Genomic DNA, 72089 nt, shown 5'->3' on the forward strand with positions numbered 1-72089 from the left:
CAACCAGTAGACACACAGGATATCATTACTGAAATACCTATTCTCATCTCTGTTATCATGAGGTCACATAGCCACATCTAGTCTCACACTTGTAAAGAAAAAAGAGGCTATTTGAAAGACTGTACATGTTTATATGAGAAATAATCCCTAAGTGGACTATTTAAATAATTGGATCTGACAAGACTTTAGGTCATAATTGAGGTTTTCGTTTCTTTTTACTTTCTGCTTTGGAATGGGGGTGCTGTCGACTGATCAATTAGAGAATACTCTCATTCTTCAAATCCAAATCGAAGAGCAAGTTTAATTTTGCGACATTAAAAATAAATAGGAAAAGTAAAGATAATACTAGTACACTGATCTCATGAAACATTTTCAGATGTCAGAAAAAAAAAAAAGAATGAAGACAGAACTTTGGTGGGTGGAAATGTGCAAATACACCATTAATTTTAGTGTAGGCTGAGTCTTAAAATCAAGAATAACAGCAATTATTATTCAAATTAATTCATTCATTTAGTTAATATAGTTTTTAATGGCTACAATGTGCCAGGCACTATGTTAGACCCTGGGGATGCAATAATGAGCAAAAGGCATGGTCTCTGCCTTTGTGGAAATGAGTTTTGTGGGAGAGACAGTAATAAAGAGTCATATAAAGGAAGGCAAAATTGCAACAGTGATAGTGTCTCAAAGAAATTGGGCCATGACAATGCATAATGCAGACACTGACTATGGAAAGGGTAGACTCTGAAGAAAGAATAGTAAGACTAAAATCCAAAGGGCTAAAATCTGAAGGAAATGCTGATGAGTATGGAATCAAGGGTGAATTCAGGACAGAATGAGAAGGGTGCACATGGTTTCTACAGCTGGAGATCAGCCATGTAATAGAGGGCAGACCAAGCCAGGTGGGCCCTAAGAAAGGAACTGGTCCTTATCCTAAGAGGAATGCAAAGCCACTGAAATAGTTTAGAATGTGTGTGTGCATGCACGCAAGTGTATCTTGAAAAGATAAAGAATTTCTACCATAACAGAATATTCCTATCCAGAAACATTTTGCTTTTAAGTGGTGATAGGCAAAATTTTGCTGATAAATTATGTGAAGTAGGAGATTGTGATTATTCCTATTACTCAGTATCATCTAGCATCCCAAAGAAAGTTAAAGATCTGTAGATCTTTATCAAAGATCTACACCTCATACCATATACATGGTCTACACCTCATACCATATACATTACATTGGACTTCTCTTACAATTATAATGGTTATACTCATCTTCTTTCAACTGACAGATTTGTCTGTTTAGTAATGGGCTTATGCAACTGGATACCAAGTCTAGAGGATTCTGTTGGGTTTCTGAATATGTTATTCTCACTTAACTGGGTATGTATTAAATATAACTCTCTATGTCTGTCTCTGTGTTTTGGGGGTTTTAGATTAAGGAGACAAGGATCATTGAATGATGACAGAATCTCTTATCCCTAAATCTCAACATCATAGATCATAGATATATTTCTAAGAGTTCCACTGGCACTAATATGCATATATTATATTATCAAACATAATATTACTCTTAATTTGATAATTTTACAAACAAGCAACTGATCCTTAAAGGCAATTATACTTCTACTATTTTATATGTGTGCATGTGATTACTGCTTTACCTAATTATAAAAGGAATATATATATATATATGTATGCACACATCACATAAATAAACAAGCAGAACAAAACCAAAACAATGGTAGCACTGGGTGGGAGGCAGAGATAGCACAGGCCATAGACGCTGGCTCTTTTTAGCAAATGATAATAAACAAGGATGCCTTTACATTTTTAATACACTTTTTAAAATCAACACAGATGCATTAAAATGGTCACATCGAAACAGCTAAATTTTAAGTTTGTCAAAAAAGTCTTCTTTGAGATAATATAACAAATATATCTAATAGTAAATGATTTTCAACTTTTTAAAAAATATTTTTCCCTTTTCATTAGGTTTTATTTTGATGTTTGTTGTTTATTTTATATGGTTCTTTTTCAAAACAGGAAACTCATATGCCTAAAGCAATTCTACTCCTGATCTAATAATCTAAGTGCTGATCACTGTATTCTAGGAGATGAAGTTTGCTGACTTCTCTAGTACCTATCTCAAGGACTTGGAAGGTTTGTTATTCTGACAATAGTTTTTGGACTGCAAGCTCTACTTATGGTAACAGAGTAGCCTTAATTCTCTGTGATATATGTGAACCATCTCTCTACCACCTATTTTATGTGGGCACCATAACCACCATATGCACATACACACACTGCTAATTTTTCCTAACCACAGAAAAAAATTATAAACCTTTATATATAGTACACCAACTTGAATTGATAGTGATGCCTGTGTCCACATCAACTGGGCAATTCATGTGTCTTGCTTTGAAAAGGAAATAAATCCAAACAATTTCAATAAATAAGAAGCCAGGAAGCAAAAAAAAAATATATGTTTATTTACTCTTTTTTTAAATTTAAAGTCTAGAAGTCTACATATGTGAGTAAATTATATGATTAATAATAATTAATAATAATTCCTTTAAAGTTACTTAATAGTACCAAAACAAATATGAAATCTTTTAAGATTTTGGTAAAACCAAAAAGAAAGAGAACAGAGGAAATGGTGATAGTAGTAAAGTTTTTTTTTTTTTTTTTAATTGTCAAGATTGGGTTGGTATTCAAGGAAGGCAGTAATTTTAAACTCCTTTTAAAAAATGCAATTCTTAATAATTAGAAGTATTTTGAAAGAAAGATAAGAGGCTTTAAAATAAAAATTTTAAATCCTCATTTGTGTTATAAAGGATTTCTTAAAAAGTTCCATGTTCTTCCTCTCCAGTGTATGCCTTCCAGGTAGCAGTTTCCTAACATACATAAATATATCCAGGACTCATCCTAGACAAAATGGTCATATCATTTCATTTTCTTTTCAAGTCCATAACATACTCAGATGCTGACCATATCTTTTCTACCATTCACTCTTCTGCTGTCAACAATAAGGCTCCCTGTTCCTACACAACCTAGGCTGGACATGGTATCTATTTCAGTTATCTATTCCTATGTAACAAACAACTCCATAACTTAGTGACTTAACTGTCATTGCTGCAATTTGGTCCTGGGACAGTTTGTCTCTGCTCCAGGTTGTGAAGTCCAAAGATAATATGAAGATTGGTGAAACTACACCAGGATGTTATGAAGGACCCCAGATCGTCTTGTATATGTCATATTCACTGTCATCTTTGTAAGATGCTTTCTCCTCTTTTCTGTATTCCATTCAAGAAGATGAGTGAAGGGAGAGGTCTAAGATCATTATAATTATGGTTCTAATAAGTCACTTTTTCCCAGGCTCTTTTGAGTGTGATACTGTCATTCTTTCCTTCAAGAGGTTGGAGTCTAATCTGGCCTTGTGAATTTATTTTATTTTTTATTTTTGCCAAGACAAGGTGGCCAAAGTACCATTAAATGAGTTCCAGAACGTAGGCCTAAAGATATCCTTCAGTCTCTACTCTAATCCTCTTGAGACCTTTAAAAATCATGCTGTACAAAAATCAAGTAAGCCTACTGAGAAAGGTAAAAGGCTCCATGAAAAGATCTGAAGTGCCTCAGCCAGTAGCCAGCACCAATTTGCAGGTATTTGTGAGAGCAGCTCAGACCATTCAGCCCATCTGGGACCATGCTCCCAGAGGTTTCCAACTATGTGATAAACACAAGAATTTCCCACAGTTGCCCACAGACAGAATTGTGCAAAATAATAAAATTACTTGTTATGAAGCAAGATAATTGATAATTGATACTGCTATTGGATCACGGAGCCATTCCTAGGTCACAAAACTGACTTTAGTCAAAGAATATTCCATGCACCTAGAGTAAGCACAGATAAAAATGTGCTTGGCTGGATTTCATAAATGCTATAGGACACTGATTGGATGAGACACTGAATATCTGAGGAGATGAGTGTATACAGAAAGAATATGAATCATTGAAGTCGGAAGGGAACTATGGTAGTTATAAATGGCTCCCTGTCAGTCAAATCTCCTTGAACTTGTGACCTTGTATACTCCTTCTCCCACCCTCTCACTGGGCTCTCTGGTTCCAAAGAATGTTGTAGAAGCAATACTGTGTTACTTTTAAACTCAGACCTTAGGCAGTCTACAGGTTCTCCTTTTGTTCTTTTTCTCTAAAACACCAAGTAAGGAAATTCAGACTAGAGAATGAGGGGAATGAGGGGAAGGAGGGAGAGAGGGAAGGAGGGAGTGGGAGGGAGAGGGGAATAGAGAAGGGGAGGGAGAGGGGAATGGAGATGGGGAAAGAGGGAGAGAGGGAGAGAGAAACCAACCGACTGACCTACAGAATAAAAGAACACACCCAGAGAAACTGTCAGGATCTCATTCCAGTTATACCAGCTCAGACACAAAAAATAGGAATAAAATTTCTAAATCCTCTAAAGTCAAACCACAAGCTGAGAGCACACACACAAGTGAGCATAGCCAATGCCTCATAAACTAGAAACTGCTTAACAGAGTCCATCCCAGGTAGCAAAATGGAGATGTTTGTTAGACACCAAAAGCTAAGTGGATCAAAATGGAAAGAGTCCAGCCATATCTACCTTTTAACAGGCTTTCCATGAAATCTAGGGACCCTGTGAGTCACTTCTTGTCTGGTACTAAGTTGTACAGGTACTTATGATTACCATCCTGTGAATAAGCAGAATTTTATAGAAGAAAACAAGGAATAGGGATATGAGGATTGTTTTCTTGGTAATCAGCTCAAAGTACTGGCCACACTACTACATTATGTGTAAACAGGAAAGGTGCATAACAGGTACTCACCAAATACTAGCAGAATTATTTAAGGAGCTATCGGCAGAGCTTGCTCTATAGGAATTTCTCAGAAGTACCTGGTCAGAGCACTAACTCTACATCACCACCCATTTCTACTCCATGGGAGATGGAAGACTTGGGCTTATGGAGCATATACTCACCATATGGAAGTTACTGTAATACTTTTCCATGGGAAGGAGTGAGGCCTGTTTCTCCTACTCAAAACTAAGTATAGGAGATTACTATTTAAGACCTTCAAGAAGAACCTGGTACCTTATTCTTGGCTAAATACTTTGCATTTCCAGGACCACTTAAAAGCAAAATGTGGTGAGAGTAGGAGAGACCTATGAGCATTGCTCCCCTAACACAGGAAGATAAAAGGAGTATCGGACATGCATTCCTTGCTTTTAAATATAATATATTGAAAACATGAGGTTTAGCAAGGCCAACAGACCAGGAGATGAGTGCCACTGAAATGATAATTTATACTCAGTTTTCAAGAAACAGCATCATGCTGTGCTATAAAGAACTAAATAGAAGCACAGGAGCAGTCACAAGGTAAGGGAGAAGAGGGAATTATGGGCAAGATCTTTTATGATGGTTTCTGTGTGGAGTAACAGATAAGGCAGGCTATCAGCTGTAGAACTGGCTACTATGAATAATTTCAGTTTACTATGATGCACAGGGAAGTCCCTACTTGTCTGGCACTTAGCCCTGTGCTCAGCACATTAAGGCAGATGTGCTCGGAGTATGGGAGTCTCACAAAGTAGAATACTGGGAGCATGAACTCTGGATAGATCAGTTTACATTTAGAGTGTGCCTCTAGGAAGAGGGGTTTGTGGTATGTCTCAGGGGAGGTGTGGTGGGGTGGGGGGAAGGGGGATGAGGAAAGCAGGAAGATAAAGCAAGGTAATCCAGGCATCTTACTGGGTTGTTCAGCATAAGACATGCACAACATATATATGTAGGGCATATACTAAAGAACCAAGTTTACAGAATCCAAAAATATGGACAATACATCTTAAAGACTGGAGGCATGCACCCTGGCTTAGAGACTTCTGAAGGTAAGAAGCCCACAGGAATTGTAATTCAGCCCATGCCTATAATCCCAGCAGCTCAGGACACTAAGGCAGGAGGATCACAAGTTCAAAGCCATCCCCAGCAATTTATTGAGGGCTTAAGCAACTTGTGAGATCCTGTCTCAAAATTAAAAATAAACATGGTTGGGGGATGTAGCTCAGTGGTCAAGCACCCCTGGGTTCAATCCCTAGTACTAAAAGAGAGAGAGAGAAACTAAAAGTGTAGAGCACTTCAAAGAAGACGGACCAATCCTTCTCTGTCTCAGTTTTTAGCAACTCTCAGGGAACTAAGGAGCTCAAGGTTCTAGAGACTTGACAGGAAGCAATATACATGAAACAAAAGGCCAAGGAGCATCAGACAGAAATCCATCTCCATACCTACAAGCAGCCAAACACTTAAGCAGAATCATCTTTCTCCCCAATGGAGAAGAGAAAAAGACATTCCAGAAGTTACTGGGTTCTAGATGTTGAAAACTTTGGAAATGAAAAGTAGAAGAGAGAAATCAATATTTAAATATGTAAAGGCATATTGTTCCATGCCTGAACTTTGAAACAAACGTAATATTAAGAGATGGAAGTTTTAAAATCACGAGGAATTAATCTTTTATGCTTATGTTTGTGTTATTCTAAAATACCAAAATGTATGTCATTTTATAACCAAGTGACTTTAAAAGTTATGAATGTGATCATGATAGTAAAGGAACTATCACAATTTAGGGCAAGATAATTAAGATAATTAAAGAAAAAGAAATAAAATTGTTTCATGCTTATAGACCAGTAAGTTAAGACACAATAAATGAGTTAGGTACATACTACCTTGGCTTAGTCTTTATAGCAATGTGATAAAGCAAGTATTATTACATCTATTCGACAGATGAGGAAAAGCGGACTCAGATAGGTAAACCACATACATTATTTGAAGTAGCAAAGCTGAAATGTGAATTAATTTGTCAGATGCTAAGTATAGGAATCCTTAAGTTCTAAACTACACTTGTAACTTTTCAGTCTTGCCAGTTGATTCTGTTATTAATATTGTATTTTAATTTATTTGTCCTCTTTTCCCTAATGATTTCATTTTATTTTCCATATAATTATACAAATACTCAAGAGATGATTTCATTTTTCTTATATGGCAGTTGAAAGGGCAGGGATGATTTTAAGCCAGTTGGTCACAGCACATCTTTAATGTGAATTATTATCACTTGATAATTTCAACCAATCTTCCTAACAAATAGGGAACAGATTTTTCAGTACCAACTGTGTTGATAAGATGTAAGCAAGGAGCCAAAAAGGCAGGGTCCTAATCTCACTTTTGCCCTAGTTCATGCAGTCTGGGGCAATTTCCTCAAACACTTTTGGTTTCAGTTCTCTGTGTTTAAACCAGATTGACTGATTATTCCTATTGTTCCTTTCAGTTTTAACTTTGTAAAACTGATGTGTCAAGTTCTAATATTTCTACACAAGTATGAACTGATTTTTTCCCTAAATTGCACACTTCTTTTCCACATTAAAAACTGTCTTGAAAAAAGGGAAGGGAAGGGATCAGATCACCTAGTCCCTGACTCCTACTTGAACCATTTGGGAAATGAAAAACCTGATGCTGAGAGGATAAGTGATTTTAAAATTACATTTAGACATTTTTAATACTTCTCATATAGATTAAAATTATATTTAGATTTTTTAAAAATACTTCTCATATTGAGTTAGAGCTTGGCTTTTTAAATGCTTTTCCTTGTATCCTGCCATCAACCAGGCTGAATGTGAAAGCAGCACAGTATCAGGTATAAAGTGTGTAAACTGCTAAAATTTAATTTTGTTCAAAGAGCATTTCATTGAAATGATTAAATCACTTTTCTAAAAAAAAATGACAGGATGCATCATCTGTCGTGGAAGGAAGTGTGTTTTGGTTACCACTTCAGAACTTCTGTTAAGATTGTCCAAGGCATGTGTTATGAGAGGAAGAAGCACTTCCTAGGTCACTGAGCATTTGCTGCTGAACATATGCTATCTCACAATGGCATACATCCACAGCTTTTTATTACATAGTGATCTGAATATTTTATGGATATTCTGAATGGTAAGATAATTGATGATAGAACACTGGAGAAAAAAGCCGATAGCTTTTTTTTTTCTTTTGGTAGCATTAATCAGATTGTCAATTAAATGCCTGTCATGTGGTAACGGAAAAATATTTATTGCTAAAGCAGACATCAAGACAGACCTTCAACCAAAAGTGTGGTACATGTGACAAGGCACAGAGATATGCACCTCTTGGGATGATGGATTGCTCTTTTCTGTTAGCTGAAAGGACTATAGGGTTGAATAAAGCAACTGAGACTGGGGTTGCTTATCTTATTTAAAGTTTATTGGTAAGACACAGCAAAGTATTTGCATCTGCTTTATAGATATTGTAAGACTAATTTGCTAACTAAAATATTAACTGCCTCAAATCATTTTGGGGATGAGGCAGGGTATAAAAATTTTAAAGCCTTTAAATATTTATGTGCAACTTACTGAGGGGAACCATGCACTAATCCAATAAAACTGGTTTTAAGATGCTTCTCATCTACCCATATTATCTATTTTTATTTGCTGGAAATTGGCTAATTCCCTTGCTGCATGTTCCCACGGCACTCTACCCAACCTTTTATAAGTTTCTCAGCTTTCTTGTCATTTTTACATTTTGCACATCCTCTTCAATACATTAAAAACTTCATGGAAGCAAGAATCATGTCTTACTCGTGTCTGCAATTTCCAATGTCAAATACTGAGCTTGATACAGAGTATGTGTTCATTAATTTGAGGATTGATAGTAGCCTAAAAGGCAGTGTTCAAAGATGTAAGGAGTTGAATGAAAAAGCAGGTAAGTTGATATTTACCACTCACTTGGGTAAAAGCCTTCTCCAAAGTCTTTTAACAGTACAAAGTACCTATATCATTTCTAGTACAGTAATTTATAATACTAAATCAAAGGCCTATTCAGTGCATGAAAAAGTTGTCTTGATTTCTTCAGAACATAACTCTAAATTGTTTCATAATGACAAGACTAGCTGGTGTTAAAAATAATGATGAGGGCAGATGGGCATGGTAGTGGGCACACCACCCCTAATCCCAGTGACTCAGGAGGCTAAGGCAGCAGGATCACAACTTCAGAGCCATGCACAGCAACTTAGCAAGTCCCTAAAAATTAGCAAGACCTTGTCTCAAAAAAAATAAAAAAAGGAGCTGGGGATGTGTCTCAGTACATAAGTGCCCCTGGGTTCAAACCCTGGTATAATAATAATAATAATAATAATAATAATAATAATAATGTTGTAAGTAAAACTGCAATTAAAAAACTTTTCCATGACATTAGACAATGAACTTTAATAATTTTCAAAAATCATCCTGCCAATTGTTTTGATAATGTTCAGATGTCATAATTATGTTCACATTTTGTGCTAATACTAATTTTACAAAGTGTACAAATACTTAGTTTTCTAAATTTCAGGATATATTTCTCTAATTTCTATATCTTACTGGCCACTCTTTGATGATACTTTTGTAAATGTTGTGCTCACTAGAAAGCCTAATAACTCAAATTTTTATTGCTTTTTAAATGTCACATGTATAAAACAGGCTTAAAATTACAGTTTGCTAAATAAACTTTGAAAATAATCTATACATAGAAGTAATTCACTAATGATATCCTGATACACAGCAGTTTTGCCATTCATGTTGGCAGTCTTTCTATCACGCTCCACGACACAAGGCTCTCACAAATGCCTAATATGGTTCTGAAAGCTGAGTCTGTGGTGGGTTTAATAAATCCCAGTCTCTTTACAGAAACCAAATTCAAAGACATTGTCACGATTTCTGGAGCAGCAACTGAGTCACTTGGTAATAGAGAAAACTGGTTCCAGGGGACTAACTTCAATCTCTGAAGTTAACTAACAATTTTTAGTTTGTTTATTCTTTCCCAGCTCACTCAACCTAAATTACAGAGCTTTCATTTCTTTGGTAACCACTAAAAAATGACATCAAAACAGGCAGAGGTCATTTAGTTCATACCTTCAAAGTGTTCTAACTAACCATATTTAAAGGAAAGAAGGCATCCTCAATTTTGTAGTTCTAAATCCAGAATATCATCTGAAAGAGAAATTAGGAAAACTACTCCATTTACAATAGCCTCAAAATAAAATACTTGGGAATCAATCTAATAAAAGAGGTGAAATACCTCTACAATAAAAACTACAGAACACTAAAGAAAGAAATTAAAGAAAAACTTAGAAGGTGGAAAGATCTCCCATGTCAAATAGCCAAACTTCCAAAGGCACTATACAGATTTAACACAATTCCAACTAAAATCCTCATAGAAACAGAGAAAACAATCATGAAATTCACCTGAAAGAACAAAAGACTGAGAATAGCCAAGGCAGTCCTGGGCAGGAAGAGTGATGCAGGAGGTATCACAGTACCAGAAGTTAAACTCTACTACAGAGCAACAGTAACAAAAACAACAAGATATTGGCATCAAAATATACAGGTAGACCAATGGTACATGATAGAAGACACAAAGACAAACCTACATAAGTACAGTTATCTCATATTAGAAAAAGGCACCAAAAACATACAATGGAGAAAAGATAGCCTCTTCAACAAATGGTGCTGGCAAAACTGAAAATCCATGTGCAGTAAAATGAAATTAAACCTCTATCTCTCATCATGCACAAAACTCAACTCAAAAATGGATTAAGGATCTAGGAATTATACCTGAGACCCTTCACCAAACAGAATAATGAGTAGGCCCTAATCTTCATCATGTTGTCTTAGGACCACACTTCCTTAACAAGACCCCCAGAGCTCAAGAAATAAAAGCAAGAATCAGTAAATGGGATGGATTCAAACTAAAACTCTTTCTCTCAGCAAAGGAAATAATAAATAATTTGAAAAGAGAGCCTACAGAGTGAGAGAAAATCTTTTCTACACACACTTCAGATACAGCACTTATCTCCAAAATTTATAAAGAACTTCCAAAACTTTACACCAAAATACAAAGAACTCAATCAATAAATGGGCTAAGGAACTTGGCAGACACTTCACAGAAGAAGATATACAGGTGATCAACCAATATATGAAAAAGTGCCCATCATCTCCAGTAATTGGAGAAATGCAAATTAAAACCACCCTAAGATTTCATCTAACTCCAATTAGAATGGCTATTATTAAGAATATAAGCAATAATAAGTGTTGGTGTGGATGTGGTGAAAAAGCACACTCATACATTGCTGGTAGAGTTGAAAATTGGTGCATCCACTCTGGAAAGCAGTATGGAGATTCCTCAGAAAACCTGGAATGGACCCACCATTTGACCCAGCTATTCCACTCTTAATTTTATACTCAAAGGACTTAATATCAGCATACTACAGTGACACAGCCACATCAATATTCACAGCAGCTCAATTCACAATAGTTATATTGTGGAACCAACACAGATGCCCTTCAACAGATGAATGGATAAAGAAACTGTGGTATATATACACAATGGAATATTACTCAGCCATAAAGAAGAATAAAGTTACAGCATTTGCTGGTAAACAGATGGAGTTGGAAAATATCATGCTAAGTGAAATAAGCCAAGCCCAAAAAACCAAAGGCCAAATGTTTTCTCTGATAAGTGGACAATGATACACAATGGAGGTGGGGGAGAGGGGAGAGAAGAATGGAAGAACTTTGGAGTGTGTAGAGGGAAATGGGGCAGGAGGGGTGGTGGAAGGAAAGTAGTGGACTGAGACAGTCATTATTACCCTATGTACATGTATGATTACATGAATGGTGTGAATCTACATTGTATACAACCATAGAAATGAAAAGTTGTACCTCATTTGTGTACAGTGAATCAAAATGCAGCCTGTAAAATAAATAAATAAATAAATAAATAAATAAATAAATCCAGAATACCTTGAATGTGACAGTTTGCATGAATTTTACTGAGAAACACTTAAGTATTGTTTCATTTTTCCAGATTTTTTGTAAAATATCAGAAACTGATAATTACACCCAATCACCATAGTGAGAAATGTGCATTATTTGTATCCTAAAATCATTACAAAATGGCAAAAAAAAAACTAAAAAAGGAAGTTTGCTTTTTAAGTCATAACAACATTATGCTTTTCCTACTCTGAATAAATGTTTGTTGAATTCTCTTTAAGTTTCAGCATCATGCTCATTGACTTTTTTCAGTGACTTCATGAGTTGACAGTACTTTAATTCCTACTTTGTAGATGTGGAAACTGAGGCTTAGAAAGACTAAGTATCATGCTTAAACTATCACAACTTGCAAAGTGATAGAACAGTACTAAAACACAGTCAATCTGATGCAGGAATTATTTACTATACTGTAAAAATTATGATTCTATAGACATTGGGAGTTTATTTTAAACCATGTTAAATACAACAACCCATCCCAGTTTCAAAAAGTTAGGTATGGATATTTCAAGAAGAAATTATTGTTTACATCAATGAATTTGGAGTAAGATTTTAAATATTAAACAAAACTTCTTTTGGTTTGGATATAGTTTGAATGTCCCCCAAGGTTTCATGTGTTGAAACTTAATAACCATTCTGAAATATTAGGAGAATAGAAAATTTAGTCTGACTATGATGTTTCAGAGGCAGGGCCTGTAAGAAGTGATTAGGATTAGATAAGGTCAGTAGGGGAGAATCTCCACAATTGAATCCCAGTGGCTTTATAGAAGAGGGAGAAAGATCACACAGATCCACACAAAGATACATTCACACTCTCTATCTCGTCATGTGATCCTCTGTACCATCTCAGGACTCTGCCAGCAGGGATATCACCAGAAGAGGCCCCTAGACCTTGTACTTCCAAAACCATATACCAATTAAACTTCTTTTCTTTAGTCCTAAAATATTCTTCCAACATTTTGTTATAGCACGGAAAAACTAACAGAAGAGATGTCTGTATTAAGTGATGACTACCATCTACAAACCAAGGCTGGTGGGGGTGGGGGAAATACAGGTGATATACCACGTGATTTGGATGCTTTGGAAATAGGAGCAAATGGAAATCTGAGAATTTTAACTTTATCAGGTATAAGCACTAGCTTTTTATTTGCTTTACAGTCCTAGAGCTGTGGTACTGTGGAAACAACCAGACAAAAGTAAATGGACAATACATTTCCCAGATTCTCATTTTTCAGTTAAATTCTTTCCTCTTTTCCTGTTTAAGAAATGTAAATGTTTTCAACCAGCCCTCGCCAATGTGCAGAGAATCCTACCTTCTGCCTTTTGAAGTCTTTCATCTTTTTCCTTTCTACTTAACTCTAAATTTATTTCTACAATCATAATCTCATTTTTTCTTGCAGAATATATGCCTACCAGTGCCAGTGACCCAAGACCACTTTCCAGCCCTTTGGCTCTTCAGTGGTTCCTTCTTATTGTAGCACCCTCCTCTGGTTCTTCCCCAGCATGCCTGTATATACAGTCTTCCAAAAGTATTTCCATGATCTCGCTTCTTGTTACTGGAAGAATCCTTTAGTGTTCAGGACTTATACACCACCCAGTCATCATAGGACTTCCAGCCAAGTACTGGCTGTAGAGCTCCCCTCTATTGGCCTAGATGTCTTTGTTGTTTTGTTTTCACACTAACCAAACGCTGTGTTTTATTACAATACATGGCTGGGACTCACAGGAGGGTGAAGACATTCCAGACAACAAATGCCCTGGTTGGCATCACATCCCCATCCCCAAGGCTATGGACGATCCAAAGTGTAGCTTTGTGTAAGTTACCCTCCAAAGTGTACTGTGATCTAGGGACAGGAAAGAGGCGGAAGAACGCCCCAGCCCTCAGGCACCCTTGCTCAGCCCTCACAAACCCCAAACTCACTCGGTAGAAGCGGCTGGGTTGGGCCGTTGGTGCCCACGGCGGCCCCAGCAGGCTCAGCTCTGTACTGCACAGGGAACAGGAAGTGGCGGGCCCTCGTGCCCTTAGGAATGGTTCCGGAGCTCCAGGCAGTACTTCCGGAGCCGGAGGCCAAGGACCGCAAGTTCTCAGCAGCGTGGTGCCTTTGCCGCCGGATACTTGCAGTTAGGAGCTGATGAAGAGTTTGCAGGTTTGGCGATGATGGCCGTGGTTGGCCAAAGCCCACTGGGGGCTGCCCCTCCGACTGCCTCACTGTTAAAACAAGCATTTTCCCTTTCCCCAGTCCCCATTGCCATGGGTGTAAACTGATGTGATGAACCATTCACTCTTCTTCTCAAATCTCTCCTGATATTTTTCTGACTCCGTATTTGGCTGTATTTCGTTCATTACTAAACTATTAAATCACCCATACATTTATTTAGCAAACACTTATTAAAGGCCTACCTGGTACACTTAAAATTAAGAAGTGCCGCTTCAGAAATAAAAGTCTCGGCTTCAAGCAGGAGACAAAAAAAAATAGTTATAGAAGGGTGTGATAATTGCCATGGAAAGATAGTTGTGAGCTGAGAAAAAAAGGGGCCTCTGATTGACTTAAGGGAGCAAGGAAGTCTTCTAAGAGGAGATGGCAGTCTGATGTAATGAGCAGGCTTTACCCCTGCAGAAGGGAAAGTAATTACAAGGTCGTGCAGAGGTGGCAGGTACTCCGGCGTGGTTGGCAGGCTGGCTGGGCGGTAGTCACAGGAGATGAAGCTGGCTAGAGATACGATCAGAACATAAATAGCATTTTATGGCAGGCAATAGAATTTGGAAATCATCCTGAAGCTAAAAAGAGTTTTGGCCAGTGAAGGTGACATGATCAATTTTTGTGGTTTAGAAATATTACTCTGGCATCAATTTGAAGAATAAATTGGAGGAAGATGACTTCCTTTATTTAACTTCCTCCTTCTGTAAGGAAATTCCTCTAAGCCTAATTTTCTATGCTGTTATTTTACACTTTACCTGGAAATACATATCCACTGTCATATAATCCATGGCTTTGATAACCAGACCATGCAAAAATGTTAATTCCTACCTCTGACCTTACTTCCAAATCAGGTAAATTCTAATTCCTCCTACTTTAAAGTCATTTTCTTTATAACGCTGCTATCTTTCAACATCATTGGTCTTCATAGCTTGGAGATATCTTAGATTGCCTCCTTTCCCTAATATCTATTGTTCAGGCACCAACATGTTTGATTGCTTTAAATTTGATTTTGCCCTTTGCATTTTTTTTCTTCCTCTCCATTCTCGCTCTTGCAATATAACTCAGATCTAGGCTATCCAAATTATTGATAAAATTCTTAAATTGGTCTGTTTCTTCTTCCTGTAGATGTTTATTTTTGTTATATATATAACATTTTACATTGAGAAATACCATAGACACAGAACATTGACACTCATGTTTATATTATCAAGGTTAGGACATAGATTATTATCCATGAATTAGGAAACTTCTTTGTCCTCCACTCCAATCTCACATTCTCCCGTCACCATCTAGATGTAACTCCTATCTTGAATTTTGCACTTATTGACCCCTTCCATTTCTTTATATTTTCAACCACCAATGGATGTATATTGTTTATTTGCCTATTTTTAAAAGCTTTTTTAAAGGATGAATCATACTATATTCATAATATTATGCATATTCATCATACCATATATAACCATACTATACATATTCATAATGTATATATCCAATATATATTCATTCACATGAATATATTCATTCATACTATATATATTATATATATGAATCATACTATATATGAATCATACTTATTTCACTTAATATTATATTTTTGGACTCATCTAAGTTGACGTGCAAGCAGTAGTTTAACTTCAGTGCTAGTAATATTCCATCATATGAGCCTACCTCAAATTTTTTTAGCAATTTTATATCTGTTCTTCACTTTTTGATATTACAAACAATACTCTTTTACATATTCTGGTTCAAACTTTGTAGTGTACATGTGCAGGCATTTCTCGGGAGAATGCTATATGCTATATTATGTTTTACACCTGTTCAGCTTTACCAAAACTTGCTAATTAGCTTTTCAATTTGGTTATATCAATTTATACCTCTATCTGAGTTTTTCTTGTTCTATATCCTTGACAATTTGTGTTGTCCTTTTCTCAAAAATTTTGCCAATCTGATGGGTGTGAAACTTTTTCTCATTATTCTAATTTTTGTTTATCTGATTACAAATTAAATTGATCATCTTATGTTTACAGGAATTTTACCTTCCTTCACTATGGAATTCCTCTTTAATTTACCAAACTATCTATTGACTTTTACCTTTATTTTATTGATTTTTGGTTCTGTAATATTCTCACTTTATATATATTCAGGCTTCTAAGATTTTATTACATATTATTATTTTATTATATTCTGTTTTGCTTATTCATATTATTGAATGTTTCTATAACAAATACATATTGGCAGTAAAATTTGAGAAGTTATTTATCAATGAGAGTGTAAATTGAGAATTTTACACGTAAGTACATTGGTTGCCCAATTCGGTGTGCATTATCTCTTAGCTCTAACAGAGCCAGGACAAGAAAAGAGGCTAACAATACCAGTAAATAAATATATACCAAGTTGTATATATATTCAAGGCTAAATCTTGAGGCTTATTTCTTTTTCCCTTTTAAAACTATGAAAATATGTAAAAAAAATTTAATAGTGCTAGTTAGGAAAGTGCTGTACCAAATTTTAGACCCAATTATGGTTTCCATAAATATGAAGAGCTTATAACTATAAGAACATGGATTTGAGAAGCAGATATTACATATCTTTCCAATACATAAGTTTTGTTTTGTTGCATGTACATTTTTAATAGAAGTCTGTTTTAATTTTCATTTATACTATGTAGCTGATGTGCCAATCTGGTCTTCTACTATTTGCAAGATCCAATTGTGTATTTAATAGTGTGTTTAATATTTTCCAATTTTTTATTTAATAGTGTCATGTTGGTTGGCAGGTTGAAATCACACATAATGAGAGTGTTTATACTATGGAAACTGGAGTTTCTTTGTGAAGATTGTCAGCTTTGAAAATGCACCCACCTCTTCTACCCTGCCATTCCATAGAAATCACTTTTCCTAAGGTCACCATTGACCATAAAATTGTCAAATCTAATAGTAATTTTTATTTACTTTTTATTTGACCTCTCAGACACATCTGATACACTTGGTCATTTCTTCTTTCATGAAATGGTTTCTTCACTTGGACTCTAAGAGTCTTCTCTCTCGGTTGTCCACTCTTTCTTGGTTCCTTGACCTATTTTCTTTTCCTCACTCCAACCTCTAAATATTGGATTCTTCAAGGCTTGATTCTCAGAACTCTTCTTTATCTATACTCACTCTCTAGGTGATCTCACCCATGCACAAACATCTCTCAATATCCTTCATAAGTTAACAGAGTCCTAAGCAGGACATCTGACTCTGGGGGTATTAACAGATCACATCTGGCCACTTGCCCCAAAATTCAAACAGAAAAAGTCATCATGTAAAACAGGAAAGGAATGTCAATCAATATGACCATTTTAGAAAGAAAAGTGAGATCAAGCATCTCATCTCTGTTTAGGGGGATACTGCCTTGATCTTCTGAACTATACAGATAAGGGGAACTCAGAAATATGTATAGTTGAGTAGTCTTGGTTAAACTATAGTCCAGTTGATCATTATCTTGGAATGTTCAGAGTCTTGTCCATAAAAGGTTGTGTACATCACAAATTGGGGGATAGTTTCAACTCATCACAAGATGTTTTTCAACCAGAAATCCAAGGTAACTCAGAGCAAAATTGAGACAGAGATGCTAAGATTTTTATCCTACTTTTAGTTATCCTTGACATTTGCAGGTCTGAACAAAATGTCTAAATCCTTGTTATGCACATACTTTTTACTCATATATGCACCCCGCTGGCCTTAACAGTTCCTCTGATTACTAGATGAATATATCAGCTGTCAGGTTGACATTACCTCATGTATATCTAACAGACAACTCAAATTCAATATGTATGAAACCCAGCTTTTGATTATTCTTACCAAATTTGTTCTCTGGTCTTCCCCATGTCAGTATGTTACAATTGTAATTTTCCATTTACTTACTCCAGAAATCTTGAAGTCATTCTGACTCCCTTTCCTGTCATTCCTCACCTTGATCCAAACCACGATCTGTGGTTCTAGATTGCTAGCTCATAGCATTCTCATTTGTCCCTTTATAATCCCTTCTCCACATAGTACACAAAATAATCCTTTCAAATCACCAAAGTTTGTTTCTATCTGCCTCTACAAATTTTTCTATAATCTGACCACCTACTACCTCTTTGATCCAATTTCCTACATCTCTCTAATATACCCCTCACATACCCATTTAGCCACATGGCCAATTTAAAAAAAAAAACAGTCCATTCTTATCATGAGACCTTTATATGTTGCTAGTCCCTTCACCTGAAGTACTCCTTCCTCCCAGAGCTACAAAACTACCTCACATGACAATTCATGAGAGACCATGCTGGCCATTCCCTGGTAATTAATTTTCTATTCCCTTTCCACCTTGCTCTTTATCATACTTTTTTACAGCACTTCTCACAACATGGCACATTGTTTCTTGTGTTTCTCCCTATTAGTACCTAACTAGGAAATGGAATGTCGATTTTCTTACAGCTATATTCTAATAACCTAAAAAAAGTGCTTGTTTTCCAATATAAATTCAGTATTTGTTGCACACAAAAAGCTTAAAATAACATTTAATTTGTAATTGATTATTTTTCATATGTAGATAATCACAAGAAAAAAGGAGTTGACAGTGGTCTTGTTAGGTCTCTCTGTGTTCTAAACTGAATATCAAATATGTGAAGGGGGTTTTGTGTAGTGAGGAATGATCTATTCATTTACCAAGGTATCCAGCTCAAGAAATTAAATGTGGAAAAATGTAATAATAAAACCTGCATGAATGCCACAGATATTTCTATCCCCTTAGTTGAATAGCAGACAGTCCTGGATAACTAATTTTTCTAGGTACAGAAGAGCAGTCTGATTAGGCACCTATTGGCTTTAATCTTGTTATTCACACTGGTTACAAAAGTTTGCTCTTCACCAGGGTAAAAGACATTCCATCAGTTCTGTGAAAAATTTCTGAAACCCTCTACTTGATATCTTCCTGCCAAATTCCTGCTGACTGCAAATGAGCACAAAATGTCAGCTTTTGTTATTTGAAGCACTAATGATGGATTTGAAATATTACTATTTGATTCCAGGATTCACTATTATGATTTAACTGATGCAATATCACAAGTCTTCTTGTTAACCAAAGAATCAGAATATAACAGGAACATGATCAAATCCAAATAGACAAAATTTGGGGGAACTATTTTTTGAGATTTTTTTCAGATTCTAATAAAGTTTTTAAAAATCATGCCACCTCAAACATATTGAATTTCCTGGGGAATGAAGGGTGTATCCCAATTGCTAAGAAATGTTTTCTTTTTGTAGTTTGAATTTAAAAGCCAACATAACAAGCAAATATTTAATGATAGACCATGTAAAGAAAAAAAATTTTAGAACTAAGGAAAATCATTACTTTTATTGTTCTTACTATTTGAAAGACTCTTTTTTATGGGAATTGGTGTTCATCAGAAAAGACACTAATAAATTAAAAAGTACAATGCTCAGGCTCTCTTTAGTTCAGTTCTGCAATTGTTTCCCTGAAGTATGGTTTTAACTCATGTAGGAATTCATCATGCCTTGTAAAAAATTATGTGTATAATTCATTTCAAGAACAAAGAAACTGAACTGAAAGGTGATGTGTATAAGGAATCTCAAAACAAAAGCCCCATCTCCATAACCCCCAACCCAGTTTTGAACATACCAGAAGATTGTTCCTGGAAACCTTGAAAAATCTGATATCATCCCCCCACTTGAACATGTTATCTATCTCAATTTATCTGAATTTTACATTTAACTGTATTTACTTGATAAATTTGGCAACCTGAATCCAGGTCATTGACCTAATTCTCTCTTTCCTCAGACTGAACTTCCTTCTGATTGATGATGCTAAGGAACTGAGGAATGATAAGTATCCACCAATTTTTACCAATTCTTACATCAGGACCTGCAAACTTCTGATGGGAATATGGCATGTGAACAGGAAACCTGATTTGACTAATGGTTGTAGGAGTACTAGTGAATTGAGGATGGGAAGACAAATGAGGAAGGAAAGAGTATGCTGGAGCAAGAAAGGCATGTATAAGGACACAGAGGTAGTTGAGAACATAGTATAGTCACAAGAGCAAGTCGTGCAGTATTGTTAGGGTTTAGGAGGTACATATGATAGTTGGTAGGAGATCAAACCTTTGTTAGTTCCTGGAGCACAGTTCTTGATTATCTTGCTAAAGAATTTGGCCTTTATCCTGGAGGGGAATGGGGGTATTAAGAATTTTAAGAGGAAGCTGCAAGGTCAGGGTTTTTGACTGGATTCATTCAAAAGCAGAGCCAGAGACAAGGACTTGTGAGTATGTACTTTATTTTAGAGATGGTCCCAGGAAGCAAGAGTAAGAGATCAGAAAGAATGAGACGAAAAGAAGGAAAACCCAATGTAAGAGTGAACTGAGTGAACCACTGCTGTAGACAACTGAGGCTTGACTCCATCAGGATCTCTGAATAGAGTACAAAGTGCCCTGCTGAAAGGATAAAAGTTGGTGCTTATCAGATGGTTCCCATTCCCCTTTGATCAAGAACACAGGGAGGGAAAACTCCTCTAGGCTTCCAGGCCTACAGTGTACAGAGGCTAAATAGGTTCCAGTAACTTTCTTGGCTTGGAAAGCAGAAAGCAGAGGTGTGAAGTGCAACATTGCATGAATCTGAGATTATGGCTAAAATTAGAGGAAGCCATGGGGATGAGATTCAGGGCACGAAAGTATCTGCTAAAATAAGAGATTCATCTACAACTTACGTAGTAAGTATAATTTAATTATAATCTAATCACAATAATTAAAAGGGAATCATTCACAAGAAACCAAGGAGAAGAAAATATGAATTGATATATAAGTATCATAATTTATTATTTAGAATTTAAATATTTTAAACAATTTTACCTACTAGGAAATTGTTATCTAAAAACCACAGTACTAATGCCTTCCAAAACTATGAAACAAGCCAAGAGATGTACAGAGAGAATGCAAACATTGTAAATCTACATGAAGAGCAAACTTGCTTTTTAAAAATAGGGAGAGTAATATGTTTCTTAGTATGGTTTATATGTAGTTTTCAAAATTGTGAATGGATGTTCAAACATAAATAAATTGCCTTTAACTGAGTTAGCTAAATTTGTGGAAGCTGGAGGGATGGAGGGAGATTATTGAGAATCTGCTCTGTGAGAATTTTGATATGTGTTAATTTTGTACACTTCATAACCACCCTGGGAAGTAGGTATTATCATCCCCGCTAAACATAAAGAAACTGAAGTTTAAGGTGATTAGAGAACTTGTTCCAAGTCACACAGCCAGTTAGTGCAAAAGTCAAATCCAAATCCTCTTGCCTCCTCTTTCCATTTCATTTGCTATCTTAAAAGCTAGTTGTTTTGTAAGATAAAGCACTGAAATACTTGTAAACCTTTAAAAAATAGGAATACAACATCCACAGATACCAAAACATATTGCAGTGTTACATGCTCATAATATGTGTACCTTCATATTTTTAATAATCAAAATAATATTTATAATAGAATATATGCAGGCCACATGAAAGAGTGTGAAAGTGTTTGAGTGTGAGAATGGTTCTTCGGGTCATGGGCAAAAGTTTAGTGAAAATAAAAGTGTATCAGTGTTTTCAGAAAAGAGAGGAGAAAAATGTTTTCTGTGATCATGTTTTCCAACTTTAATTATATTTGCCCATCATTTTAATATAAACAGGGTGTATTTATATAGCCTAAAGCAATAAGAACCAGATTCCTTATTTTGAAGATGCCAAAAATATATCTTCAAGGATGATAAGCAATAACAGAGAAGAGTGAATCAAAAATATCAAGCTTCTATCTGATTCCTGACCAAGATTTAAATTTTATTGCACAAATATGCCATGATGACTCATACTTACAGTAGTACCACCCACCCAACCCTGAAAGAAGGAAGGGTCTGCCAGCATTCCCACTATAATCTTTAATAGGAATTCTGATGTTTTAATGCACATGAAATTGGCTTTTAGGTTCTCAGCAAGATGCATTTTTATATTTAAAAAATTTAAAACTTAAAATAAGGAACTTAAACAGTATCAACTGACTCTGATTAGATGGCTCAGAGCATATGAATTCTGGTGAACCATTAGACCTAATGATGTCAAGGAAATTCCTGTACTTGTCTTGGTGACACTGAAGTACATCCAGAGAATAATGCCAAAAGAGAGATTTTTATATCCAGAAGTACTAAGAAAGGTGCAGCATCCAAATTCTTCAAACTATTGCAGAAACTACACAACAATAAATGATCATTGAATCTTAATTTAAATCTCACTGCTTTTCATTTTACAAAGTGAAAAGTATCATTGTTTAGAAGGCATATTTCATTATGGTAGAAATAGAGGCTTTGGAGCAGACTGGTTTCATTTGGATCCCAGATACATTTAATTCTTAACTAAGTGACCATAACTATGTTGGCAAGTTACTTAACCCCTTTATGCCTTCACTTCCCTCTCTATGAAATCAGCCCAGGGCTAGTAGCAATCATAGTTTTGAATGTTTATTGTCTTGAATGTGAGTAAGTGCTTAGAACAAATAGTAAACAGCAAGCATTCATTAAATGTTGAAAACTAAGCCAAAAGCAATCCATTTATGTTTATATCACATGTGAAGTATGAAGTTCTTTGTGTGTACTTGGGTTTCTGTGGGTGTATATGAAAATGTTTTTCTCTATAAAACACTGGTTCTCCAAAAATCATCACAACTATAAATTAAAACTTCTTTACGAAGATTATAATATGTTGCTTAGACTTTGTAATATTATAGTAAAAGAGCTCTTTTATAATGACAAAATATATGAGGCTCTCAGGGTGGGGATGAGGACAAAAGGACCAGCAAATTTGTTAGACATGACCTCGTCTGGAGCAGTGTTGTCTGGTAGAAACAGAAGAACAGCCACATTATTTAATGTTTCATAAAGTCTGTATGTCAAGCTCATCATGGCTTTAATTTCTTTGCAGATAAAAAGAAGGTAGGAACATACATTCATACAGACATTGGTGTGGGAAAGATATCAAAGACTCCTCATGTAAAGTTAGAATTTATTGTTTACTTATAATTATTTTGAAGAGAGAAAAGAAGTAGCATTCATTCCCAGAGGCCCTTGACCACCACAATCTACTTCCTTAATCCATGAACTTTCAGGCTTTCTTTTAAATGTACTTCAGCCTAAGAATACCCTTCCAATTCTGGTGAGGGCTGGAGTCAAGGGAAATCATGGAGTCCTAGTTAGCAAATGCAAAAGACAACTTGTAAGGGGTGGTAATAAACCTACAAGTGAAGGCATTTACAATGTTCATAATGTAAAACATTAAGGGTTTTCCTTTTTCTGAGACTTTCACATTTTTTTCTGGAATTTTTTTACAGCACAAGGTTCTATATCCTGTGGCAGCCAGGACTAGGGCTGGGGAAATGAATGAGAGGGCTGTAGATAACAATGTGTATAAGGGTGGGGGGGCATATGTACTGTAGTTATTATTCTTCATTTCCATGTAATTCTAGCTCTGTGGACTTCTCTGTCCCTTGTGGAGACCAGGGAAAAATAAAAGCATAGGTGTTTTTATCATAAGTGCCAATAGTATGATTCTAACATGCTAATAAAGTCTAGGGAATTTTAAGCAATCATTGTCCTTTATATAAACTCAATGTATCATGTATATAAAACTATTTTAAACTTCATTTATTAACCTAATATCCTGTGTAGACACTGCAATTAACATTATAAGTAATTTATATAAAGTGTTTCTAATGAGTACTATTACTAAAACAAGTTAAATTTGTAAATAGGGCAAATCTTAAATTCTTTTAAAGGCTTCAATACTGAACACAGACATACTAGAATTCTAACTTAAAATCTCATCTAAATCAATTATCCAACTACTTAACTCACATTAGATTTATCATAAAAAGATATCCAGTTTTATGGCTTGTTATCTCACAAAATATCAAACATGAAGATTATTTCTTAATCGAAATATCTTAATAGTTGTTTAAAGTTCTTTAAAGATACATTTTGTGTAAAATTCAAATCCTCTAAGAGTTGGTAGATACTTGACACAAGGAAAAGAAATACCATTGCAGTTAATTGAGGTAATCAAATACATGATATTCAAACTAAGATGCTGAAGAGATTCTATTCCAACACCCTGATAAAATACAATGACCTCTATTTATAATCATTATCTCAGTGGTTCCATAACTCACAAAAGAAGTGATCTCTTTGCCCCCTTCCCTGGGTTCTATTTAAACACATTACCTCATTTTTCTGCCTACTCAGAATTCCAAAGTGTTTGCCCTGTGTGATCATTTGCTTCAAAAGCAGTATTTTGATTCCTAATTTAGGAACATGAATTTTCCTTTTAACTTTAACTAATTGTTAACTTATTTAAAAACTTTGAACTTAATGTATTCTGTCATTTAAAAAATATTCTTGGGACTACATTATTGATGTGAATATTAAAATACTTGATTACATTTTAATTTAATGACTGTCTTGCTGGGACTCACAGCTTGTGGGGTCTTTCTGCTAACATGTTCTTCAGTAACATATGTCTTCTTACAGACCTATTTGGCATTCTCTAATTTCTATATTGTTCACTGATAGATAAATGAGCCAAAAATACCACCATGATCAAGTGACAAGAGTCCAAAAGAATACATTTTATTCTTTTCCTTAAAATCATTTTAAATTCACTTTATTCTTTTTGTTTAATATTGAAGTCTTATGACTTTTCATACATTCCATTTTTTCAATCAATCAGCCATAGTTAATAGTTTCCTTTTGATGCTCACACTGTAGTAGGTTTGGCTAGTGGGAACCCCTTTAAGGCTGGCACTTGTGCCTGTTTGATGTAGCCCCAATAATTCAAAAATGTTTCAGTTTTTTGCAATGGTTGCTTTAGGCTCATTTTGTTCCTGCTCCAGATTTGAAGTAAGCCATTTCTCCAGATTAAGCCCAGATTTCAGTGCAGGAAAAAAATAGCATCGGGGAGAGTGATCTAATGATGTAGGCACTGAGATAAATTATATAAAACATTACTTCTGAGCCATATCACAACCAAGCTCAGGAAATACATGCATATTGATGTTTACTTCTTAGTTGTAACAACAGAACTTTTCTATGCTTTTAATTCTAAAATGTTATCTCTGTTTCTCTTTAAATGAAAATCTTGGTTCTTGGGAAAATAACAAAAGTACTTATTAACCCGAGAATCTTTAACAAAAAAATCATGATACTAACAATGTAATTAGTAACATTCCTAAATCAAGTTCAAGGTTTTCTATGCAGTCCTTTCTGTTCTTTTTAAAAAAAATTTTAAATTCTATTTGTTCAAATTAGTTGCACATGACAATAGAATGCATTTATACATTTTGATAGATCATACATAAATAAAGTATACTCTTATTTTTCTGATTATACATATTGCAGGATCACATTGGTCTTGCAGTCATACATGTACATGAGGTAAGAATGTGTGTTTCATTCTACTAGCCTTACCTCCCCCATACCCCTTCCCCTCCCTTCACTCCCCTCTACCTAATATAAAGCAACTCTATTCTTCCCTATTCCCCCCCTCCCTTATTGCAAATTTGCTTCTGAATATTAGAGAAAACATTCGGCCTTTGATATTTGGGTTTGGCTTATTTAACTTTACCTACTAGATAGTGGTATAAGAAGGTGAGGAAGGGGTGGGAACTGTCTGCCCAGTGGAGGGAGAATCTTATCACTTACATTGTTAGTGCCCAGTGATAATAAAAAAAACAAACCAACTTTTAGTCATTTTTTATCATTGTTTCTCAATTTGGTTCAGGCTGTAAACCCTTTCTGTGATCCTAGGTCCCCCCACTCCCCAAGCCTCTGCCCTTGTCCCCATATGACTGGTAAGTACAGTCAAATCTCTAAAACCCCTGATACATGTTCATTCAGTTTTGCCATATAAAAGCATCCTTACATAGTTGTCTCAGTTTGGTTTGTTTTCCATTTAAAGACTTTGGCATCTGTACAGCTGACAGTTTGGAATTCTTAGTAGGTGACTGCTTTAAGCTGCTATCTCTTTTTGGTAGCAGAGCTTACCTCGCGGAAGGTGATGAAGCCCCTCTCCCATTCCACCTTGAGAAGATAGGGAAACGTGAACAGCTTAGTATCCAAAATTTGGTACATGAGCTTTATTTTCCTACCATCTGGTTCATCTACAATGAGATAATGTATATTTATAAGTGCAAGATTTATATATTTCAGTCCTGGCTGGCACACAAAAGAAGAAAATCTGCTTCCTACTATTTAATTTCTAGTGATATTAGAACTGTCATATTTTCATGTATTCAAATACATAGCAACTTTCTTTTCTAAATCCTATTCTGATATTAAAGCTTTTAAATTTATCTTGCTCCATTTTCAAATCCACAAACTCTTTTCTTTTTTACACCATACAACATTCCCTTATCAACACAATATTCAGGCTATGTATTATAATAACAAAGTTTGTAGAATAAAGATCCAAATGATTTCATACTTAGATTAGCAAAGAACTAAATGTAAATACAGGCTCTTAAGTTTTTATCCCAAAATATCCTGCTTTGACTTTTATCAAAGAAGGATATATAAAATCATCTTTATTTTAATTTATAACTTATAAATGCAATACATAATATTATATAAATATATAAATGCATTTGTGCAACTGTGTATATGTATACACATATGTGTGTGCAGGGTATATGTGTGTGGGTGTATATACTAATTTTAATTAAAGATAACCCTGGAAAAAAGCTCAAAATATTTGGCACATTTGCCCTGGCATTTCTAATAAATTCATACTTCTAATTAAAAGAAAAAACTTGAATCTATCAAGATAAAAAATAAGCAAATAAATAAAATTTTAAATAAAATAAAATTTTCTATAGATCATTTAATAGTGGTTTCTGCCAGAACTAATTCATAACAAAATCAGTGTTGCTACTGCTAAACCCTGTTATTGCATATGTTTATGTTTTGCAAAACATTAATATAAAACTTTAGATATTTAGTTTTTAAATAGAAATTAAATTCCTTCATTTAATCAAAATGTGCCATTTGAAAAACTTCCACTTCTGCTTTTTATAGTAATTACATTAAATTCTACACATAAAAACACAAAACAATATTATTTAGGGAAAATCATTACTTTTTGCAATTTTAGCATATATTTTAATCTCCTAGTGATATTAAAAGGCACAAATGACTCATTAACCCAAAAAGAGAGATTGTTGAATGGACTTCTAATTATAATTTTGCTAATGGTAGAAATCTAAAGCAGCCACTTTTTTCTGCCTACCTCAGTTTCCTACTTATTTTACAGCTTGGGGACTGTTCTTTTCATCTAAAAGTTAATTTGTCTCTTTTACTTTTAAATATGTTAATGTTAGGTGAAAGAATTATTCATTTAAATATCAGTTTTAGCCTCATACGCATATACTCACAACATCACCCTTTTTTGTTGGTTAAAAATGCATTAACATCTGCTAGTAAATAATCAAATACAAACTTCTTATATTTTGTAATATTGTCAATTGAAACTTCAGGATTTCAATTGGGTATTTTCTAACAGTTTCATATAGTTATTCTTAGGAATGTTTGTATGAAACTCAGCTCTCCAAGCTCTTTTGGAGGGAGTTGCTTCCCATAATACATATTTGAATTTCAATATATACTCCAGTCTTCTTCTGGAAAAGCATCCTCCTTAATATAAGAAATTCTATTCTTGTCCTTTTGTAAGGTAAACTTACTCTGAGTAAAGAGTTACTCTAATTTTATTTATTTTTAATTATTTATTTATTTATTTATTTATTTATTTTTATTTATTTATTTTTTTAATTTTAAGGTTCAACAGGGAGAAAGAAAATTTTCAGTTCCAATAGATTACTTTTGAGGTAATAGGTTTTCTAAATCCATTATTGGTGGGCTTTATCCAAAAGTCCATTACTTGTAGGGCATGTGAAAACTCACTGATTAAACCTGGAGCACAGTATTCTTTGTGAGAAGTTTTCTGCTTTTATGAAAGCTTTCTGCAGGTATCTAAAAAGGCCTCTCCTTCAATTTTCTTTCCTCTATTCTTTTCTCCTCTCCTTTCTCCCTTCCCCTCCATTCCTTCCCTGCTTTGTTCATCCATTCCCTTCTTTTTCTCTTCCCTCCTTCTTCCTTCCTTCCTTCCTTCTTTCCTTCCTTCCTTCCTTCCTTCCTTCCTTCCTTCCTTCCTTCCTTCCTTCCTTCCTTCCTTCTTTCTTCCTTTCCCTCCTCCCTTCCTCCCTCCCTCCTCCTTTTCTTCTCCTCTTCCCTTTCTTCCTTATTCTCTTTCATCCTTCCTTTCTTCTGCCCCCCCCTCCCTAAAGTCCTTTAATGCAACTTTACAATCTCTACTGATCTCTGATGGAGATAATTAAGGATACATCTTTTGTAAGTTTCAGCTTCCAACACACAGGTAACCTAAGATTGAGTTTTTCCAAGTTTTTTCTTGGATCTTTGATAAAACCACCATGAGAGTTAATTTTGGCCATTCCTGATGTCCCAGTTCCAAATTTTACAAATCTGGGGCCACAGAGGTCCAACATGATTTAAGCAAGTACTGTGTTTCTCTTTGAATTCCTAAACTGAGGGAAACCTATGATAATGTTGATCCAGGCTAGGGAGTAAAACAGGATACCCAATTTTTGTTTAAAATTTAAAAAATTAAATGTAAGTTTGGGTGGTATAGAGGCTAAAGGCTACATGGACAAATGGATGAGTTCAATTTATTTTCCTATCTATAATGACAATGTGTTTCTCAGCTGAAATGAGCTCATACATGAATCTGATCCACAGTTATATATACATATATATATACATTTTTTATATATAGGCTTATATTATATGTACGGTTTATATATATATGTATATATATATATGGTAAGTTATATCATCATATTCTTCTAAGACTAACAGGATAAAAGGAAGAGTTGGTATAATAAGATAGCAACAGATTTTACTTGGGTATTTTATTCAAAATAAATTTTGTCTATTGTTTCTGAAACATACACAATTCATCTGTAAAGAATAATATTGAAAATATGAACTAATATGAACTTCTTAGAGCATGGTACTCCCAATTGTAAATTACTAGAGTTTGGGAGAAGACAACTGAATCCAGGAGTTTGTGTTTTAAGGTTAAGAAAACATATCAAAGCTGGGCATGGTGGCATACTTCTGTAATCCCCAGCAGCTCAGGAGGCTGAGACAGGAGGACTGCAGATTTAAAGCCAGCCTCAGCAACTTAGTGAGACATTAAGCAACTAATGAGACTCTCTCTCAAAATAAAAAAATAAAAAAGGATGGGGATGTAACTCAGTGGTGGTTAAGTGCCCTTGGGTTCAATCCCTGGATCCCTGATACAAAAGAAGAAACAGAGAGCGAGAAAGAGAGAAAGAGAGAGAGACAGAGAGAGAGAGAGAGAGAGAGAGAGAGAGAGAGAGAGAGAGAGAGAGAGAGAGAGAGAGAGAGAGAAAGGAGAGAGAGAGAGGGAGAGAGAAAAGGAGGGAGGGAGGGAAGGTACTCACTGAATCCAGGTGGCAGAGAAGTCTCAGAGGAGTCCATGAAAAGAAAATGATGTTTAGGGAAGAAAGATAAGAGTTTCCTCTGATGGTTTAGACCCCAAATCACAAATGAGGACTTTGTCATTCTGGTGCTCTGGGGACAAGAACTGCTTGTGCATAGAGAAGGACCTCCAAGATTATGAAATGTGGGGCTCAAACAATTTTACTTTAGAGTCTCTGACTGAATATTAGTCATGCCAGGAATATCTTTCTTTCTACCTTCAGAATCTGCCCAAATTTAACAAGTGGCAGAGACCTACACCAAGGGCAATAGGAGATGAAGTGAAGGTATAGAGAGAACTAGAGTTAGCAACTTAATCTGTTTTTAGCAAGAAGACAACACAGCTTCTGTCTTAAGGGATAGTAGTTCCAGCAGTTGCTATCTCTAAATGGTCTGCAGAGAGTTGGCAAGACAAGCAAGCACTGTAGCCTCCGAGCAATTCACCTCCTGCAATTCCTAGCATCAAAGAGGCAGTGCTAACGTCAATGAAAAACTTTGGAGTCATATGTCTCCTGGTGATAGATTGATGTCTAGGGAGGTCTGTGGGTAGCAGTAGATAAAAGACATGGATATTCATAAAACCTGCAGGACTCCATAAATATCAAGTGGGAACCAAGGAAAGTTACTGAATTTCTACTAGATTGCATGGGGCCTGAAATTGTTATGCCTCTGTGACCTTTTATTAATTCTACCTGTTGATAAAGTCTGTGGTACATGTGCTTATATTTTGGTAACATCACTTTTTGATAAATGAATTATAAGTTCATAGAAACATTTATCATTTATAAGCATTTTGTAAAATGATGTTGATATTCTATCAGAAGGACATACAACAGTTCATTTTACTAATCTTCCAGATTTGGGACTTCAAGGTTATTTGCTTCATATTTTAAATAGTGGTTCCATAAAGATATATATTTACAGATATGCCTTTGTATAAATGCTTAATAATTTTGGAATTTGTGTAGTTTTTTTTACTTTAATATTAGTGTGTGTTCTTTTTTATTTTTTATGTTTAAAAAATGTCCTTTTGTGAGTACTATATCTTCAAAAACCAAAGAAATCTGTAAAAAATTTTAAAAAGAAAAGAAAAACATAAAAAAATAAAATATTTTATTACCCTGCTTGGTTGCTTTATTCCATTCATATCATACATATGGTACTCAAAGCTATTTTCACATCAGCATTTGACACTGATAATTAAGCCAATTTTAACAAACATGAGGATTTTTTTTCTGAAGACTTTCCTCTCATTTTCACTTATCAAAAGATGCCATTCTCTCAAGGTAGGTGAAGAGAAAATTGAAATCACAAATATTCAAACACATTAACAAAGAGAATTTTGAGTTTTTGTTTTATTAAGTGACAATGTCCAGGTATTCCAATACAGTCACATTCCTATTCAACTCTTCAAGGACAAATTTCTTTACTGCATGAATTAGTAGTCATACCCCAATATGAATGTAACTTTTCTACAAAAAGTCACTTTTTTTCTGAAGCATTTTGGAAGTAAATTAAATATTAAAATTCATGCCCAGATTTTTTTCATAAAGCTGTCAACTTCTCCTTACCTTCAAAGTAAACTATGTGAGACAAAAAATAAATAACTAAAACCTAGACAAAGAAACACCCAGCCAAGAATTTTGAATTGGAGGAACGGCACTCAGCTCCTCTATATGGCTGCAAATTGCCTACTTGTTAATGAGAATAACAACAGCAACCACATACAGAGTTCTGTGTAGGGCATGTAATATACATTAATTAGTTCTCCCAAAATCCTTGTGAAGGAGGTTACTATTGTCACTACTTTTTAGATAAAGAAACACACTTAGGAATCTTCAGAACTTTTCCTAGTACCACATAGCAAGGAAATCAAGGTTTGTAGAATTCTAGAATGCTAAACCATTCAACTGTGCCCAACTTGAAACTGATATGAATTCAAATTTATCATCCTGCCAGAGTAGACCTGCCTTGATATCCCCTCTTATGGCTCAGGTTGGCCTTCATGAAAGATCCAGGAGACTATGGAAGTAAGTGTAATTATCCATACATAATTCATACAGTTCCAAGATGGTGATGAAATGAACTCTGAAACTATTGAAAATGAATAGATCTAACACTTTCTTAATTTGCTTCCTGAGTAGAAAATGGATGCAACCTAAGAAGACATATGAGGAGAAAGAAGAGTCAGGCTGGAGCTCCTTTCTCACCCTCACAGGTGCCCCTTTCCCTTTGCTTCCTGCTCTCAGGTTCTACCTCTCTGGCCAGGCCTGTAGTCAGATTCTCCCCACAAGACTCCAGGTGAGGAATTGAAGATGGGGGTTTAGTCTATATAAGAGTCTGAAATAAATAAGAACTTTTGTGATTAAACTTATGCTATCTTATGTCCTATGCCTGATTATACTAAAAGACTTCCTCAGCCTTGAATTATATTTTGAAATATAATGATATTTCAGAAAGCAATGTTGTCCCAGGAAGAGATGGGAATTTGAGGGGGTGAGGAAAGGAGGTTGTGGAGGTCTCCATAACCTGTGATGAACTGGTAGGGAGGAGCAATGGGCAGCAGAGACTTCCCAGTATCTCTAGACCAGCACTGGTCTTTTCTAACACTAATGACAAACTATGAGTTGAGCTAGCATTGACACACCTCTTCTACCACTCAAAATACCCTAGTGCACCAGCCACTTGGACTGAAGTTGGCCAAGATGCTATGGATTATTCTCCACAGTTGACACCTATGTTTGTCCTAAAGTGCAGCCCTGTGCAATCATCCCAGATGGTCTCTTTTCAGAACTCAAGGAACTGTCAGTTCTTTGACACTGGGCATGGCAAGGGTGTTATGGAAGCCAAAGTCCTACAGTGTCACCCAACACTGTGATTATGTTGCCAATTGGAGAGGCTGGGCAACCTAAGCAGCCCCACAGCCCCTTCTTCTCTGATCAAAGAGCCTCGAGGTTTCAGTCTGGGCCACTATGACTCAGTGTGGAAGTTGTGTTTTCCTGCCCCTACTGCCTCCATTTCTGTTTGGCCCAAGCACCAGGCATTTCATGACTTCTTGACTTCATCATTTCTGTCTTGCTATCAACATTCAACAGCACACATGGTCAGACAGCTTTCCAAAGAATTTGATTTTTCTCTTAGAAATCCTTGTTTATATTTATCCATTACCCAGGAAATGCTCCAACCTCATCCTCCTCTTAGGTGAACTTGCTTGAGGTCCCCATTCAGTGAAATACACAGGTGAAGCATTGGGGGTAGAGATGTGAGTTGTTTATTAGAAGGAAATATCAATGTATAAAATTAAAGATTTACCATATTAGTAAATTAATAAAATTAATAAACATTACTATATTAATTAAGTGATATGCCAAATTAATAATTATATTAATTAACTGGATCTTTCGCATGTCTAATTCTAACAAGTTTTCTGACTACTTCCTAAAGAGGTCTGTCTCAAGGAAACAAATTATGTGGGAAACTGTGCTTATAAAACCCATGGTACTAATAATATAATCTGAACTTTATTACTAAATGTGACATATTTGACAGTAACTGACAGATATGAATGAACTTAATTAAGTATTAATAGTGATAAATCAAGGCAGGGTTTAAATATATGATTGAATATGACTTTTCTATCAATAAAATTCTGTGATCTTGCTGTCCTCAAAGGAGATAAATTTCTATTGCTTAGGACAGTATAGTGCCTACTTCATAATGAGGCTTACCTGTCATCAGACAGCACTGACACCTTCAAACATGCATGATGGTTCATTAACATAGGTAAGTAGTTTGTTCACACACTCAGGATTGACCTATTCATTTTAAGAATGTGGAAAATATTCACAGAACTCATGGGAAAAGTAAGAAGGCCTTTTGAACTCAAACTATCTTAAGGGTGTGTGTGTGTGTACTAGTCTTTACATATTCCAACTTATAAAGCAGAGTACAAATGCTCTAGATGCAGAGACCACAAGCTAGTGATCTTATAGGCAAATTCAGTTCACAGACATGAGGACATATTTTGTTTGACCCATAGTGTTTTAAACACTGGGATATTTGAGGCAAAAAGTCTGTATTTCTCATTTCATTTTGGTAAATCAGGCAATAGTGGGTATCCCACATAACAATGGTTGGTTCTAAGTAGGAGCTATTCCATCTAGGTACAATACCCTTTGCTTTGACCTTCCCTGTATTCTACTCTAGTCTAGCCCACCTACTCATTTGTATTACCTACTTGGCCCCTGGACCCTGTAGGAATTTGAATTTTTCACCTCTGTTCTAGAGGTGAAATTTCAAACAGTAGAGCACATAAGAGAATAACTAGTCATGAAAACTAGAGTATTCAAAGAAAATTTTATGCATAAAATATTTAATCTGGAAATTTAAAAGTTAAGTGGACATGGGATAGTCAAAAAGGAAAAAGAAACATTCTGTGTTAAGGTCAGTAGGATAAGTGAAGACATCAAGGCATGAATAATCATTGTTATTTGGACTTCAAAGATTTGGGTAGGCAAATAAAACTAACTTTTCACATGAATATGATAGAAAGTGTTTGTGTTGACTCCAATTTGGTCAGAAATTAGGATCTACCAAAGACAAGCAACACAGTGAAAAGTGGAAATTTATAGGTAATGGTAGGCAAATGACTGTTGGGAGAGATCACATTCAGAGACCAGTTGAATAGTGGTACAGTGATCAGGTGTGAAATAAGGAAGATGGCCTGGTCACAGGTTTGCAACAATAGGAAAGGGAGGGAGGCAACAGATGGGACATTTTGAAGAAAAAAGCACCTAGCCTTATAGAAAACTTTCCCATAATGTTTGTTCTTAGGTAAATTGATATCCTGACTTTAAAATATCAGGTATATTTGTTGCATAAATTGACTGGTAGTCCATTTTTAAATGAAATCCATTTTTTATTTTTTGCACTTAATTAACTTTTATTTGAATTAAAGCTACTTCTTTTTAATAATGTTATTTTCCTTTTAAATGTTATTTTCAAGTATTTGTCCACAAATAAATATATTAACATAACACTGATGATGAATTATCATTTTTAAACTATTTGCTGGTTGAGCACCATGTGACATATTTCTCCTCCCATTTTATGCAACAATTGAAGATAAATCACTGAAGTTGGTGTTTGCTAAATTTTTTATTTGAGCTAATACACCTCTAATTCTAAGTAAGTCTCAGGTTAAGCATTGGTCATGATTCAAGGTCTGGTTCAAGGTCCATCCTGTGTCTGGCTCAGATGCATCTAGCTAATGAGCGAATTTTATCTTCATTAAGATTTATAGGTATTTTAACCCACATATTAATTAAAATGCCTCCAACCTGAATTGAAATATTATGGTATCAACACATTATCTAATAAAACAATTTATACACAAAGAAGATTTTATTCTCTCATTTCAGAAGATCCGCCTCTAAATTTTAATGACTTGACTGGATGTCAGCCAGTGTGACTTTCACTCCACAGATATAAATCCAGATCTTTTAAAGATGATTTCACTAGATGTTGATGGTATCTATGCTAGCAAGTTCTATCTAAAACAAAGTACCCATATATGATGATTCTTCTGAATGTAAAATCAAATTTACATGTAATTTATGACAATATTTTCATGGTCATAGACTAATATGTGTATATAATAAAATTTTTAATTAAAGTTAAAATTATGATATATTCTATTTCAAGTCTACAAGGATAAATCTTAAATTTAAAATTTACAATCAAAGAAAATGTACAAAGTAAGACTAACACATGTAACTACATTTTAAAAATATATGTACATTATAACAAAATATTTTACTACCAGCAATAAGTTTCAGAGAAAAGCATGCATTGATTGTATTCAGTGATATATTTGAGTGCTTTCTCTGAAATTATCTTCTAAGTGAGTTGTCTGTCTTATTTTAAAAACCGATGTTCATTTCAAGAAACTGAGGATTGTATACCATGCACATCTTCTGTTAAACATTCTACTACATAGCTCTTGCTGAGTGTATAGGAAATTGTCAATCGATTGGATGTTCAAAGGCCTTTGCAGAATGGCATCTTTCCTACTATTAAAACTGGCAGAATTTGATTTCAGACTTTTTGATCATTGCTACCTGGAACAGTTTTGAAAAGTAAGAAACAAAAGTTTCTTTGGGTGGAGTACATTAGTACTATCATTTGAACTGTATCCCTAACATTTTTTTGTTTCTTATTTCCAAAATGCTAGTTGGTTCAGTAGTTTAAAAGATATGAAACCTGAATCCTTTATGAGTACAACCCCTCCCAAATTAGAAATTATACTCATGTTGTGGCATGTATCAGTACTTTGTTCTTTTTGATAGCCATGATTTTAAAAATCTCACTAGGTGTTAGCATCTTATAGATATATTTGCAATATTGGTTTGCTGGCTTGTCAGTGCCTCTACATGAAGGTGAGCTCAACAAGGACAGAGCCTTATTCTGTTAAGTTTACTGGATTCCCCAGTGTCTATAGTACCTAGAACATAGTAAGTGCTAAGTCAATGCACTCTGAATAAATTTGATGAATTACTAAAAATTAAAAAAATAATGTTTACTTTGAGATCTAGGACACTGTTCCTGCCAATAGTTTTCTTCAACATCAGGAAGAAGTGATATATATGTGAAAATAAAAAACTTAAGCATTTTGTGAAAACAATTCATCACATCATTCCCCTGAGATTTATCCCACTATGTAGAAAGTTTCCATGATACAAGTTGAAGAGGATAAAGGGACAGAAGTCAAGGTAGCCCATAAAAGGATGAGACCAACTACTCAGTGCATCAGAGAATCATAACAATGGTAATAAATCACTTATGATAAATTCAAACAACATTTACTTTTGGCAGGTAACTTTGTGCCAAGAATTTATCCTGCATTCGCTTTATTTATGATAAAACAAAAGTGACATTACACTTCGTCATGAAAGAATGCTGTAAGTGATGCTTTTAAAAATATATACACTGTTCTTGAAACAACATCTTCCTGATTTATGTTTATAGATGTTGCCATGCACATGCTAACACAGATGATATAAAAAAGAGTTGTGGTCATAAGCCATATGAATAAGCATTGATGCATTCCTCATTAGATTAGAAGTCTTAATACCTTACTTCCAATTTTTTCTTAACAGAAATTGATTTTATTCATCTTTGGAGATATTAATGATATCCTGTCAGGGGGATAAAATTCACATGACTTCAGATCTGTGGTGTAACATATCGTAATTACATATTCTATGCTAGGAGACCACTCTCACGAGAACTCTTGAAGGGTTCTCCTTCTAGTCCCACATTATTTTCCAACATGTAAAATTTTAGGCTAATAGTACCTAGACTTTATTGATTTTATTTTTGTGTTCGTTATAGAAAAGCATCTAATATATGCACAAGACCAAAAGGAGAAAAAAAAAGATAAATTTGATCTCCTGTATAATTTCTAGGTGCTGCTGGATTCATGTTAACTCATGCTACCAATTGTTTCTGAAATGCTCATGTGTTTCGTAATGTCTCCGCTAATTTAAAGACTTTGATCCTGCAAATGTTGATTTTTTTTTGTATTCATAGACTTCTAATAAATAAAAATAATTTTTTTCTGTAATGAGCTCTGAATCATAGGTCTTGAGACTTCTTTTTTGTTAGCATGAAGAATATGACTTCTTTGTGTATGCTGCAAATGTTGATTTTTATCTATGCATTATTTGTTTGATCCTGCAAATGTTGATTTCTATCTATGATAAGTTAAATGAAGACTGAGAAGAAACAGTAAAATATTTTAAGGTCTTATATCTTCTGTACCAACAGATATTGGACTGAAAGTTCTGGTTTTCCAATTAAATCAAGTTGTTTGATATAGGTCCTACTGTTATGTCCCTATCACCCTCCAAGTCTTTTCTGTATTATGGCATGTGCTCCATCCTCTGGCAATGACGGGTCCTCTGTACCACTGTGGTATTTTAGGAGTGAGGATCCTATCATAATCCAATGCTTGGATGAATAATTGAAGCACATCTGGCAGACTTATCCACTTTTCCTTTTATCAGATGAATTAGCTTGGGTTATTCTATAAGCACTCTGGAAATAGATTTTCTTAACTGTAAAATAAAGGAACTAAGCTGAAAAGAAGACTTCTAACTATTCTTCTGAGAAAGAGTAGAAGAGAAGAGGGGATAGAAGAGTGGACATAGCTATGGATTTTCCATTCTTACTAGGGCAGGTCCTCTTTGATTTGTTTTACATATTGAATTTTTGTTTAAGAAAATATTTTCAAAATTAATACAAGTTTGGAGATATCTGGGCTAGATGCTCATTAATTTTTAGCTTATTTTATTATATTATCTTAAAGCAACTTTCTGATCTGTAGATTATACAAGCAGAAAAATAAGATAAAAGTACTCTGAATGGTAAGATCATGCAGGGTTTTTAAGCGTTTTCTGTATGTTCTACAGCAAATAAACATTGCTATTATTATCCAAAAATTAATACTTTGAAAAACAGAATTAAAATACATTTTAAAAACCTGAGTTTTAAAGAAACTTTTAATTGAAATAAATACACATATATATCTATTTACACACACACACATATCTACATGTACAAATTAGAGAGAGAGAGAGAGGGGAAGAGAGAGAGGCTGAAAGAGCAATAGATATAGAGAAAAAAGTGCATATAATCATGGATTGATTTTTCAAAGCACGGCATTTTAAAACTCATTTTATATAGATTAGAACATAAATCATTACATATTTTATGTAAGCAAAATCAGTTCCAACTTGTGTTTGTTTCAGGTGCTTTCCATTCTTAGAAATTATTTTAGTACGTATTCTTTATATTTTTGAGTAAATATATTATACATTAAGATATTTAAGACCAATTTATTTTTTAATGATTCATCTTTAGAAAACCAGACAAAAGAAACATTTCTATTGGTATTAATTAGTAAATGAGAAATATTTGAGACAATTAAAAAAATTCTATAACTTAAAACAGAGGAGATTATTTCTATAATCCAGTCTAACTCTTTGAGAAATAATATATATTACACTTTTTATCATGTACTCATGTTGAACCTAATATTTTTAAATTGTTCCTAATAAGCCATTTTCTTAAATCATTCTGGCTTTTAAAGTAATCACTATTCAAGCTCCGATGAGCAGTGGAGCCAAAAAGCATTGTTTTAGTTTTTGCTGCTTTTAAAACCAGTTTGTTTTCCTGGAACCAGTCTGCCAAAGTCTTTTTGCAGTTCAGTAGTTAAGTGAGAAACAGATTTGCCATTAAAATGCACAGTCGTGCCATCTGCATAAAGATGTATAGAGCAGTAATGACATATCCATGTTAAATCATTAATAAAAAGAGAAAAGAGGAACGGGCCCATGACTGACACTGTTGCTTAATAACTGGAAGGAGAAGGAGAGGAAGACAGCCCTGTGAACAGTAACAGATTGATGTCTGTCGGAGCCATTTCTTATCTTGTGACAGCGTTTGGGCTGGAGCCATGCTCCCTACCTTCTGTACTCAAAGCCCATGGTTCACGAGGCCAAAGCAGTTTGAGAAATTAATAAAAACCATCACTTAATTCAGAAGTCCCCTTCAAGAATATATTCATTAATATTAGGTCGTCTTGAAGTGACATATGAAAGCCTTGGCAACTTCCTCAAAGTCTTCATGTGTGGAACTCCTGTGTATTTCCCTCATCAGCATCTTTGAACCTTCCAAATAGTTATTATTAGGATTAACCTGATACAAATAGGCTTTACTAACTGATTTCTTATTTTTTTTTTGTATTGGAGAGAGAGTTTCCTAAGTGAATTGGTACATGATATAAATTTCAAATGTTAGAAAATCTCTTTGAGAAGGAAAAGAACAAATAAATGAATTCTAACTTTAGTAAAGTTAGACTTTTTGTTCTTCTCTTTGATGGTGAAAAAGTTGTTAAACAACATATATTTATTTTTATATAATATTTGAAGTTCCAGAAGGAATTGTAGATAACTTCCCTTTGGTCCCTAGAAACTAACAAGTTAAAAGGAACTTTTGACCCAAAGGGGAAGAAAACTATATATATATATACTTATGTATGAAGGAGTTGATGACTAATTTTAGCTTTATCACCATGGGGACATAAATCTACCAGAGTCCTGGGAGTAAAAGGATTCAAATGGGATTGGTCTACTAAGAGTAAAAAATTATGCAAATTTGAGGACTTTCTCTTTTTTTTTTCTTTTTGACAGTCTAAACTCCCCTTCTACTGTAATTATTAGTTATCAGTCATTGTTGCATAGTTCAACATTCAATAAGATATGAAACTGGGTAACAGATCCTTTTTGCCTATACTTCAAACATTTCCTCTGGGTTCTAAATTGACATGTGCAATGGGAAGATTAAGGGGTTGCAGGTCAAAGATCCAAGTGTTAAATTCCTTGTACATTGGGTGGTATTAAGAAAGTCAGCCTCTCTCTGCATCATAATTTTCTCCTTTCAATCTAGATCCCTTGTAGTCCTTTCATTCCAGGATTTTGTTATAGTAATAGCCATCATCCCATTGTGAGGATGAAGCACACATCAAAACTTTCCCCTGAACATTGTTGAGAACTTTACAAATTCTTGGTGGGCTCCATAGAAGTGCAAAGCACAGCTGTTTGTAAAAGGGAACCATTGGGATTTCCTTCCTCAACCATTTACTCTGAGAGAGCCCAGTAATGTGCCAGGAACTGTGCTGGGCATGGGGAGGCAGTGAGAAATAACACATGCTCACTTCCTACCTTTGTGAAGCTTTTGGTTCAGGGGGCACATTGAACAAGGGAAAAAACAAATGTATAAGTGTTATATTAACTGATTGGGAAAAAGGTACAGGAGTTAAGAGGAACTAAACATGACTGGGTTTTAGGGAAACCCTTGAGAAGAATTGGCTTGAACTGAGACAAGGAGTTTACTGGGAATTGAGTATAGAGCTTAGAAGTAAAGAGTGCCAAAAGTGTACAAGGCAAAGGAAACAGTAAGTACAAAGGCCCTGGGCATGCTGGAGAAACTTCTTGAATACCAGTGTCACACCCCTGGGGGAACTGGAGCAGCAGAGGTTGAAGGTTTGGCAGGGGCCACGCTGTGAATGACCTTAGAGGTCAGAGTATAAATATTGTTTTGATTAGTTGGTGAGAGATAGCTCTATGACACATTCTCAGGGATTCAAGGAATACCTTTCCACTCCTGTGATGGATTCATTGCACTCTGAGTGAGCCCTCTAATGAAGGAGCTGCTTGCTTACCAGTATAGGGAATTCTGGGTGAATCTTCTGATCACTGTAGTGAATAATAATAGTAAGCCATAAGAGTCTGAGAATAAAGAATGCTAACCTAAAGTTGTCATTTCTAGGAAAGAAAATACAAATTAACAATATTTACTGATCAGAATATTTCTAAACTATAGAATCTTCTTCCCTTTATTATTATTTTGTTTAACTAGAGGCCAAATATAAAGGCTTTCCCTAAACTACTTGTAGATTCCAAGTTCTGAAAGACTCTAGATCCCTGCTATTCAAAATGTCATTGGTGAACCTGCAGCAATAGCAGCATTGGGAGTGAATTAGAAATGCAGAATCTCAGGTCTACCCCATTCCCACCGAATCTGAAACTGCATGTTATCATGATCTTCAAGGGGATTTTTGTGTACATTGAAATTTGAGAGTGTTACTCTAGGTCCTGGGAAAAATGAATTTAAGATAATTTATAAATTGGGCATCTAGAGTAAACTTAAAATTAGCTTCTTTGTAGTTAATTATCATTTTAATGTTAAAATGTCCTTAACACTTTCATAAATTCTAAGTTAATTATTGTTATGGAAAATGTTTCACTAGGAAACAATTACTCTAGGCACAGTGCCAAAAGTTTCAAGGTTTAAAATTTACTCAAAACACAACAAAATATTTTGAGTGTATACATATTTCCTTGTAGGGCAGAAATAACCATGCTAAATATCAACTATTGATTACTGAAATTTCCTGTAAGCAAACTATGTTCCCCATAGTTTGCAACAATTCAACAGTTATGTTCTTTGTACTAAAATTATTGTCAAATAATCATTTAGTCCATAAGACCCTCCAGTTAAAATCAGAACTATTTATGGGATTCATGTTTGAAATTTCCAAGAGTATTTGGACTTATTTGGAACTCATGTTTATATAATAAAAACACATTCTTAACAATTTATTTAACTAAATTTGGAGTGAGAAGCTCTCAATGGATGTATGAATCATGGGAGGCTTGCCAGATGTTTTGGAGTGTGGAATTCAAAATGCATTAGCAGCATGGCATGTCATGAAGTTTGATGCAAAACATTTCTCCTCCCTTTGCAAAAGCCTTGTTCAGTTTCTATTGGAAGGCATGAACCATGGTGACAGTTCATCGCTCTAGGGAAACATCTAAAATCCATAAGTAGTATCTACCCAGACAGTGGAAATATGAGGCAATTGTCTACATAATCAACATCATGAAAAAGTCTGCCCACCCAGCCATAACCAGATAACCAAGTCCAAAGTGATATTTAACCTGTTAGGTTTATTTCATTTTTCAATGCCTAACATACTGTAGAAGATCTTCTGTCCCTTGCTTCATTCTCACCTCCCCCAACAGAAACTTTACAGAGCAAATACAATCAATTACAAAAATCTTCTGAAATATCACATAATTTCACCACCACAGGGGTAAGAATTTCTCTGCTTTCTCTAGGATACTACTGTGCTCTTTATACATTTTTTCATTTCTTTCCTCTAAATCTCTCCCTTCATCTTTCCATTTTCCCCTAGCATCTTATAGCATCAAGTAGTGGGCTTTCATTTAATATATGTAAAGTGAAACCTAATCCCTCACACATCTAAAAATAAGATTTTTCTTTTGACCCTGTCCTTTCCTAAAGGGACTATTCATTTTTCCTTCTTTTCTTAGTATTGAACCTCTTGAAAGAGAAATCAACACTCTCTAGCCTTATTTCCTCCATAACCAGTCCTCTCAAGTCAACTGAGTTATCTGTTGATAGTATCCCAAATTACCTCCATATTCTGAAGTTCAAGGGTTAGTTTTTAATTACTTGTTATGCTCAACCTCTCTGTAGGGTTTACTCAAAATTCTCTGCTTCCTCCTTCCTCAGATTCTCAGGTACCGCTCTTGCCATCTCTTCCCAGACTTTTGACTTTATTTTTTCAGTTCTAGCCACATTTCCAGAATTGTGTTCCTTTCCTCTCTTTTCTGTTCCATGATTAACTTGCTCTCTGATTTCCCTTCTGCCTTTTCTTGGCACTAGTTTTATGCATATCAGACCATTTTCACAGAGTTTTTAGAAGTTTGATCCTTAAAAACTGTTTCTCTTTTACCTAAAAATCCCCTAATGGTCCATTATTTATGAATAAAAGTGACTCCTTTACTTAAAATGTGAATTATCACAAATGGCATTTTATAAATATTGAAAGGCTTTTGGCAATGTGAATCATGCCTATGTACCAATGTTGGGGAAAATAACATTCTCTGAGGGTAATACCTGACATTTATTGACTTTACATGTTTTTGGTGTTGCGCTAATTGCTTTAAATGTATACTTTAATTCTCACAATAATACTATAATTTGTTCTCATCATTATCTTTATTTCCTGGTCATAAAATTTAGTGACTTGTTCATAGTCACATAGAGATTAAGTGCTTGAGCCAAGGTATGAAATTAGGTACAATTCAGACTCCATGATTTTAACCAGACTCAGTATCATCAGTCTCTAATCTTGCCAACAGGACCCCCTTTTACTAAAGGAATAGCATACCAGGTCCTGTTCTGATCCTTCCTATAGGGTAAGGAGTCTGTGTTGCAAAGGTACATGGCACCCCGCACATGGGTGCTCTCACCTAAAGAATGCTTGGAGTATCTGAAACTGGAATTGACTTCCTGACTCAGTGCTGATTTCCAGGGTACAGGTAGGCCTCTTTGGATAAAGACCACAGTGTTAAGGGTTCAAACCTCCTTAAGACAGGTGTTGCTAAGGTGCTAGTTGATGTCCATCCAAAAAAGCTGTACTTGAGGGCTCATGTGTTGGATAGGGGTGGGACTGGCCTGAGAAAGGAAACCAATTGCAACTAGAATTGGGGTTGGGATCTCTCTGCTCTACCATATTTGGGTACAGAAATTCAAGAAACCTAAGGATTCTAAAACATGATCTACCAGGTAATAGGTAAAATTTTCCAAGGAGGAAGACAGAGAATATTTTATTTTATTGTTGTTTAGCCTGCTTAAAATTTTTCAATACTTATACCTATGATATACAGACCTCAATTTATCTGCTTGTCCCAGGTATGGAATTATTAGGTGTAGCCCTGGTTATTGAGTCTAGGTGTTTTTTTCATTTTTTTCCCCTTTTCCCACCATCCACTTAAAGCTACAGTAGATTGAGCATCACAAAGCATTTTTCTTTTCTTTTCTTTTTTTTCCATGCATGGAACAGTATTATATAACTAAGTAATTTATTTTGTTTAGATATACGAGAATCACAGGGAGCAATCATTTTCAAAATTTAATGTATATAGGAACCACCTAAGGTTTTTGTTAAACTGTAGACACTGATTAGGCAGGTGATGAATGGGGCCTGAGAGTCTGAATTTCCAACAGGTTCTCCATAATGCTCATCTTGTCTGTTTTTGGATCACATTTTGAGCATCAAGGACCTATAGCACTTGTTTAAAATGCAAATTCTTGGGCATCACCCTAAGAAATTCTGATTATAGAGATCTAAATGGGACCCAGATGGTGAGCAAAACAAGAATTTTTAAGAAGCAACCCAGGTGGTGCTGGTAAGGTAGTCTGTAGCCCACATGTTGAGAACAAATGCTTTAGAACATGCTTCTCAAACTTTAAAGTACATATGGATTCCTAGGGATTGTGTTAAAATGCAGATTCTGATTTAGTTAGATGCTACATTTCTGGTAGGCTCCAGTGAAGCCTGTGCTGTAGACCTTGTAACCTCTCTCCAAGCCCAGGCTTCAGGGAATCATCTTGAGGTCTCCTTTTCTGGGTCTTTTGCATACAGTCTATTTATTTGTAAAAATAAGGGATGAGAAAGTGATGTGAGATATAATGTCTATGGACAACATCTGCAATCCTTTATTTCACAAGTTGCATACAAATAATCTTCAAGGTCTTTGTGTGACATCCAGTTTGCCAGTGGTCATTTTTGTGAATTTCTGCGAGTTATCCAGAAAGCTGGTAAGACAAATGAACAACTTAAGAGTGCAAAGGTAAAATGAGCACAGAATATTATAAAAACATTTCAGAGCGGCCCTTCTAGATCTGGGGTGAGATGTAGGGGGCTGGTGGGAGGGGTCTGTTTTTATGTCCTTAACTTTAGAGATTTCTCCTCATTGTTTTAAGTTATACCATGGGCCTTGAGAGGTGCTGTGTTCCCTTCTTAAATGACAGAAAAAGTAATGAACAAAGGTGAGAGAGTTGTTTCACAGCATTAATGATCTCAGTTGAACTGTCTGGCATTTATTATTTGCAGTATTTCTCACATTTAGACTTGGCACAATAGTGTTAGTAGATTGCATACTATGGGCAGAAAGGAGCTTTGGAATTGAATTTATTTCTTGCAAGCTAAAAAGTTCAGACTGATTTATACATGTACAAAGGAATAAGATTCAATGAGCCTTGATGAGACAAAGCTGGAATAATTCAGAATCAGGAGGCTGAAATATTATAGGCTGTTTGTTCATCTCTGAAATCTCATACTGTTATTTAAATTCCTCTAAGTTCATTAATCCCATTTAATAGCAGCTGATGCAAATCTACTCGGACTTTTGGGAGGGAAAAAAATAATGAGCCATAATGCCCTCATACCACAGAAAATAATACAATTATTTTTACTTTGCAAGAGGTCACAATTGAAGAGTTTGAGATTTTGAGCTGCCATAGCTACAAATTTAGCAAAAAGTAGGCATTTAATGATAGAGTTCACTTTGGTGGTTTAGGTTTTATTTTGAATTGTTTGTTTTGTCTTAAAAACACTAATGCTGAAATGTTGTCTCAAATCTTTATTTTCAAATCACTTATTATATTACCATAAATTACAGGGTTCAGTAAAGGCCAGATTTAAAAGAAAGCACACTTTACTGTCTCATTTTGCTATAAATAACCTGACACTTTATGAAATAAGAATTATCATAAAAGTTGTTCTTTTTTTTTTTTTTTTTCTTCTATAACTACAGTTGCAAGCACTGAGCCAATGGCCTTCCTCCAAGTAGCTCAGTGGACTAGTCCAAATATAGGCGTATAATGGGTAGAGGTTAACTGTAGGAAGTCTGAGAAAAACGGTAATCTATAATTTCACCACAATTATAATGTTTCCCTTAAATAATAGTTCAGTCTTTGGGGTGAGTGCTAACAAATACCTTTTAAAGATGCTCTTATTACTTTCATTGTTTTGATGCTTTGGCACTCTCCACACATGCCATGAGAAGCAGTAAAAAAGACCTGGGCTGTGACCCACGGTGGTTTAGAGGTTGAGGGTAACAATCAGGCAGAAGCCTTCAGCCCATCACAAAGGGTGGAGTACCGTGTTATCTGGAAGGCTGGGCTGTGCCACATACACAGGAAGCAAAGCTAGCAAGTTAAGAGACTTCGTCAAGATTAACCAGGCCTCCATCAAAGCCCCACAGAGGAGAACATGTTTGCTCAGTTGGGATGAGTTAGAGAAAAACCTTTCTTTTTTCCAGTAAAGAAGTAAGATAACTCAAAAGGCTCCAACTTAGTGAGGTTAGGTGGAAATCCCTTTTTTTTTTTTTTTTTTTTTCTGTTTTATACCCTGCCTTTGTGAAATAAAAACGTAAAGTAAAGCTGTCTCTTGGGTAAAGGATCCAGTGGGGTCATACAGACAACAGTATGGGCACAACATAGGTGGAATATGTTCCAGGTCCCAAGAACCAAAACAAAGCATGTGAGCTGTACATTAAGAACAAATGGTGAATAGCCAGTAGAATGAACATATCAGCAATTTTAAAGCTTGAGATGTATTGTTCCCAGACTTCAAAATTTATTGTCATCTAATATCTTGGGGACAAAGAACAGTCTGGCTGGAGGAAAAGTCCTCCCTGGATCAGTTGGCAAAGGGAACAGTAAAACAGACAACTGTCCTGAATAGATTTATTGGTATATTTCAGGAGCGTCCTTCTTCTGTCCCCACTGTCACACACTGTACTATTATGGATTGTGATTAGGGATGGGATCATGCATTTTGCCAAGTTTAAAACCCACACAAAATTGTAGGGTTAGAGTCTGGAACAGAACTCCAGTTTCTTGGTGTGGAGTTTTTCTACTTATGGCAAAATGTGGCTTCCGGGAGGGTGAGTTAAGATGCCTCAAAGGGAAAAAATTCTTCCAAGGAAACATTTTGATAATTCAAGTGTAAATAAATATAAATCCAAAACACATTTTTAATTAAAGGGAAATTGCTTAGAAAAACACATTTATATCCACTCCTCTTCCACACAACCTCATTCACAATCCCCTCCAAATAAAGTTCAAAAGGGGTAGCTTTGGAAAGAGAGGGTTTATAAACCCACACTGGATTGCCTCTTTCAGTGAGTGTTTCAGAATCAGGCTCTCTGGATACACATCAGATTTATTAAACTAGTGCTAAAAAGTGTTGCTCTAAATCACAATAAATCATGTTAAATAAAATAGAAGTAACTGGTTATAAAGCCCATGTTGTCATTTTTCCATATTGAACGTGCTGAAATTTTTGCACTTTCATCTTAACAACATACTAAGTGATCTTTCCACAAGTGGGTCTTTCCATTTCCGAAGTCTCTGTACTTTAACAGTCACAATTTCTCTGCATTTTCACCTGTTCTTTTACCATTCCATCATATCCAGGACACTTGAATTACTGTATATGAAATAGAAAAATTTAGTTGAAGCTTTATTGTTTTTTCTTTTAGGCTCTCTCTCTCTTCTTGTGGCTTTTGTGTTGTCTTATAATTGTTTCATAAAATGCTTTCAGGCCTATCTTCTCTTTATATAGATATATAAAAATACATATAATAACCAACCATTCAGAAGGAAAGAAGACAGGAACAATGGGAAGGGGGAAATGTGAAAAGCAGTATTCAGTTACCCTCAAACATTTGTAGTATCTATCCATGGCCTAGTATTTTTTTTTTCTTTAAATCTGGCTTCAAAAGGAAGCCCAAAGACACTGATAATAATCCTAGAGAGCTCTCACCAGCTGTCTACAAGGACAAGCAGAATTTACTATTTGTTTCCCTATTTATACAAAAAGGCTAGAGGAAGTTTAGTTTGTAGAAATAAAGTAATTAGAAAAAGCACATAGAAGCAAGCCTTGAATTTTTATTCTCAGGAGTGTTTCTACATTTTCTTCCCCTATCCCCATACAGACATCTGTATCCCCTATGAGATTAATCTCAAGAGCAGAGGATATCTTATTCACTTTGATTTCCTCACCATCTATCCTTAAACCTGGAACTTAAAAGAGGTGCCCAATAAATGTGTTTCAAAAACTTTTTATTAAAAAAAAATATGTCTGCATGAGTGTGCACATGTGTTCCTTTTCCAGGCCCCACAATGACAAAAGAAATTTACCCTCCTTGAAATTCCCCATAGCATAGAGGGCTATAATGAGCAAAAGTACTAGAGGTATATATAAATCCCATTCATACATCACATTTGTACTTACACAAATGCAACTAACAACTGACCCAAATATTACAGGATCTAAATACTCATAATCACCTTTGTCATGCAATTTATTACTGTTTTCTTAGTATTCACAAGGATATCATCTGTTTAAGACAAAGTAGATTTGAGATCTGATTTTTGTTTTAAGTATTAATGGCACATACTAGTAAGAATGAGCTTTAAAAATGAACTAAGAACTGATTTTAAGTAGAGCCCATACTTGTTTTTTTTCTAATTTGAAACATATAATCCAAAGGCAAAAGTAGTAAATATGTGATTTATTTATCTGAACTTTTAATAGTTATCCTTATGTATATGCAAATCCAAAGAAACTCAGTGAAAGTACATTTTGGGGATCTCGAGACTATACTACCCCACACTGAAAATATCATAATTAAGAAATCAAAGAGTTATATTAAAAATCAGAGTTAAAATCTTTAAATTCTAAGTTTTAATCTGCCCCTTCTTTGTGGTGGGGGAGCCTTTTGTATTATTTTTAAGTAAATATACAGTATTTGACATTATTTGCAGAGAAGTTTCTACTTTTAAAGCAAAACCCAGAAAACACTATTTAGTGTTGGTTGATGGTCAATGCTTACCATCCACTAATAGAGAGGTAATTTAGCAATAGCAATGAAGACTTAACTATTTGTTTTTTCTTTAACTGAATTTCTTCTCTTCAGGTTAATCATTAAACACATTGAGTGGCATAATTGAGGGAAAATGAGATTTCCCAGGCAATGAATGGTTTTCTGATAGGTTACAAATGTATTCTGAACAGATAAGCTACTGTATTTTCAATTGGACAATCAAAATATCATTTTACTTCAAAGGAAAGGGAGCAATAATTGAATGCCTTGACTGACTTCATATTTATGGTTATTTTCTCATTATGGAATACAATTGGACATAGTTTTATATTCCTATGAACTGAATGCATTTCTTCTGCTCACGAAATTCACTTACATGAAGAGAGGTATTGTATGGCAGATAAATGAAAGGCATATAAGAATCAGTTCAATGGCAATAAACAATTCTTGCTAGGTATTTAGTCACCCTCTCAATGGAGTAAAGGCTATCTTGGTTTTATCTTTTCTTGAAAACATTTCCTTTGCCCCTTTAGTTTAGGTATCCACATATTTGTATTTAAAGGCATTTTACTTTTCTTTAAAGATCCTGAGGAATAGGGGAATACATATAACGCCAATTCTAAAGATACAAATATGACCCAAGGTGACACAAACAATTTTTAAATGTTATTTGGAAATTAAGAACTTTATAGTGCAACAAAATAGCAGTCAATTCACCAATTTGTTACATTGGTGACTGTAGGTGTTTGGAAGCAATTTAGGGAAATGAACAAAACTGTAATTCAGCTGTGAAGCCCCTCCTCTAATCATGTGTAGTATTCCCTGAGCCAAGAAGAGCGCCCTACACATGCTTCTGTAGACACAGGATGTCAGAGGTCAGCTTTCCCACCTAGCACAAATTTATGTCTGAAACCCGACTTTAATAAGTCTCATTGTTTCATTATTTAACATTTATCAAATACCAGTGGTGCACTTTATGATAAATTAAGCATCAACTGGTCTCAATGAATCCCACAAGTTGTTTTATGGAAAAAGCTAAGTCAGACTCCTAAGATGAGCATAAGAATCAAATCGATGTTACTCTCCAAATACAATGCTTGAGGTCTTTGTTTAGGATTCTTCTGGAATCTAGGATTAAGTAAACTAAATTATGCTCCTTCCAAATCTTTTGATATACCTTGCATGTATTATAACTTTCTTGGGTTTGTTCTCAATTTATGCTTTTAAGTCCTAGAGCTCAAGAAATCTTTCTACTGGGGAACAGTTTAGTATTAATGCAGGAGAATAAAAATTGGAAACTATGAACATTCATTTTGGTATACAAAAGACAGGTTTAGAAGGGCTTCATAGGAACAGTTCATTCCTTCAACAACATCTCTTGAGATAATGCTATTGGAGATGAACTAGTTATTATTTCTGGCCCCCAAAACACACAATCTAAGAGGTGGGATAAACAAACACATAAACAGAGGATTGCATCACAGCTTCAGAGAGACAGGAATTACACATCTGGGTATCCCAACAGTTGGAGTGGGTTGGGAGTAAGGAAAGGAAATTCTTCCCTAAGCAGAATGTGGTTAGGTTAGATCTTAAAAGATCATGGAAATGAGTTTGTTTGAAGGCTGGAAGGAGAGTGCCCACAGAGAAGGAAATGGTGTAAGTCAAGGTGAAGAAGCAGAGAAGAGCACAGGGCATATGGAAATGGCATAGGCTGGGACAGCAGAAGAGTGATCCCAGTGAGGCTATAGCAAGGAGGGAAATTCTAAAGGGCTTTGTAGATTCTTTGTACACTGACAACACTGGGGACTGTTTGAACACATTTAAACTGGTGAGTATCATGAAAATTTTTACTCTTTAGAAAGATTTTAAGAGGATTTCTGCAGAAGAGAGTACTGAAATGACCGAAGATTAATAATGGGTGCTTTAACCTACTTTGAGATATCATGGTGATTTACTTCTTTGGGTCTAAAGGCACCACTGTTTGGGTGGGGTTTTGAAAAGATATGAACTGCTACCACACCTTATTGGAATGTGTCCCTATTCAGTCAATGGACTTCCCAGAACCACAACAGTTCCTGCACCAAAGCAGACATTGCTCTCTTCTTTACTGGATGGCCCTCATCAAATGCTATTTGGCAAGTCACTTTACTTCCCATTTCATCATAAAAATCACTGCCACAGTTTCACTATTGGGATTTACTAAATACTCCTTTAATGCCACCATATGCCATCAGTAATCCTGGTTCTTCAACAATGTCATTATGACCAGTAGCTATTAGTAATATTTGTTTTATGATTACAACATGCCAAGCACCATGATGAGCACACACATGCATTATTGTATTCAATTCTCTAAAACGGTTATGAGTAAATATCCTCATATTCCCAATTTGCAATAGGAAGACACTGAGTCTTAAGAAAGCAGTGTGATCTGCTCTCAGGCAACACCAGGAAGTTGCATACCTAGGGAAAAAAACCAGAGTCCTTTCACCCCAAAGCAGCTGCCCTCCATAATCTCTATATTCTGCCTGTTTGAACCAGTTTCCACTGAAACTTTTTCACTTTTATCTCTTGCTTCTAAAATATTTCTCTTTTCACTATCCTTCAAGTGAAAATATTGCAGTATCTGCAAGAACGTCTTTAAAATGAACTCTTTAAAGTTTAGTTTGTTTTGTTTGTGTCAATTGGCTTTTTCAAATTCTCTCTTTTGTTTTGTTGCAATTTTGGCTTTACTGGTACTTTAAATCAGGACGTTTCTTCCTGTGGAGTCCACACAGGCCACTCTTGGGACATCCTTATGTTACAGCAGAGGCTAAAAATGGAAAAGTCAGGGTCCTTAACTGGATTCTGGCTTTATAATTGCTTCTGCGGTGCTCCAGCCACATCCCCAGATGTGTGAGAGAGACAGAGCGGGCAGGGAGGGAAGTGAAATGTTAAAACAAGGCTAAGCAAACAGTTTGCCCAACAGATGTTAACCCAATTCATAATTTAAAAGTTCCTATTTTTTGCTCACTACTCAGACAATGAACATTTTAATTTTTCCTCCAAACACTGCTTGTGAATTAGGTTCAGAAAGCTTCAGTCATTAATATTTCCATCAAACTTTCTTCCTTGTCAGAGGTCAGAGAAACAAAAGGGGCATGTTTTCTTTTTATTTGAAGCCTAGCATTATTACAAACTCTTGTTAGGATTGAAACAATTTGTTTAAATGTCCCCTTAGTTAATACGGTTACCAGGACTAGATTTAATCAAGATTGAATAACCTATTGTTACAGCACAAATCCCACTGGAAATGCAATGCCCTAGAGTTATATTTATATAATTTTAAACAGAATAATTGAAATCAACTATGACCAGCTCGCCCAACCCCCAAGCCCCTCTTCACAGTAACCTTAGTCCCCAGATGGAATATAGGAGACATTAAGAAGCCTAGTGAATTGAGTAGAAGAAATCGTATGGTTCGCTATTAAGGTATGACAGCAGAATATTTATAGGTATTTACAATGAAGAGAAGAAAAGAATATTTGCATACATTTATAAAACTGTTTTTACAAATCATTTAGTTGGCAGAATTCAGACTATACATGTGTCTCCTAAACTCCAGCTCTACATTCAAGCCATGAAAAATTTGCACCCCCATATGTCCCCACAATTGACCTCATACCTCAAGTCCCACAAACAGAACCAGCTTACGGGGGCAGGAAGTCAAAACTGCCACAAGCGATGATAAGAATATTGGTAGTAAAAGTAAATGTATATCAGAAGAGCAAAAATATCGCAAGCCTCATGCTTGTGCTGTAAAAGGGCAGTAAGTAAAGAACAAAGGAATAAAGAAAAGAACAAAGAAAATAAAACCCATGAGAAAAACTTCAGAACCATCCAATGTAGGAGAAAGCTCAGGTGTTTTCTAGGGAGAACATTCCTTCAAAGGGAGACCGATCTTGTATTTTTTTCTTTCTTCCTTTCCTTTTTTTTGGTGGTATCTGAATCATTTTTTATAGGTTAAAAATCATGTACTTAAACACTAACTTAAATACTTAAAGGACTGACAGAAGAGAACTGAGTTACTGGGTGGGGGAGTGGGTGGTGTGAGTATCCTATTTATAATTGCAGGTATATTTACCACAGCAACAGAAGCAGGATTCTGATGAAATGCTGCTGCTGCTGCTCCTGATTGAAAGACATTTTGCAGAATCATCAGTTTGAAGGCCTGGATGTGACTTTAGAGACTAAATCCTCCACGTGCTGTATTTTGCAGATGAAAGAAAAACACCACTGATTACTAAGGATCAAATATTTTAACTGAACATATTTGTATATTTCTGTTCTGGATTCTCTGTTGTCCTTTCAATTATGTGATAAACCTAGGTATATCACAGATAGAGTACTTAAATATTTAAATACTTCAAGCAACATAAGTATTTGACTGAATCACATTTAAAAATTTCACTTTAAAAAGTTTTGTTCAACCATATCAAATTTCTAGTTTCTATTTTTCCCTGTGGGAAGTGTCTCATCTTTTCCAATGAAAATAGCTTTACTTTGGAATAATTTGTATCTTATCATTTTTTTAAATTTTGCCTTCCAACAAGTGTGTGACTATGAAAGCATTATTTTTCCCCTCCCATTCTGAATGTTTGATGGGAAACTATAGTTACAAAGAAATACATGAGAAAGCATGGGGGATGTCTAGAAAACTATGGCATATGCAACCTTTGTAACTAAAGCCGTATGTATTGTGTTTTAGTAAAATTATTTTGCATCCATGAAAAATATTTACAGGGATAAATATTTTAACATTGATTTTTATTTGCAATATTAATGAACTTAACTATCTGTGAAAATGAAACTGAGTCATCAATGTTATATATACACTCTGTATTAGTTATTAAATATTAAATATTACTACTATATACTATGCCAGATATATACATATATATACATATACATATATATATACATTAATTAGAATGAAGATATACTATAGTTTTTGTTTTTCTCTTTTCTTCTGGTAATTTTAAGCTTTAAGACTATGTCTCATTATGACTACTGTAAATGTTGAAAGACTTTGGAAATCTGATGATGTTTTTAATACCGGCCAATAGATTTAAAAAAAAAAATTATGACATTTTCCTAGTGATATCAATAGAGAGAAGGATAATACCCATAAAACCAAACTGGCGTTGAGATATTCCACGCTAAGCCTACTTTTCTCCTCATTGGGATCTTGGGCAAAAAAATTAAATCTTAATTAGGCAGCTCCTATGAATGAGAGAAAACAGGGCACACTTTCACCCTCCTTGTAATATGTTCCAGAAACCAAAAACAAACAACCAAACAAATAAATATTTAATAGAGAAGTAAATAAACTGTTCTGCTGCTGATTCCCTGAACTCGGCAGTTACTGAAGTAGAAGAAAAAAATGGGTAGCTCAGTGCAAGAGAGGGGCACACATACTCAACAGAAAAAAGCCACATGATTAGAGACTTTGTTACTAATTACAATTAAACTGAAAAATAAACAGTTGCTTTTTGACTGGATAATCATGTGTTTAAAGGACAAAGGCTGTCCTGAACGATCCTCCTTGCTTATTATTATTAACTTAGCAAAAGACTGTTTTAGACAATAAGCCCTATGTTCACAATGAAAGTGAAATAATTATAAAAGATGCAAAATCAGCTTTGAAAAATTCTACTTTCCATGTCCTGGATTTATGAGGGAAAAGTGAGGTGGGAGCAGAGAGAGGAGGGAGAATAAAGGAAAAAGTATGTTTTAGATCATCTGTAAGACCTGATAAGCAATGGAACAGAGCATCAGGTTAACATTTAGAATTTCTTTGCATTAACCAAATCTAATTATATGCAATTTTATTTTATTTTTTGGCCAAATACCTGAAAATCTAAAGAATGCATTTTCTGTATATCTAGGGTCTAAAAGCCAGTTATAGATAAATTGTGCAAGGAGAAAGCAAAATAACCATTATTGTGTGTGTGTGTGTGTGTGTGTGTGTGTGTGTGTGTGTGTGTATGTCTTTAACTTCTATACATTATTGATTTTAACAATTATTCAGGTAGTACATGAAAAGGTATTATTGATTCAGTAGATGGCAGTCTTCCCACTAAGCGAATAAGAACCATTGTAGAAATCACATTTTAAGAGAAGGAAAACTGTATTTTAAAGTAAGATACAGTTTTTCTAATGCTGGTTATTAGAACTACATTTAGTTTGAAAACTCAAGTCCTGATGTTGATGTAAATCAATTTAAATTAGTTCCTAAATCAATGAACAAGTTGGCGCTATCACTCTAGTTGTTAGAAGAGAAATGACAAGATGGATTTTCCCCTCAACTCTCGGAGGACTCATTTGCTAGGTAAGAACAGAAACTGATCTGTATAGGCCTCTAGAAGTTGAACTCAAGTTCCATCACCCTCTCTTACCTCACATCCCCCCAAACAAAAGAACATGCAAATTAAACCAAAAAAACTTTCTTTTTATGTTGCTGTGCTCAACCAGAATTTATACATAGATAATATTGAAAAGTTTGGTAGCCTTTCTGAAGAATGACTTTGTCCTGACACTTACCTTATAATCCTGAACAGGTTACTTAGACTCAGCTCAACTCCTTCCTTTGTAAAAGCAGGGACAATAAAACCACCCTCACAAAATCACCATGAGGATTAAAATGACTTGTCCTAGGCATTTAATAAAACTTCCTTTTCCTTTCTCTCCTTTTCTTGCCTTTCCTTTCTTTTCTTCTTAAAACCAGTCTTAGAAAGCTACAAAAGTGTATATTCATCTTTGTACACTTTTAAAGTGAATTAAAATTACTTTTTTTCTGATAATTTTAAACTATTTGTTATGAAAATTGGCAATATTCTTTAAGGGATGTGGGACCCAGACCCAGAATCCAAAATTGGGGAACTTATCACTATTTGAAATTGAATGCTTTTACTTTATTGCATATGCACAGTATACAGATCAATTGCATATGCACAGTATACAGATCATTCATTATGTTTTGTACTATGTAGGAGCTTGTGCATCAGAGTTAATCTTAAATGAAAATGACATTTTTTTCCTATTAAGAATATGTAATACAATGTTTAGTATTAGAAATGAAAAATTAAAACTAGATCTATTCGGTGGGATACCAAAAAATGCCTTGTAAAAAGAAAAATTCTGACTATATCTGTTATCCTTTTGTACTCTTTTCTCTAAGTACAAGGACTTATGATTTGTACTCTGGTAAATGCAAATTATCATAAAGCAACAGAACCCCTTTGCTCCTAGATCCACTAATATTTTGTCAAACACTATTGTGAATTTAATATCAAATGAAGAGTAAAAATCATTTTATACTCAATGTCCATTTCTTCAAAAAATTTAAAAATAATTAAAAAAATTCTTTGCCCAGTGAAATGTCCCAGACGATCAATTTTGGCTTTGAACTTGGACTTAGGACTCCTATGGCAGGGGGTACCTGGGTAGTCTCCATTCCACAAGTCTCTTCAGGGTCTACCTTTGATGCCTTGACTCTGGAGAGTAGGGAACCTTACTGAGAAAGCTGATTTACACTACCGAAGGACGATCCTTGTACTACGTAAACAATTTGGATAGTTAAAGAAAAGACAGACAAAGCTGTTGCTCTGAGGGTACAGCATTTATTACAGCCAATCTTGATGGGAAGGACTGGGGAAAAAGATCAATTGTTTTACATCACTGCAGTAGCAGTGGTCCTGGGCTGCCTGGCACAGACCTGTTACTTAGAAATACAAGCTGAGTCTCCTGTGCTGTTTGGATTTCTACCAATTCTGTATTGTTTGTCAGAGAGCTACCTGCTTTAAGGAATATTGTCATGATTTTTTTGTTTGCTTTTTCTGGGGTTTTGATTTGTTTTTCTTTTTTTTTTTTTTTTTAAGATAAAGTAAATAAGAATTAATACAACTTTAAAATTTCATTCCCTAAAAGCTTTTCATGTAAATTCTCTTACATCTTCAGGATTTTTGCTTTTAAAATAAACTAGCACATATTTTATAAAAGATAAAAAAGGTGGGGTAGGAGAATGTGAAATACAGATCCAAAAGGATGATGTTCATTCATGTGCTTTCCAAAAGTCAAAAGAGAAGGGGGAATTGTGTAAAATAACCAAGGAATAGTTATTAAATGAGAGAAAGGAAGCCTGCTAGATGAAGTGGCTTTCCCTATGATTGGCATCTTTTTACTTAGTAAATGCACTTGACCCCACCTCTGCTACATTGCTATGAATACTGGTATAGTTCAAATGTGTGGTGTTAACAACATTCAAGCTATAAGTCACTGAGAATGGCGAGTTTCTTGAATGTGAAAATGCCTCATCTCATTTTTCTCTAAATTCTCCACCCAGAACTGAATGCCTTACATACTGCAGGCTTTTGAAAAATAGCTGCGGAAGGAAGGATGGAATGATAGTCATTGATCACCAATTTATGGGGATTTAAATTAGCTCAGGATAGAGATTGTTAATCTGCAAAATCAACATCCTGGTATTGGTCTATAATGTGAGTTGCTTAACAATCTCACAAACACTTTTCTGCCCAGCTATGATGGGCAGTCATTTTTATTCACTTACTTCTGAAAACCATCCATTGAGATGTATTTTCACTACCCTCTATGAACCTCCTCTCCACTTAAAGTCTGCTGACACCCATTGAGTAAATTTATCCTAGCATGTAAACCACCAGATCATTGCAGATACCCTTCCAGCATGCAGATCTATTGGCAATCGACTCCAAATTCCAATGGTTTTGCCCAAAGTTGGGAAAACATTTGATTATATGCCATTCTTAGTCTCCAGATAATAAACAGAGTTTGGTTGATGTTATATTGATATATAGTATTTCTAGCTCAAAGGTAGCTTTACTCACCTGACTGCCAATTAGGGTCAAGGCCTTTTTTTTCATAAACCCAATATCTTATTGTGGCCATTATGCACTATAACAATGAGTGATAGCAGGATGTGACTTAAGCCCATACTTTTAAACAAGCACAAGAACAAAGAAACACACCCAAGTAAGCACTGGGAGATAACTAGCGCAGCAAAGACACCCTTGGAAGTTTCTGATTCAATCAGAATGGACTTGTGATTATGGGTATGATCTTGTGATCACTTGATTTTTTTTTTTTTTTTTTTTGTCTCATCCAGTGACATGCACTTTCCATCCCTTAAGTTCTGAATTAGACTACTTTTACAAAATGGCCAAATTTTTGATCCATTCAATGCATCTAGCCTTTCTGAACCCATTTTGTGAAGTATGTATCTGTTATTCTCAGACACAAATTATTAGTCTCAGTAAAATTCTTTTTTTTTTTTTTGTCACAGCACTAGCAATAGTGCTGTGGACCAAGGAAAGCATTTGGTGTGTCATGAAAATGTAGCTCATAGTTTCCCACATTTCCCATTGAAAACAGGTTAGAATAGTACTCTTAACTCCTCTTTAGAGTCTCAAGGTGTTTCTTTCTTTCTTTTTTTTTTTTTTTTACTTGTAATTTCAGGGCTGTCTCACAAATATACCTAGTATTTCTTATGTTGGACAAGCAATTTTATGCATGTTAATAACCAAGAACAAAAAAGAAGAGGCAGATAATTTCACAATACTCTGAGAACTGAAGATGCATTGTGTTGAGGCAAGCAAATCATTCTGGAGAAGGTGAATTAAAGTGATATATAGAGAAAGAACACTTGATATCATACCTAAACACTCTTTTCTGGGTTTTAGTTTTTTTACTCTGTGTCATAATAACATGATGTATATGATCTATGAATTGAGCTTAGATCAAATGCTCCATTATCTACCCTTTTGGATTTCAAAGATAATTCATAGATTTATGGTACTGTTATTTCTACCATTGACTTTCCTAGTTATTGTGGGTTATCGAACAGTCAGGCAGGCTGAAGTTGGAGACACTGTCTTCACTTGATTCTTTCCCAAATTAGAATCTGCCCCCACCATGGTCTTCTGAGTTAGGGCTGTGGGCATCCCACATTGCTGCTGTCCTCTAGCTATAAGCTTCACAAGTTGACTCTGAAGGACCAGTGTGGATGCTCTAAGGGCCAATCATTTTGCCAAGAGATCACCTGTTGTCAGTGTGGAACTTGCCATGGCTAAGCAGTCAAATGGCATCTCCCGTCCAGAACACTATATAATTCAACTTATACATGGAATGAGTGCTAGCTATGGAGTTGAAATATATTACTCTTATGGAATTGTGGTTTGCAAATACATCATAAAGATTACTCACAGGCAACGTATAATAGAAATTTGACTCTACTCTTTTTGCAAATGGTTTATTGATACAACTTCATTTCTCTGGTGTGAAAGCAGATTCTCCCCTATCAGCCTCATCATCAAGAATATGCACTAATTGAGCTGGGTGTGACGGCAGCAAGGATTCCAGGAGGATCACAAGTTCAAAGCTCAGCCTCAGCTATTTAGTGAGGCCCTCAGCAACTTAGTGAGACCCTGTATCAAAATTAAAAATAAATAAATAAAGAGGGCTGAGGATATGACTCAGTGGTTAAGCATCCTTGGGTTCAATCTCCAGTATCAAGAGAAATATATGTATAATATATGTATATATATATTATATATCACATTTTCTTTAATGAAAATTACTTTAAAATTATGTCTGACTTCTTTCATCATGTCATGAATTTGTACTAAAAATGCAATTATTAAGTAAAATTAAGTAATAGTAATAAAAAAGATAGCTGACTATTGGGAATCTCAGAAATCTGTGCAAAAAAATAGAAGTGGCAAAATAAGGCAACAATAGAATCACTGTACATGATGCATGAGTAGTCTCAGCAATAGGCCTTGTACTAAGGAGAGAAAAATTACGATCAATCATTATCAAGACCATTCTTGTTTTCAGTTTTAAAATACCTTTAAGAAAACTGACTTGAACTTAAAATTTATTACTCTCCTGACACTTAAAAACATATTTTCACATCACTTCCCTATTTGCTTTATCACCTTTTTAAAATGAAAAGTTGAAGATTAAAATTTTATATACTTTTATTACCAAGTTTCCAATATATGTGACATCTTGTAAACCCTATTACTCAGTACCACACCCATGGCTTTTTCCAGTTCCAGATCAGTTCAGCTATTATCATAAAGACACAGTTAACTCGGTGCAGACTATGAATGGTTTTTGTGTCTTGTCATAAGATAGTTGAAATGATCTCAAGGGTTTTTAGGTCACAGAACTCCACACTCCATTTTCCTGAACAACCTATAAAATTATCTCGGGTTCTTTTCCATTGGAAAGCAAAATTTATTATAATACTTTATATGTGTTGGCTTTTCTTATTTGCTACACACTTCAGTTCTTTTCACCAACAAAATCTTACCTATTTTATTAATAAAAATGCTAAGTTACTTCTGTAAATGTGTAAACTATTTTATGAGTTGAACTCTTTCTAAAATCTGAGCCAAATCAAGGAATCAGCTTCCAGGATTTCAAGGAGGAAGGGTCCAAATATTACACTATGACTAGGAGCATTCATCTATTGCATGAAAACTTATACTTTAGTATCACATTACTTCAATTTGGTTGATATTCATAATTAAGAAAATACTTTGAGTCTAACTGAAAACAAGTATAATTGAATGCTCCCATACAAATAGGTAAAAGTAACTGAAATGTACAGTGCTGACTAAAAAATCTAAAAGTTGTTAATAAAATTGAAAAATACAAATCAACAAACATGGTGTTTGGATGTGAGGTGTTCCCTCAAAAGCTCATGTGTGAGACAATGCAAGAACATTCAGAGGTGAAATGATAGGGTTATAAGAACCTTAACCCAATCAGTGAATTAATCCCCTAATGGGGATTGACCAAGAGGTAACTAAAACAGGTAGGTTGTGGCTGAAGGAGGTGGGAATTGGGGGTGTGCCTTTGGGGTACGTATTTACTATTTGGTGAGCAGAGTTCCTCTCTGCTTCCGGATCATCATGTGAGCTGTTTCCCTCTGCCACATTCTTCTGCCATGATGTTCTGCCTTACCTGGAATCCCAAGGAATGGGAGCTGGCTGACTATGGACTGAGACAAAATGTTATGAAACCATGAGCCCCCAGATAAACTTTTACTACTCTAAAATTGTGCTTGTCAGGTCTTTTAGTTACAGCAGCAAAATAGCTGACTAAATACATGGGTTTCCTAAAAGGCATGAAGTTGTGTGTTTTATGACATTTTGTTTACAGCTCCAGGCTCAGAGCTTCATACCTATGAGATGTTATTAAATGCAGTTTATTGCATGAATGTTCTCCCACTAGATATCCAAAGGTTCTATAATGACCTTCTCCTAGAGTCCTGGGTACTATTGTATCTTCTTCAAATACAGACATGGGAAGGGAGAACTATCACTGTATTTAAGTAGTTCTCTCCTCTCATACCTGGCAAGTTTCTCTTCTTTGAACAGACTAAAAACATAATCCTCTTTGAGACTTCCTTTCTTTTGAATAGTACTTTTTTTTTTTTCTCTGCAGAGACCACCAGCAATAAAGTTAGTGTTAGCAGTTTGAATCCTGGTTAACCTCTTGGTGAATAGGTAAAGCACAATTTATGTACCTCGAGGACTCTAGCATAGTGGCAGAACTGTTTCAGGAAATAGAAGGACCAGTTTGAAGTGGCTACGTCAAAGGAAGTGTCGGTATTTGGAAGACATAGCAATGCCCAGGAAAGACACTCTGGTGGGTCACTCGTTAATCTGTCAGCAATGGGCAGATCTTTTACAGTTTCCCTGGTGTTGCACTCCACTAAGGTAGTGGTTTTCAACTTGAACTATACATGAAAAATACTGGGGAGCTCTGAAGATGAACTTAGTCCTATAATTTCAACCCAATTCCAACTGACTCAGAATATCCCTGAGCACAGGCATTGTTTTTCAAATTTCCTAGGTGACTCTAATGTTCAGCCAGAGTCAGGAACCAAACAGCTGAGGATGCCAGAGCAGAAATAGAAATGGCACATAGAACCATTTCTGATAAGTGTTCTTTTCGAGTACAAGTAAAATGAACCTCCCTGGACCCAGAAACAGGGAGTGAAGTAGTGGGAAGGAGGAGCTGGCTAAAGGAGCTTCAGAGTCTACAAGTGCAAGTTCACAAAATGTTAAGCATTCATTTGCAAAAAGTAATTTTGCAGATAGAAGTGTCACAGGGTCAAGTTTTAAGTTATGCTAATATATAGAATGCTGAGGAAATGTAGATTTTTCTTTTAAAATGAAGTAAATGGTGGAACTTCTGGGCTCACATCTGCTGGACTAGAACAAAAATGCTACTCTTATGCTTAATACTTGTGAATTTCCAAGTTTACAAGCAATTCTTTAGATTGGGTAAAAAGGCTCAGTTTCTCACTGAGCCTCCATTAACTCCTAATGATTTCCCTGAAGAGATAGATAGGTGGATGGGTGCAGTGCTTCCAGCCCTGCTGGCCTCCTGTGCTTATGTCTGTGTCTGGTGACCTTGTGATCCATTTTTTTATTCAGAGGCCATCTGCTCTTCACTGAGACAGCTTTTCATCAGTTCTCACTGAATGTAGATGTGAAGTGACTGTGTCTATTTCCTGACTTCCCTGACTCAGAAGTTCCTTCCTCAGGTACCTCAGCCTGTCTCTCCACTCTTCTCTACCCTCTTCATAGATAGACCTTCTCCATGTTGGCACTACCAACCTTCTTCAAGAGTTTTGTGTCAGGGAGTATGTGTCCTTGACCTTCCATGTTGTACCTAATACATCCTAATACACCAACTTTTTAAGGCAAGTGGAGGTCTGAGGACTTTCAGGGACAAAGTAATATATTTCATTGGTGAAGAAGAAAGAGAAAAGCATATTAATAAATTTTAAGCTGACACCCTCATGGCAGAAGCAGCTATTTTGGAAAAACAAAACAAAACAAAAACAAAACAAAACAAAACAAAACAAAAAGATGTTGCTTATCAGTTGGGGGAAAAGGAGATTTCAAAAAAGGGAGAGCTTCCTTTTGGTTCAACCACCTGTTTACTGTTCTTTATTAGGAGCCTACTGTGTGCAGCTAATCTTAATAGTCCCACCAGTCTGATACAGTAATAGCCATTTTCATGGCTGTCCTGAAGATTAAAGGAAGGAATGTAAGAAAGCATCTTGCCCAGTGTTTGTCATGTAATAGGAACCAGCTTTAGAGCAGGGTAAAAGTCAGAGTCATCTAGTTCTCCAGCTCAGTCTTTTTGTTTGATTGTAACTGTTATTGTTTCTGTTCTTGTTTGATGGTTAGGACCGTACATCCTATGTCAATGCTAAAACTTAGTGAAAGCTGACCTAACTGGTATTGCATCAACTAGATGTTCTCACTCCCTGATCTTTCTTTACATCTGCAAGATAATTTATAATTATCAGTTTGGTCCTTCAAACTGGTTTGAGAGGCCTTTGGAACCTAAGAATAATTGATTTCTGTTGGGTCTCAGTTGGTATTAAATATATTGACTCTATCTTATTTCCTTGAAAATTGGTAATAGTTGCAGTAATTTAGACCAACCAGAAAACGACCTGACCATGTCAGTTAATAAAGAATTTGCTATATAGAACACTATATTTTATTCATTTAAACTGGCTCCCATGAGGCAAACTCCCTCTATTTAAGAAAATTAAGAAAGTTGTGACTCAGGAGCTGACTAAAGGGACTGGTAGTCTATAGAACACTTGCCCCCTGAGTCACCAGTTCAAATGTGACCCCAAATTGCAAACATCTGAGTGTCATTTGCTAGCCTCAGCCTGATCACTGCAGGAAGAAAAGCCACATCACATGCACAGCAGTTACCACCACAATTGCCTGTTGTTCTCAATGGAGAAGCAAGCTAAGTGCACCCCAGAACATTTTTCTGTTCTTGCACCTCAAAGAACAGTGCCCAAATATAAATCAAGCCCCAAGATTTACTTTCCAGAGTCATCAACTACCTTTTCGTTGTATTTTGATTCTAAATAAGTTTCAATTAGCATTCAAGACACAGATATTTTGTTTCATTGAAATGTCATTGGCTAGCGAGGATAATGTACTATATACACTAATAGCCCAATATCATAAATATGAATAATAATAATTATTATTAACATTCCCTGACCTTTTATGATGTGTCAGAGATTGTGATAATCTCTTACATAGACTACATGATTTAAAATGTAAAGCAATCCTGAAAGTTAGCTGCTATGTTTTTTAAGTGAGATGCAAGTAACTCAGGTACATCAAAGATCTGAGTCTAAGAGCAGAGCTAGTTAGTGGCAGAGACAAGATTTTCGCATCTGCTTTTCTGATTCCAAAGCCATGCTACTTCTTATGTGTTCATGCATTTCCCACATCTTACTCCAGTTGAACTTTCTGGTTTAGTTATTTTTCAGACATTTTGGATGGAATGTTTTGCCAAATACAATATTAGAAAATAAATTTCTAACTGGCAAAATCAACAAGTCATTCATCCCATGGCAATCAAAATCTAAAGAAATTACCTAAAGATGGATTCAAGAATTAAATTTCCTTCATAGCTTTAAGTATTTTTCTTATGGCTAGAGCGATGGAATGTGCAATGGCACATTATAAAATGGTGGACTAGAATCCCAATTGATGTTACTGTAATTCAAACTAAGGTTTTCATTTAGAAGAAATAGTCTTAAAAGTGAAACTGGAAAGAAAAATTTTAATCAATGGACCTCATCAACTAAATAAAGATTATATGTCTCTTAGTTCAGAATGGTCATATATTTGAGTTCAAAGATTCAAACCCCTTTATATTAAAGCCTTCCCTACGTAATTCAGCCTAATAATGAAATTTGGTGGTACATGGGAACTGTGACAGCACATCTTAGCTAGGAAAATCAGCACAGGCAGTACGGCAAACAAGTACTTAGACCAACAGCAACAACCACCAACAAAAGAACACCAACAGGTTTATGAGACATGGGACATTAAATTTAATAGGTCATAAACCATGATTAAATTACAAACATAATTTCATTTCCAAGTTCACAGTGAAGAACCACACCTGTTAGGTTTAACTACATGAGCAATACCCATAAATATTCAATGGGGTCAGAAGGATTCCCAAGTGCAGGGACAATCCGAATACAGGAACCTGAAACAACCTTGTTGGCAGTGCCAGGAAGCAACTGCAGGATCAGTTTTGTTTCATCCTGAGAACTCTATAAACGTAGTGTCAGACACACTTGCTAAAAAGCCATCCTACTTTCCCTTCCAATTTACTTGCAGTTAGAAAAACACTTTGTTCCTCAAATTCCAAAATAGTAAATATATGCATAGAGCCTATGATTGGTATGACTTCCCAGATGTTTGGACAAAAATTTGAGAAATATTTTTAGATCAGAACAGTTTAAAGAGATATTCCTAGATGTTATAGCACTCAGAGAGCAGTGGATACCATTTGCCAGATTAAGTCTAAAATTATCTTGACAGCTGATGACCAGTAGTAGTCTGGCTAGGACTCACAGCTAGTGGTGTTTTTTTGTTGTTGTTGTTTAATTGTATTGGTTTCAATGGAAGCTCTAAGTACACAGTCCTGATATAGTGATGATCCCTTCAAGCTGGACACTATTATTGACTATGCATAGTCCACTAGTTACCATAACCACTTTCTGCTCTCCTTTTCTTATATACATTACCTTCCTCAAGAATTTTTTTATGTCCTCCCTGATGTTTTTTGTTATCCATGCTTCATTCAATAGCACATTATATAGTCTCCAGGTGTTGGAGTAGTTTCTGTTTTTTATTTAATCATTGATTTCTAATTTCATTCCATTATGATCTGGATAGAACACAAGGTAGTATCTCTATTTTTTTTTTTTCTATTTACCAAGAGCTGCTTTGTGGCATAACATATGATATATTTTAGAGAAGGATCCATGTGCTGCTGAGAAGAAAGTGTATTTGCTTGTTGGTGAATGGAATATTCTATATATGTCTTTAAGTCTAAGTTATTGATTTGTTATTGAATTCTATGATTTCTTTGTTTAGTTTTTGTTTGGAAGATCTATCCAGTGGTGACAGTGGTGTGTTAAAGTCACCCAGAGTTATTGCGTTGTGATCTATTTCATTCCTGGAATTGAGAAGGATTTGTTTGACATACATGGATGTGCTATTGTTTGCAGCATCAGTATTTACAATCATCATGTCTTGCTGATTTATGGTTCCCTTAAGCAGTATGAAATGTCCTTCTTTAACCCTTCTGACTAACTTTGGCTTGGAGTCCACTTTATCTGATATAAGGATGGAAACCCTCACTTTTTTCTGAGTCCATGTGTGTGGTAAGATTTTTCCCATTCTTTCATGTTTAGTCTGTGGATGCCTTTTTCTGAGATGAGTCTCTTGAAGGTAGCATATTGTTGGGTATTTCTTTTAAATCCTATCTGCCAGTCTATATCTTTTGATTGATGAGTTTAGACCATTAACATTCAGGATTATTATTAAGATATGATTTGTATTCCCAGTCATTTTGGCTTATTTTTGGTTTTTAACTTGCTTGGTTTCTCTTTTGATTGGCTTTTCCTTTAGAGTAGTTTGCTGAACTACATTGTTGTTTTTCACTTCTTCCTTATGGAATATTTGGCTGAGAATGTTCTTTAGGGTAGGCTATTTGTAATTTTTTTAAAATTAATTTTTATTGTAAACAAATGGATACATCTTGTTTCTCTGTTTGTACATTAAGTAGAGGCATACCATTTGTGTAATCATACATTTACCTAGGATAATAGTTTTTGATTCATTCTGTTATTTTTTTCTCCCCCCCACCCTCCCTCCCCTCTTATCACTCTATAGAGTCCCTCCTTCCTCCATTCTTGCCCCCTTCCCACCCCCTATATGTATCATCATCCACTTATCAGTGAGATCATTCGTCCTTTGGTTTTTCGAGATTGGCTTATCTCACTTAGCACGACATTCTCCAACTGTATCCATTTGCCTGCAAATGCCATAATTTTATTATGCTTTATGGCTGAGTAATATTCCATGGTATATATATACCACAGTTTCTTTATCCATTCATCAATTGAGGGGCATCTAGGTTGGTTCCACAATCTGGCTATTGTGAATTGAGCAGCTATGAACATTGTTGTGGCTGTATCTCTGTAGTATGCTGATTTTAAGTCCTTTGGGTATAGGCCAAGGAGTGGGATAGCTGGGTCAAATGGTGGTTCCATTCCAAGTTTGTAAATTTTTTTTAACTTTTGTTTATTATGGAAGGATTTTATTTTATCTTCATATCTGAAGGTTAGTTTTGCTGGGTATAAGATTCTTTTTTGGCAATCATTTTCTTTCAGAGCTTGAAACATGTTGTTCCAGGCCCTTCTAACTTTTAGGGTCTGGGCTAAGAAATCTGCCGATATTCGTGTTTGTGTTCCCCCTATATGTAACCTGATGCATTTCTCTCAGAGCCTTTAAAATTCTATCTTTATTTTGAATGTTGGGCATTTTCATTATAATGCACCTCGATGTGGATCTGTTTTAACTTTGTACATTTGGTGTTCTATAAGCCTCTTGTATTTGATTTTCCATTTCATTCTTTAGGTTTGAGAAATTTTCTGCTATTAATTATTTCATTGAATAGGTTGTTCATTCCTTTGGTTTGTATCTCTGTGTCTTCCTCCATCCCAATAATTCTCAAATTTGGTCTTTTCATGATATCCCATAGTTCTTAGAGGTTCTGTTCATGATTTCTTACCATCTTCTCTGTTTGGGCAACTTTATTTTCAAGATTAAATGTTTTGTCTTCATTGTCTGAGATTCTGTCTTCCAAGTGATCTAGTCTGTTGGTGATGCTTTCCATTGAGTTTTTTATTTGGTTTATTGTTTCCTTCCTTTCAAAGAGTTCATTTTCATTTTTTTTCAGAATCTCTATCTCTTTGCTGAAAAGATCTTTTGCTTCCTGCTGTTGCTCTTTCAACTGTTCATTGAAGTGATCATTCATTACCTACATTTGCTCTTATCTCATCCTTTGTTTCATGAATCATTTTAATTATGTATACTATGAACTCCTTTTCTGACATTTCTTCTACCATGTTGTCATTGGATTCTACTAATATAGAATCTTGGTTTTTTGGAACACTTTCTTTCCTTGTTTTTTCATGTTGTTCATGTATCTTCTCCTCTAGCAGTGCAGATCTGGGGCATTGCAGTTTCCCCCATATAGGCGTATAGTGACCTTACAGGCTTCCAAGATCTCTTCTTTAATGGGGATATCAATATTAGCAATACCCAGTACAGACAATATGCAGCCCTAAACCAGATAACCCCTATAAAGATGTTAACAATATTGTCATAATAAACAAAGAGGATAAGTTCAATTTTTGTCTACAGTATAACAAATAGATTTGCAATGAGTTCTACAGTTTCTAATTGGTGAACAAAGAGGATGGGGAGGGTTATAGGATGTAACTGTTAATGGGATAAGAAAAGTGTATACAGAAGTACTAAATCAAAGAAGAATCAAAAGAAATTGGTCGTTAGCATGAGAAAAAGGAGAATGAGACTCTGAGGAAACAGATAAACAAAAGGAAAATAGAACAAGAAAAATAAAGAAATAAAAACTTAAAAATTTTCAAAAAGAAGAAAAAATCTACACTATAACAGTCATATACTATTCAAACTTCTCAGTCTTCAATAGCTTGATGCATAAAAGGTAACTGACAATGAGCTTCCAATTTCCAGCAGGCATCTCAGGAAGGGATTTGCCCCACCTAAAGATGGCAGTTTCTGCTTCCAGGATAATCCAAGATGGCTGCACTGGCTTCCAAACAAGTTGGCAAATGGGGAACTGCAGCGTGAGGCATAGGTGCTGAGTCCATGTGTGGTGCAATCGGTTAGGCCGGGTCAGCCCTGGAGGTAGAGTGTGGTCAAGCCAGGGGTCCTGCGGGTCCTGGCTCTTGTCCCCAAATGGTGGCAGCCACATGTAACCAAACCTGTGGGTACTGTGACAGTGGACTTCCAGGCAACAGCAGGTAACTGGTGATCTGCTGATGGTCTGCAGGGGGTCTGCAGGCTACAGGTGGATGATTGGCAGGTGGACCTCAGTTGGTGGGTGATAGGTAGGTCTACATTACCTTCCTGGGACCATGTATTTTCAGCCTCTGAACAAAATAAATGGCCCATCATAGAAAAATTTGTTCTATTATTTAACATCTTTCCCAGTTCTATAGTCTCAAATGTTTATATTTTCTGCCAGCACGTATCTTTCCCTGTTCCCTTTCCCACTTAAAAAATACAAATAAATAAATCCCCTTTAAGCTAATGCAAAAGTAATGACCTGATATTTTCTTTGGAAAAATGTAAGAAATAATCAAAAGAGAGAAATTAGGAAGGAAGATCACTTGCATCAGAAGGGTTTAAGGTTGTTTTTTAAATGATCTTTCCAAAAAACTAGTGTAATAATTATTAGACTGTATGTCTTCCTAGTGCCAAAGCATAGACTCACAGAAAGGCATTGGTTCAAATTTTTAAATCTTAAAAAGCTGAAATAATAGTTCTCTAACAAAGTGTATTACTTAGTATAAGAAATTCATTTGGAGTGAGTTCAGAATTATATGACTTTCTGAAGTTGGACTGAAACTGATTGTAGAATCTTTTTGATGAAAATGAGTTGAGTGTGAAATGCAGTTTTACTGAATATTAGATATTGGGCTGTTATTTTATAAAATGTAATCTTCTATTTTATTGTTATATCTGTTCTGCAATTTAATATCAAAATTTTTTTATTTGTTCCAATTAGTTATACATTACAGTAGAATGCATTCTGAAACATCATACATAAATGGAGTATTACTTCTCATTCTTCTAGTTGTACATGGTGTAGATCACACCACTCATGTAGTCATATATGCACATAGGGTATGAATGTCCAATTCATTCTACTATCCTTCCTACTCCCTTACCCCCTCCTCTCTCTTCACTCCCCTGCCTAGTCTAAATGTTTACCTAATTTTTAATGACAGAATTGGAACTGAGATCCAAAGAAATTAAGGTACTTGCCCAATGTCACACAGCTACCAGTGCTTGGCATGTTCCCTTAGTTAAGTGATTATGGATAGTTTAAACAGAAGAAACTAGGTCTGTCATTAAGCATTCTAATACTCTAGTATAGTTTTTTATTTTGACAGAGGGAAACAATGCTGAGTACTAGAAATTAGAATTAATAATAATACAATCCATTTTTCATGATAATATGATCTCTCTTAATTGCTGTCCTGTTGCCAGAATTCTGATAGACCAAGGTGAGACAAATTTGAGGATAAATGATGTTCATACCTCTTATACTTGGTTGCTTGTTTTCAATTCAGCATCATTTCTATCCCCAAAGAAACAGAAGTAGTATGGGCAATTTTTGGAAATGTCATTGAAGAAAAGTGTTATCCTCTTCTTCGTACTTCCTCCTTTCTGCTGGCTGGAAAATGATGGTTAGAGTTCCAGGAGCCATTTGGGGTGTCCATGGAATTTGGATTACTGAAGACTCACATATTGGAACAGAAGTCTGAAGAGACTGGGTGCCTGAAATTGTAAGCCAGAGTTCCAGAACTAGACAGCTATCTCTAGACATTCACATGAGATGGAATGAATGTTTTATTTTATTTAAGTCATTGATATTTTGACATTGTTGTCATTATGAGTACTAACCAATTTATTAATCTTACCAAATACTTTTCAGACTATTAAGTAATGTTGAAAGATGGAAGAGAGAACTTAATGGTACTGACAAGGGGATGAGCTTGAATCACAAGAACATGAGTAGGAATATGAGCAACAGTTTTACCACCTATTTAATGCCTACATAAAGACAAAAAAGATTTTTTAAAAAATAATTTTTAGCAGTAGATTGACACAGTACCTTTATTTACTTATTTTTTTTTAATGTGGTGCTGAGGATTGAACCCAGTGTCTCATGTGTGCTAGGCAACCACAACCCCAGTCCCCAAAAGATATCTTAACAACTGATTATTCTTGTTAAAAAGGAAGCTGAAGTAATCTTGAAATGTATGTAACAGAATGGAAATAACTAGTATGATTTGATCTTCCTCCTAAAGCTGATATTTTGCTCCAATGTTTATTTATTGATAATTTATCTATGTGCCCTATTTCCAGAATAAAATTTTAGTTAGCTTAGTGACATACTTACAAGACAAAAGAAAATACATTAGAACATTAGAAAACAAGGGCATATTAGGGAATAATATGCAAGAGAGAAGAAGAATTTGTACTTTATGGAGAAGTTTATGAAGATGAAGAAGATGAAGATGAAGGGGGGAAGAAAGTGGGAAAGGTGAAAAGAAGAGAGAAACACATGATGAAGGAGAAGATGATTAAGACCCCAAATAAGCGAAAAAAACAACCGTTCAGTAATGGTTGGACTGCTCGTGGATTTGATAGTTGTTTAAAAGGATAATGATGGCTGTGATTATAAACCTCAGGACACCTACACACCCAAAGAGCCAAAGAACAGTTCCTGTGACATTCTGCTTTTCTCTTAGTCCCTCTTGATAATCTACCACCAAGGTTGGGGACTTTGTTCCAACAAAATTGTAAGTGTTGTTGGGTTTTTCGTTTAAGACTGTTGCTGTAGCATGGGTAGGTGTGATTGGTGAGTCAGCTGTCCAATGCCTTCCAGTTACACAGATATTGTAACAGTATTTTTACTTCCTATATAACACAAATGCTTTGTAAATCAAACCTTAATATTTTGAGAAAAAATAATATGCAAGATGCCTAGCATAAACTGTGATTTGTTTGCTCACCACTGTATTCCTAGAACCTAAAAGTTGCTCAATAAATATTTGTGTAATTAATGTGTAAATTCTGGGTAGACATTTGTTGGTTTTGCCTGTCCAACTTTTTCCAGAAGAAGCACTTCATTTGTCTTTGAGTAAACCCCCCTTCATGGAGTATATGTAGGGCCGAAGGCACCTCTGACCTCGAGGCAGGCTCCTGACATAATCTCTACTGCTCAGAGCCCTGTCTGGAACTTTTTCT

The sequence above is a fragment of the Sciurus vulgaris genome, assembly GCF_902686455.1.
Source record: "Sciurus vulgaris genome assembly, chromosome: 3".
Taxonomy (NCBI): domain Eukaryota; kingdom Metazoa; phylum Chordata; class Mammalia; order Rodentia; family Sciuridae; genus Sciurus; species Sciurus vulgaris.